The 67882-nt window shown below is 52.7% G+C and overlaps 6 protein-coding genes across 6 annotated transcripts in view; 5 read left to right on the top strand and 1 right to left on the bottom strand.

Annotated features, from left to right (window-relative positions):
• The window catches only part of PLEKHA2 (pleckstrin homology domain containing A2), a gene marked incomplete at its 3' end in the record, with an annotated part of 11263 nt that extends 3420 nt beyond the window's left edge, over positions 1 to 7843 (top strand). Inside the window, exons 3-12 of the mRNA XM_082298269.1 lie at positions 154 to 210; positions 1687 to 1735; positions 1864 to 1961; positions 3868 to 4008; positions 5875 to 6012; positions 6141 to 6209; positions 6341 to 6411; positions 6970 to 7033; positions 7326 to 7403; positions 7517 to 7843. Coding sequence (XP_082154395.1) covers positions 154 to 210; positions 1687 to 1735; positions 1864 to 1961; positions 3868 to 4008; positions 5875 to 6012; positions 6141 to 6209; positions 6341 to 6411; positions 6970 to 7033; positions 7326 to 7403; positions 7517 to 7843 — 1092 coding nt within the window. The remainder of the gene's footprint in view (positions 1 to 153; positions 211 to 1686; positions 1736 to 1863; positions 1962 to 3867; positions 4009 to 5874; positions 6013 to 6140; positions 6210 to 6340; positions 6412 to 6969; positions 7034 to 7325; positions 7404 to 7516) is intronic.
• Positions 7844 to 11029: 3186 nt separating this feature from the next.
• On the bottom strand, positions 11030 to 12202 carry TM2D2 (TM2 domain containing 2). The gene is made up of 4 exons (XM_082298213.1): positions 12005 to 12202; positions 11845 to 11932; positions 11649 to 11764; positions 11030 to 11522 (listed from the first exon to the last, which is right to left on the bottom strand). The coding sequence occupies exons 1-4, from the start codon at positions 12190 to 12192 to the stop codon at positions 11309 to 11311; spliced, it is 606 nt and encodes a 201-aa protein (XP_082154339.1). The 5' UTR covers positions 12193 to 12202; the 3' UTR covers positions 11030 to 11308.
• Positions 12203 to 14601: 2399 nt separating this feature from the next.
• LOC309582917 (disintegrin and metalloproteinase domain-containing protein 9-like) lies at positions 14602 to 38264 on the top strand. Its single transcript, XM_082298342.1, has 22 exons — positions 14602 to 14757; positions 21207 to 21304; positions 21623 to 21687; positions 22738 to 22816; positions 24335 to 24411; positions 25141 to 25330; positions 26087 to 26152; positions 26595 to 26666; positions 27200 to 27369; positions 28523 to 28604; positions 29362 to 29495; positions 29707 to 29878; positions 29996 to 30088; positions 30302 to 30497; positions 31006 to 31111; positions 31543 to 31726; positions 32362 to 32442; positions 32920 to 33025; positions 34039 to 34177; positions 34652 to 34754; positions 35340 to 35467; positions 36186 to 38264. The coding sequence occupies exons 1-22, from the start codon at positions 14652 to 14654 to the stop codon at positions 36298 to 36300; spliced, it is 2562 nt and encodes an 853-aa protein (XP_082154468.1). The 5' UTR covers positions 14602 to 14651; the 3' UTR covers positions 36301 to 38264.
• A 136-nt stretch (positions 38265 to 38400) lies between these two features.
• Positions 38401 to 45817, top strand: LOC309582869 (disintegrin and metalloproteinase domain-containing protein 18-like; the record flags this gene model as incomplete). The annotated part of the gene is made up of 17 exons (XM_082298281.1): positions 38401 to 38532; positions 38829 to 38890; positions 39037 to 39115; positions 39253 to 39329; positions 39494 to 39686; positions 39882 to 39947; positions 40214 to 40285; positions 41751 to 41887; positions 42506 to 42683; positions 42999 to 43088; positions 43396 to 43594; positions 44025 to 44133; positions 44420 to 44603; positions 44918 to 44998; positions 45083 to 45200; positions 45280 to 45439; positions 45646 to 45817. 17 exons carry the CDS (start codon positions 38401 to 38403, stop codon positions 45815 to 45817), a joined length of 2109 nt encoding a protein of 702 aa, XP_082154407.1.
• Positions 45818 to 46758: 941 nt separating this feature from the next.
• On the top strand, positions 46759 to 52930 carry LOC309582939 (indoleamine 2,3-dioxygenase 2-like; the record flags this gene model as incomplete). The annotated part of the gene is given in 12 exon segments (XM_082298377.1): positions 46759 to 46859; positions 46861 to 46878; positions 46964 to 47075; positions 47571 to 47666; positions 48243 to 48362; positions 48569 to 48687; positions 49011 to 49025; positions 49444 to 49543; positions 49733 to 49850; positions 49942 to 49993; positions 51759 to 51907; positions 52560 to 52930. Coding segments are annotated over 12 exon segments (1371 nt in total).
• Positions 52931 to 66415: 13485 nt separating this feature from the next.
• The window catches only part of TCIM (transcriptional and immune response regulator), a 1615-nt gene continuing 148 nt past the window's right edge, over positions 66416 to 67882 (top strand). Inside the window, exon 1 of the mRNA XM_082298393.1 lies at positions 66416 to 67882. This exon is cut by the window's right edge and continues 148 nt beyond it. Within this exon, the coding sequence (XP_082154519.1) occupies positions 66687 to 67007 (321 nt within the window). The 5' untranslated portion in view covers positions 66416 to 66686 and the 3' untranslated portion in view covers positions 67008 to 67882.

The raw sequence follows: 67882 nt of genomic DNA, 5'->3' as shown, positions 1-67882 counted from the left end.
GATCCCACTGCTGAGCTGAACCAGGTGCAGGAAAGGGAAGTGGCTGAGGATGGCAGCTGCTGCCTGACCCCAAGGGCACAAAAGACAGGCTGGATTGCCCCTGCCACCTTCTCCCTGTCATTTACCTCCCATTGCTCATTCTGTGTGTTGCAGAACCTGGCCATTGGAGCAGGTGCTGTCGGATCTCTGCAGCTGACCTATATCTCCAAGGTAGTGTTGGGGTGGGGCGGAGGGAAGGTGAATGCTCCCTGTTTTCCCTTTATCCTTGCGGCATTCCCAGGAGAGGCGATGGCTTTCCCTGGAAGCACCCGAGGCCAGGTCCTGGTTCTGCCTGAGCTTGTGACCATCTCCCTGGGATGAAGCCTGAGTGGGCTGTGGGGAGCAGGGAGGGACCCTACAGCACAGGGATCCTGCTGCTGAGACCGTGTTCACCTTCGCCCTGGACTGGCACGGGATGGGGTGCAAGGTGGGGTTGCAGGAGGAAGAGGAGCTGCTCTGCTGTGAGGAAGGACATGGGGTGGCCAGGACTGAGTGGGAACAGGAGCGTGGTATCAGCGTGAGCTGGGCACAGAGCTGGCAATCAGCTGAGCAGTGCTTCAGGAGCTCTCCCCTGTGCCCAGAGGGCAGTGCCCTGAAGGATGAGACCTTCTGGAAACTCGCTTTTGTGTGTCTTAAGGGTGTTATCCAGTCTCCATGGGAAGGCAGGAATAGTGCAATAAGCAACAACTGTTGCAGGGCCGGTGACTGAGACAGTGGAGCTGTGGCTGCGTGTGGAGAGTGGAGCTGCCACCATCCTGCTCCTGCAAGTGGCCCCTCAGCTGCTGTGGGGGAGTGGGGGGCTTGTGGCTGCCACGCCACGCTCAGCTCAGCTCAGCTTTATCCTGGAGCTGGATATAGAATTGGACAGATCTTTCTGTTCCTGCTGAATCATGATTTATAAATTAAGCGCAGATGAAGCAATGCTGGGAGGCTGAGCCTTCCCCATTTTGGAAAGAGCCTCACAAATTATATAGGTTTTAGTTTAAATGAAAATTGCTGCAGGACAGCATTTGGTCACAAACTGCGGGGTTGGGTTCTGTCAGTGGCTGGAACTACCAACAGTAAACATACCAGAAAAATGGAGGTTTGCTTGAGAAAACATATTTAAAGCATTATGGACTGGCTTTGAAGGAGGAGGACTGTCAGAATAAATACTCCATGAATGCTGTTTGTGGAGCCCCAAGGAATATTATTCTTATATAAATGATTCCTACTTTTCAGGGAAAAGCCACCACTATTTTCCCTCAAATTTTTTAATTGCTGGTGAGAGTGACTGTGTTAATCCAGAAGAACTGATGTTTTCAGGTCCTTTGAAAGCTTTCTGTCCTCTGCTGCGCAGCTCAGCCAGTGCCTGAGGGGATGCAGGGGATGAAAGTCCTGGCTCCATGCTGACCTTCCCCAGGGAGCCGGCACCCTCTGCTGCATGTGGTCAGCGTTGCTCTGACACGGGCCAGTTCCCGTCAGCTGGCCCAGCTGTGCTGTAGCTCAAGTTGTCTTCACAGGCGTGGGGTCCTGCTCAGGGGTCCTGCCCGGGGTGGCAGAGCCCAGGCAGGGAGCAGGGTGGGTGGGTGGAAACTTCCAGCTCTTGTGCCCACCATTAGCATGTGCTGTTATGTCTAATTTTTCCCCTGACTTGCTCTGTCACAGGTTAGCATTGCCACCCCAAAACAGAAGCCTAAAACTCCGTTCTGCTTTGGTGAGTGAGTGGGATCTTGGTGGGCTCTGTGGGGGGACACCCTGCCACAGGAGGCTGCAGTGTGGGCACCTGTCCCATTAATCCTTCCGGCTGCTGCCAGCTCTCCTTGTCCTTCCCTTCTCTGGCAGTTATCAACGCTCTGTCCCAGCGCTATTTCTTGCAAGCCAGTGACCAAAAGGACCTGCAGGACTGGGTGGAGGCGCTGAACAGGGCCAGTAAGATTACGGTAGGTTACTTAATGCTCTTCTCAATTGTTCCCTCCACCATCCCCAGGGACCCTTGTGGTTGGGGTTTACTTGTCTATCTTCCTTCGCCCTCCCAGCCCAGCTGTGAGGGAACAGCAGCTGTGCCTCAGGGAGGTCCTGGTGGTGCTGTCCACATGCCCTCCTGCTCCAGGCCCTCCACCTCCTGTTGCTTCTGCTGGCTAGGATCTGGCCCAGCCAGCTCCTCACTGTGGCTGTCAAAGGGTGGCTTTCTTGTGCTTCAATAACTTATTTATTCAATTTTTATTCTTCCCGGAATGCTGGATCTTGTGATGAGGCACAGCGAATGCCCTGCACTGTGGGGCATGGGGAGGCAGGCTGTGCCTGCATCCAGAGGGGTTCATCTGCCATCTCCTCTCATTTACTGGTGTGTTCACAGAGCCGTGAGCTAATGGTCACTGACCCAGTACCTCGCAGAGTCTGTGCTCCGCAGCTGCCCGGAGCTCCGGGCAATGGGGATGTGCCGCGCTCCCTCCCTGTGCAGCACGACCAGGAGTGCTGTCCTCGGGCTGGGGGTGATGCTGAGCTGGCAGTGCCTGCACTGGGGGCTCAGGATGGCTTCTGCCTGGATGGGGGGGGGTCGTCCCTGTGAAAGGGTTGGGGGCTTCTGCTGAACTGCAGTGAGCAGTTTAATGTGAGCAGAATTTTACTAGATCATGCGCTGATGCGTGTTGTTCATGGTATGTAAACTAAATGTAAGGAAAAATCATGTAAACAGTTTAGGATTGAGGACTATCAATGAGATTTTTCTTTAAAATCCCTGGAGTGCCATGTTGTAGTCTCTGTGGGAAACTCATCTGCAAGACCAGACCTAGCTTGTATTTTCTTTTTTTCTCTGTAAATACATTAAGTGTGACAACGTTTGTGCCTGCAGCCACCAGACTGCTCTGGCTCGTGCCTTCTCTTTCTGGGTCCAGCTAATATTGGCCACAAACTCCACCTCCAGAGCTGGGCAGAGCTGTAGCTGCAGCCTGCCTGGGCTCTGTGTCTGGGTGAACTGTCAGCAGTTTCCTCCAGGGCAGCCTGCGGGGCAGGGGGAGTCTGGTGAGCTGGTGGAGGTGGGAGCTGGGGTGACAGGAGAATGAGATGAATCTTCTGCTTCTGCAAGAAACCGTGGTGATTTCCGTACCCTGATTTTGGCCAGCCCTTCCCCACTCTGGCTGCGTCCCAGCTGGCCGACCGGCTCATCCAGCCCTTCAGGGAGGAGCTGTCACAGGCTGGCTGGGAAACCCGGGGCTAACTGGGGTGTGGGTGATGCTGCCACTCTGCCCTGCTCTGTGGGGAAGGCAGGAGCGGGGGTTGGCATTAGGGGAGTTGAAGTGCAGGCTTGGGAAGGGACACTTGGAAACTCACCTCTCTGTCCAGAGCCAGGTGCCAGAGGGAGGGAGCTGGGAAGGGAAAGGGGAGGATGACAGTGCTGGGGGCCGTGTTGCTGCAGCACAGCCTCTGCCCAGGGGTGCGGGGCCGCTCGCATCGGGGCCGCAGCCAGCGCTGGGCTCACAGCAGTGCCCGGCTGTCACTGCAGCCACGCCGCTCGGCCTTGTTAGCCAGACCCAGCTCCTCATTAAGGCTGGCTGTAAGTGGAGCGGGGACAATTAAAGGAGCAAGTGTCCCACAAACTCACTGAGCTGCAGAGGCAAATCACAGGCGCCTGTGAAGGGACGCTTAATCACTGAGCACCTCTCATCTCTCCTCTGGGTGTCTCCTGCCCCCCAGGGGGTTCCACACCCTCCCTAACTGGGGTGCTTGTTAAGGAGTTGTTTTTTAAAGGGATGTTGCTGCATTAGACAGAGATGGGGTGCCCAGTGCAGGTGTGGGGCTGCCCAGCATGGTCACCCTGTGCCCCTCATCCTTTCCTTTCTCCCACAGGTGCCCAAGGGCGGCAGCGTCCCACCGGCCACGGAAATCACAAAGCCTCCGGTGGTGGCCCAGGACAGGAAGCCCCAGGTGGCCTACAAAACCGAGATTGTTGGGGGGGTCGTGGTCCACACACCCATCTCCATCAACCAGGTGAGCTGGTTTGCACTTTCATTTCTGGAAACAGCGTGCCTGCAAACCCTTCCCCTGCAGGTATAAATGGCTGCTCTGAGCACCCTGAACACCTCTGCTTTGTCTTGCTCTGAAGTGTGATGAGATGAGGGGGTGTGAGGAGGAGGAGGTCACGAATCTGCTCAGCTTCCTGGCCATCGCCATCCACCCACATGTCCTGGGTCCAAATCTCCTCTTGAGGTACCCAGGGCAGAGGAACCCTGTGTCTGGTGCCCCCACCACAGCAGCCGCAGGGACTGTCCTGGGGGTGGTGGCTGGCACCACTTTCCGTGGTTCTGCATCCCCTGCTGTGGCACGCAGCTGGGTGTGCATGTGGCCATCAGCGTCTTCCACCTTTGGGCACTTGTCCAGCTCTGGGTCTCACTTCAGCTCTTATCAGTGGCAGCACTAAAAATAGAGCAGAGAATTAGATCATTGCAGCAGTTTCTGCTGGCAGATGCTTTTAATGCTTCCCTGGCTGCAGGATGCAGCGGTGTACGGAGGTTTGTGGGGTGCAGAGGGGTTTTTTGGAGGTGGTGCATCAGCTGCCAGAATATTTCCGTGCTCTTGCTGCTTCCCCCGTGTGAAATGGCCATTCTCCTGCTGCAGCTTCCTGGGCGTGTCTGTGGTTTCCTGGCTGTGCCCCAGCCGGTGCTCCGGGACTGAGTGGGGAGTCCCATGCTCTGGCCGCACCCCCAGACGGGCCAGCAGCATCACCCCAGCTCCTGGGCATGTGACACTCCCTGCTGCAGGAGTGTCCTCACCTCTGGCTTTGGACACCACATCTGTAATGCCTGGCACAGCTGGCGCAGCCCTGGGCAGGGGGCGTGGGTGGCATCCCCATCCTGGCCATGCTGCAGCTGTGCTTCACTGCTCTCCGGAGGGGCTGGGCAGCACTTAGAGGCCAGACAAAAAGCTGTTTGTCCGTCCTGGGGACACTGAAGCAGCTCTGGAAGGTGCAGGGCGGGCAGGTTTGGCAGTGGCACTGCACGGGGCCATATAAGGCTGGCAGTGGCCAGGGCCACCCTGCTGCCATGGCAATGCTCAAACCTCAGCTGAGTGGGAGGAAGGGGTTGGAGGGATGGGGAAGAAGCTGAGTGCAGAAGATGTTTCGTCTCAACCATCCTCTGCACTGCTGGGGGGAAGGGAGGGCCCTGCTGGGATGATGCTGGAGGCAGGGCAGGGTCTGGCCCTTGGGGTGCACTGGGATGTGCTCGGGGGAGCCAGGGGTGGGTGCTGGGCACACAGTCATGACCACAGCCCCTCTGCTCACAGCACTGAGCACTGCACTTGGGGAGGGAGAACTTGAGGCCGGAGGAGGCACAGCTTTTCTTCCTGAGCTCCAAACACCCAAGTATCTTTGGGAGAACTTTGCTCTGAAGATGTGAACCAGAGACTTTATTGCCTTCTCCCACTGGAAAGCATTCCTTTCTAACTTGTGTTTGTCTGGTGGTCCTTGTTCTCCTCATACCTTCAGTGGTGCAGTCGAGTCACCTCTTGGTGCATGACGAGCCAGGCAGATGAGCTCTATTAACTCCCTGCTGCAGGGGATCATCTTCAGCCCTCAAATTGCTTTTCTGCAGCCTTTCTGATTTCTTGTTTTTAACACATGGTTGCCAAAAGGGTGAATAGTACCAAGGCAGCAGCCTGGAAAGCTACACATGATGAGAGAACATCAGCTCTGGATGCTGGCTCGTTCCCCTGCCCATGTTCAGCACTGCAGTTAGCCCTTGGCTCACACTTCACGCGGGGCTTGTGTCAGGTGGCTTTTCCCTGCAACTGGGTGTCCTGCCTTCCATCAGGGAATTGCTCTCCTGCTCACGGTGACTCTGTTCTCTCTGGTGGCAGGACGGCGGCGAGGGCAGTGAGGTGGCCGCCCACCCTCTGCTGCGGCGCTCGCAGAGCTACATCCCCCCCTCGGCCGCCAAGCCGCCCGCCGGGCCGCCCCCGCTCAAGAGCGGCTTCTGCGTCAAACAGGGGAACGTGGTGAGTGCCGGGGAGGGGCCCGGGGCTGATGCTCCCCGTGGGCTGGGGGTGCTCCAAGGATGCTCTGGGTGCAGGACCTCGACAGAGAGCGGCAGAGCTGAGCACCGAGCAATTTCCTTCTCTTCCAGAGGAAGAGCTGGAAGCGGCGGTACTTCGTTCTGGATGAGTTTTCCATCAGTTACTACAAGTGTGAGCAGGTGAGCAGCTCCCCGGGGACCCCGGGCAGGGCTCTGGCACCGCTGCTGCGCTGGTGCAGGGACCTCTGGGGGAGGCACATCCCAGCCCCGGGGCCAGCCAAGCCCATCGCCGTCTCCTCTCGCCTCTGCAGGACAAGGAGCCTTTGCGTTCGATTCTCTTGAAAGATGTTTGCAAGACCCACGAGTGCCTGGTCAAGTCTGGGTAATGCTCCCACCCGTGTTTCCCTGCCATGGCCCCAGGCTGTGTCAGGCCAGAGCAGCCAGTGGGAGCTTGGGCTGCTCCAGCTGCTCATGGGAAGCGGCTCTCGAGGTGTTTGCTTTAAACTAGCCCAGGCGGCTGCAGTGTCTCGGGAACAAGATATTGCAGCAAACACTGATAAAATCAAAGTAACCTAAAGACTTGCAATGAAAAATAACCTGAGAAAACAAACCTCTTCAGCTGAACTAAAGATATAATGCATTAATGTATCTCTCAACTGTTTATTCCTAATAAGTAATAGCAAGCTGATATTTAAAACGAGCTGGGAGTGCAGTGGATTATGGCAGGGGAGGGCGGGGGTTTGCCAGCTGATGGTAGAGCTGGGGGGTTTCTGGCTGAAGCTCTCTGGGGATCTCGACTCTTCTCAAAGTCCCAATGAGATCCAAGGTTTGCCTTCAATATGTTCCTCCCTAGCACACTCCAGAGACGAAGATAAATACAGGGCTTTTTCTGTCCACAATGGCAGCTGGGGTGTGACTGTCTCTTTCTCACTGTTTCTAGTGACCTCCTGATGCGGGACAACCTCTTTGAAATCATAACAAGCTCCAGGACCTTCTACATCCAGGTGAGCAGCTGAGGCCAGGATCATTTTTGGGGCAGAAAGTTCATCTCTCAAGAAATGGGCTGTTCCCTACAGTCCTTCACCAGCGAACATGAGCTGATGGGGTTGTAACACATGGGTGTGAGGGAGAACTTCAGGGGGATTCACTTCTCCCTTGGGATTATTTATAGTAGGGGCTGTTTGAGAAAGCAGGAAAAGGCAGAGCAGAGCCTTGGGAATGCCAGGACAGCCGGTGCCTCTGTGTGTCCGTCACAGGGCAGGAGGCAGAGCCTCACTGGGGCTGGTGTGTTTGCAGGCAGACAGCCCCGAGGACATGCACAGCTGGATCCGGGCAATCACAGGGGCAGTCCAGGCCCTGAAAACCCGCCCCAGGGTAGGTCATATACTTTCTGTTTCGTATTTAGTGTCAAATGGAGATTGTGCCAATGTACAAGCTATTTATTTAGTGGATTGTCTAACCGGCCTGACTCTGCTCTGTCCTTGCAGGAGATGTCCTTTGTGAGATGCACCTCCATGGCCAGGCCTGGGGGCTCCTCGGCCCCCTTCCAGCCACGGCCGGCAGCGGAGGAGCGGAGAGCTTCGTGCAAGGCCCCCTCCACCTCCTCCTGGCAGCCCTGGACGCCGGTGCCGCAGGCGGAGGGGCAGCGGCCGGCGCTGCTCAGAGACTCGGTGTCGGTGCCGGCGCTGGCGGAGCGCGATGGCAGAGCCGTGCCCGGCACGCGGCTGCGGCACCGCTCAGAGCCGCAGCATCCCAAGGAGAAGCCGTTCGCCTTTGACCTGGATGATGAAAGTATCCGGACCTCGGACGTCTGACCAGGCACCGAGCCAGCCCCGGCTCCACGTGCCGCCTCCCTGGCTGCCGGGGATCCCTGTGGGGTGGTTTGGGGTATGCGAGGTGGTCCCTTCCCTCCACCACAGCCCTTCCCTGCGATGCAGGATCTGTCTGGACCCACGTTCTGGTGCCCTGCTCTGCAGGGAGCGGGATCCCTGGCTGCCCCTGCCCAGCTTGGCCCCAGTGGTTCCATGTCTTGGAAGGTGCTTCCAGGCACTGCCAGCGTTCACTGTGCAGGGCAGATGCTGGGGACCTGTATGAGGGGACATCTTCTGCAACTGCATAATTTCCCCCCCAAACCAGGTCTGGAGGAAGTGGCAGGAGGTCTTAGGAGGCGTGAGGGGGAGCGTGGCCTTTCTTGTGTTTGAAAAACGTTTCTCTCCCCTTAGATGCTGCTCAGACTCCCCAGGGCAGAGTGGGAGACACCAGCCTGCAGCTGCCCACACAGGGGACTCACTGCAGCTCCCCCTTACAGTGACTTATTCCCTCAGAGACTGGCTCTTCCCGCTGCCCACACAAGGGTTTTCAGCAATCTGCTGGCTTTTAATTATGTCTTTTTATACCTGTGGCTCCTGTTGAACCCCAGCCTGGGCAGGTGCTCAGCCCCTCCAAAGGCTTTTTGGTGCTTCCTGAGCCATGGCAGGCAGCCAGAGTGACGGTGGCTCCCAGGTGGGAGCATCCTCAGGTATGATGTCAGTTTTGCACTGCACACACCTGGGCACAGGGAGCCGTGCCAGAAGGTGAAGGGCTTTTAGCAAAAAGCACCCAACACCGAGCACCTGATGGAACTGGGCAGACTTGTCTGGCCAACTCACCCGCTGCCTGCCCGAGATGGAAACCAGCAGGAGTTTCTAGAGCAATGTGAATCGTCATTTCCATAACCAAATGAGCTCCTGTAGGTGTGATAAATAGTGTGTAGAAAATCCAGGTGTTCCCTTGGCAGAGAGATCGTGTGATACCTTCGCCCCACAAGTGTGTGCAATCCCCGGGTGCTGAGTGAGAACTCGGCTTCCCTTTCACTTCCCTGGCCATGACACGTCCCCTGCTCTGCAAACTCAGCCCAGTGTGTTCCCCAGGAGCAGAACATCTGGTTTGTCACAGCCCTTTTGGGGCCTCCAGCTGTTTGACAGCTGTGCCTCAGCCTCAGCCTGAGGTCCAGCTCTGAGCCTTGATTAGCCTGACTGACCTTAACGCGATTCAAGTTGTACCTTCCTGCCTCAGTCCCCTGTGGGACCAGTGGGGCTGCTTCGGGGTGGGCACAGTAGAGGTGCCTTCGTGCAGCTGGGGGAGGCAGGAATGGGGTCCCCCCAAGTTCAGGGGCAAAAGGGCCTCAAAGGGGACTGTGTGGAGGTGCTGGAGAACACAGAGACCATGAAAATGAGTGGGAATCGATGCAAACAGTACAGGGCGAGTGTTAATATTATTTAATTTTAGCAACCTAGATCCTGCTGTTTGTTTTTCTGCTTTTGCTTTATTTGCACTAGAGTTTGAAACGTTTCATTTTTTTAGGCTGAATTGCTGTTTGGCTCCTAACACTGTTTCAAGAATGTTTTAGTAGTTTGGTAAGCCCATCCGTCAGAGAGTCACAGCATTCGGTAACAGCTCTGACCTCAGTTCTGGAGAGCAGGGAACGCAGAGGGATGATGGTTCCTTTGTGCAAAGCCTTGGAACCACAGAGTCCTGAGTATTCCTGGTGCTTTATAATTGCACAGTTTCCTCAGGCCTGGGATGGTAAAGCAGAGGCTTGTTGCACAATTAAGGTTAATTATCCAGGAGCAGAAACTACCAGTGGCTCCAGCACTCTTGCAACATTCCTCTTGCTCATTCCCACCCTCCCGCATCCCCAGGACAGCATAAAGGCTGAAGGTGAGGTTCAAACAAGTGTGGAGCTCAGCTGGACTCCAGAGCTATCCATAATGCCGGTGGTGTTGGGAGGGATTTCCCTCCCATTCCAAAGGACGGGGTGGATGCAGCCAGACCTTGACGGAGCTTTGTCTTATTTTAAAGCAGACTGGTTTCCCCTCAGCACTGCGTTCGTTCCTGGCTCGGGTGTGGGATGGACACATCCCCCCGGAGCTGCTCCCTCCTGAAGCGTGTGCTGTGAGGCTTTGCTGGGGGTGCCGCAGATCTGGGGTGCCTTGCGGGGGCAGAGTGGTGGGAGAGAGGGGTTTGCTCTGTTCTCATGGACATTCCCATCTGGTTCCAGATGTTTCTCAAAGTGCTGGCTGGGGATTTCAAGTGCTCTTAGGGCTGGGCCCCCGCATGGGCAATGCTCCGTGACTCCTGGGGTGGGGGCTACCTGCTTCCCACCCCTCGCTTGTAAATGCTGGAATGCCCTTTCTCCCCTGTGTTTTTAAATAAAGGAGGAAATCCCAATTACTTTCCCAGGCTGTCCATTTGCACTGTGTATTTTGGGTAGGGATTGCCGGGGGGGTTGAATGCTGTCCCCACCAGGGAGTGTGTGTTTGCTGTTTTATCTCAAGTGTGACTGGACATTTGCATACACAGATTTTGTGTCTGGCTCTGGCTGGGACTTGCTGCAGCTTCCTTTTCCCGTTTTATTCAGCTTGGTAAGTTTTTAACCTGCAGCTGGTAGGGCTTCCTCTTTTGGGTGTGAAGTTCTTGCACCCTTTGGGTGCTGCAGGTGCCCTGTGCTGGGGCTGGAGCCAGAGGAGTGCCTGGCACACAGGAGCTGCCCCTTGGCAACTCTGGCCCCTTCCCAGCTCTCTGACAGCTCCCAGATGTTCTCAGCAGCTCTGGGTAGAAATGAACCCTGTCATGAATGAGTCACAAGTGCTGCTTTAGAGAGGTCTGAGTTCCCCACCTGCAAGAGTGGGGAGAGTAATGTTCTCCAGAAGGTGCAGGTTTTATCAAATCTAACCCATATTCCCCTGAAGGAGTGAACAGGGGGTAAATAATGCAGAATTAGAGCTCATGGCTTTGCCACCCAGTCCCTGTAAAAGGGGTTACTCAGCCTGAAAGGCTCTGGCCTTGGGCCCTGAGTTTGCTGGCCAGGTGGCCCATGACCCCAGGGTAACCAGGGCTCAGGACTCTGGATTAATGGGCTGGCTGGGGGGGTGCTCAGGGCTAGACCATGACTCCATGGCCTTCATCTCCATATGGCTGTGACTCTACTAATCCCCAAAGTACATGGAGTCAGCTTCTTCCAGATTTTATTAATGTTTGTTTGACCCCCTGTGTTTGCAAGCTCTGATTTCTTAAGCTGTCACTATTTGCAGCAGGAAGCCAGATTATTTTAAACAAGCAAAATATATCCTGAACAACTTTGTGTCCAAGGCTGATACAGAGTCATTATCAAGAGTGACTGTTCTGCACGCTGAGTTACAGTTCTGTAAGTCCACGTTGTGCCAGGCAGAGCCAGGGCTGTTGCTTGGAGCGAGCAGAGGCATCCACAGGCTGCAGCTGGGGCCAGCCCTGCCCCTCCCTCAGTACACGGTGCACCAGTTGCTGCCATCGCTGGGCATCAGCCCACCGGTGATCAGCAGAATCAGATCCACAAACCACCAGATGCCCAGGCCCCCCAGGGTCAGCAGCTTCCCCACGGCGGTGCCGGTGTGGCCCAGGCAGAACCGATCCACTCCGAAGCAGCCCAGGAAGAAGGAGTAGAGCAGAGTGGTGATGAAGTAGTGTCCCGTGTACCTGCGAGGGAAGAGGCGGCGGTGTCAGGGAGTGTCAGCCTTCTCCGCCGGACCAGCCCTCCTCCTGCTGGGGGGGGGGGGGGGGGCTCCGTCCAGTGGGTGCGCGGGGGGACAGGGACTCTCCTACTTGACACAGGGCCGGCTGCCCCGCAGGAAGCTCCGCGGCTCGGCGCACTCGATGCCGTCCAGCGCTCGGCACTGCACCCGCGTGTGATCCACCTCGCCGTGGGCCTGTCCGCCGAACTGCGGCGGGGGCAGCGCTCAGCGCTCGGCGGGGCCCGGGGGGCGCCAGCAGTGGGGCCGCCCCCCCGCCCCGCCCTCACCTTCACGCAGCCGTGGCCCAGCTCCTGCTGTGCCGTGGCGTTCCCGCCGTGGTCCACCGGCTCCTCGCACTCCACGAACTCATCGGGGCTGCGGGGAAGGAGCGGGTGGTGAGGGCGGCCGGGTGGCCGCGCTCCCCCCCCGCCCCGGCCCGGCGCTCACAGGTAGGTGCATAGGACGAGCGGCGCCCGCGGATCGCTGTAGGCCCAGGCGGCGGCGGGCGGCCCCGGCGGCAGGTCCCGGGGCTCGGTGTCGTTGCCCGGGAGGCCGCGGCCGTGCAGCAGCAGCAGGTTCCCGAGCAGGAGCACGGCCTGGCCGCACAGCAGCGCGTACCCCACGGGCGGCGCCATGGCGGCAACGCCGCCGCGCCCGGCCTCGGGCCGCGCCGCCCGCAGCCAATGGGCGCCCGCCGCTGCGCCGCCGGGGGCGGGGGGAGCCGCTCGCAGCCAATGGGCGTCCGCCGCTGCGCCGCCGGGGGCGGGGGGAGCCGCTCGCAGCCAATGGGCATCCGCCGCCGCGCCGCCGGGGGCGGGGGGAGCCGCTCGCAGCCAATGGGCGTCCGCCGCTGCGCCGCCGGGGGCGGGGGGAGCCGCTCGCAACCAATGGGCGTCCGCCGCTGCGCCGCCGGGGGCGGAGGGAGCCGCTCGCAACCAATGGGCATCCGCCGCTGCACCGCCGGGGGCGGGGGAGCCGCTCGCAGCCAATCAGCGCGAAGGCGGAAGAAGCCGCGGAAGCGGCAGCGAAGGGGCGCGGTGGCGGGAGGGCGCGGCAGACGAGGAGACGATTGGCTGTCGGGGAGGGCTGGCGGCCAATGGGCGAAGGCGAGGGGCGGGGCGGGGCGCAGCGCGCGAGCTGTTGGGCGTGCGCCGCCCTCCGGCCCCGCCGCGCGCGGTGCTCCCGCGGCGCTCCCGCGGCTGCCCTGCCCCAAACGGGGCCCCTCTGCCCCAAACGGGGCCCAGCCGGGGCTCGGGCACCCCTCCCTCGGGTGGGCACCCTCCGCGCCCCCGGGAAGCGGACACCCTGCGCACCGGAGAACGGCTCTCAGGGGTCTGTGTTGCCCGTAACGGGCAGCGGGGCGGCTCAGCGGCCACATCAGTGACTGATTCCATCCGGGCTGGCCGTTGTGCTGCGTGGCTCCTCCCAGTGTCACCTCGCCCTGTGGGAATGGGAGGCAGCCCACGTTCCGGTGTATCTGTGCTCTTTTCCGTAGTAAATTGACTCCACTGAGCCAGTCTCCGTGTTTGCCCTTTGTGTCGGCTTAAGGGAGAATCGCTCCTATCTGAGCCACAGGAGGGACAAAATGTCTGTACTTGGATGTCAGAAAATCTCACTGCAATGGGTTTTCTCACTGTGCTTTATTCCAGTCACAAAGTCCGCGCTGGAGCCAGCGAACAGCCCTAATCCAGTGCTCGGCTCCGAGGTCTCATTTGCGGCTTCAGACACTGCAGACCTCCAGGATTTATTGGTTGGTTTTACCTGGTTCCTCTCCCAGAGCACCTTCCACTGTGCCTGCTGATGTGGGTGTCCCAAGTGTGCTCCCCCTGGCTGAGCAGATGAGCAGGGATTTGATTTGACCCGAACGGTGTGCTCAGAAGCTGACCCAGCTGTCCCAGTGGTGGCGTGTCTGGAGCCTAGAAGTGTGTTTACAGTTCCTTGTATCGCAGGGCTGCAGTAGTGGTGCTGAGTGACAGGAGAAGCCAAAGGATATGGATGTGGCTCTTGTTTGAACCCGGGAATCTCATGCCCCTCAGGCAGGAACCACAGGATGATTCATGTTTTCATCATTTGTACAGTGCACAGAGGTATCTGTATGTGATCCATGCTATTATCATAATCCATAAGGAGCCTTCTGTTTCTTGAGTAATGCCCAAGCACTGACTGGGCATTCCCAAGCTCTTTATTCCCTGACTCAAGAGCTGTGTGCATCTTCTGGAGGGGATGGAGATGGATTCCTTCAATATTGTGTTTGGGCTCTTTTAGGCTGCATATTGTGCTACCTTGCCATTACTTGCTCGTAATGTGATGGGTCTGTTATGTGTTTGTTCCTGATTTTTCTGGAGGATGAGACAGAGCTCCAAAGATGCCCTGACAGGTTGTCCATGGGCCACTAGTGGAGCAGGGCAATATGCCTGGTGCTTGTAGCGGGGGGCAAAGCCTGTGATGCCTTCTCATTCTGGGGAGTTTCCCGTGCTCACCTGTACCTGTGGTATTGCCCAGCCAGGGGCTGACATGATGAGTTCTCCTGTGCTTCCAACATATTATGAAAAGGTTCTTCCCCCAGAGGGTGGTGGGGCACTGAACAGGCTCCCGAGGGAAAGATCACAGCCCCAAGGCTACCAGAGCTCCAGGAGGGTTTGGACAACGCTCCCAGGGATGCAGAGGGTGGGATTGTTGGGGTGTCTGTGCAGGGCCGGGAGCTGGCCTCGATGACCCCTGTGGGCCCTTTCCAGCTCAGGATGTTCTATGATTCTTTGCTTCCAATGTGGAGTGCAGTTTTTTGGCAAGAAAGGCCAGCAGAGCCGTGGTGGCCGCAGTCTGCGCTGACACCAGCTCTCCTTGTGGGCGTTTCCTTCGGGACCCCATCGCTTTTGGTACCTGGTAGCTTTTAGTCCAAAAAAGCACTGGAAAGGTTGAGGATCTTCCCGCCCCGTCCGGGTGTCCCTGGGGCGGTGCCGCTGCCCGCGGTCCGTGCCGGGCCCGGGGCGGGCGGGCGGACGGCTCCGCCCCGGGGCGGTGCAGCGCAGGCCCCGGCCCGGCTCCATAAGGCCGCGGGGCCGCCGGCCGGACCCAGCGCCCCACGGGAGGGGTGATGTGGGCAGGGATTGTCATGGCCCGGGCCTGGAGCTGCCTCTGCCGCTTCCTCATCTTCCTCATCTTCCTCCTGCCGCCGCCGGCCGCGCCCGGGCCGCCCGCGGGTGAGTGCGCGGGGCCGGGCCGGGCCTGCCGCCCGCACCCCCCTCGGCCCCTAATTCCCTTTCCCGGACAGCGCCGTTCCCCCTTCCCCGTCCCCTCCGGAGGGTCGGGCCCTCCCTTGTCACCCCTCCCCAGGACCATCTGGGGAGGGTCTGGCAGCCGCTGCCCCTCCCCTGCCCTCGAAGCGTGGCAGGTGGTGCAGAGACCGCCCTGTACCTTGGCCAGAGCGGGAGGTCCTGCCCGCTGTCCCCGTAAGCCCCGCGGTGGCTCCGAGGGCAGGGGGCGGTGGTCCCCGGGGGTCGCCGGTGGCAGCAGGAGGGTCTGTGGGTGGCAGCCCCACCTGTGCCCTGTCCAGCATCGTCTGTGCCGACGTGCTCCTGGTCAGGGGTGCTGCGGAGGGCCCGGCGGGACAGCGGGGTCCTTTCTCTGGACCCTGGAACTCCAGACGAGGAGGCGATCCCGGTAGTGACCTCGGGCCCCCGCACACCTGCCCGAGTTCCCAGGTGTCCCGCGAGCACTGTCTCTGCTCCTCAGTCCTCCCGTGCCAGGTACGGCCGTGCGCTCGCCGGGAGCTCTGCCAGGCTCTCACGGAGCAGGAGGCAAAGCACCCCTGGCAAAGCCCGCAGAGATGCAGGGCTGCCCTGTCAGTGCAGGTGGCCTCGGCCATCGAGGAACTCGGGTATCTGAGCCGGGCGTGGGGCAGGACCGCGCAGCCTGCTGTCCCCAGGGAGGTAGGGCAGGACTCAGTGCCATCGTTCTGCGTGGCTTTTAAGGAGTTGGTCCTGTGCTATCCTTAGGGACTGTTTATGAATTGAGATGGTTCTGTTTATGGACTCTTACGGCTCTGATTCAAGGCTATGCATACATGGCAGAAATGTCTCCTCTGTCATTGTTTCCCCCTCCTGACACGTGCACTGTGTAAAACTTTTGTGTTTGTCACTACTGCATGTTTTTATAGTCAGGTCTTCCCAGCTGAGGAATATGTACCTTGATACTGGTGCTTCATGCTGAGGACAGTGCTTATGTGGTGTGTGTCTCTCCCTGAGGGATTCTGTGCTGGAATCTCTTCCTCTCACTTGCTTTGTTGTTGCTGGAGGGTGTGTGAGCTGTGTGAGGTGAAAGCCGACTTTGAGAGGTGGCTGGTGGTGGAAGTAGCACAGCAAGTTGGGAGCTCTGACTGGAGGCTGAGGAGTGAAGTCTGAAATTATGCATCTCTGAGATATCAGGTGCTTGTGCTTCCAGTGGAGTGGTTGGTGTTTTGAGGAATAAAATTTTAGTTCCTGCCTGTAGGAAAGAAACACTGGTGCTAGTTCCTGATGGTGGATGGTGGTGTTCCTCTCTGCCTTTGGAAGTCTCTGTTCCAGCTCTTAATGCCAAACCTGCCTTGAAATAGAATGCACCTTCTTGGCCTGAGGTATGAGCATGAAGGAGAGGGTAGAAACCTCCAACTTTTGGGTTATAATGTAAGCGCTTTTGACACACATAGGGACGTAAGGCAGAAGTGGAGTGTTACCAGAAGCCATAAATTGAAAATTCCTGAATGACCATAATCACATGGTGATGTGTAGCCTTGAGGGGTTTTTGTGTGTGGCTTTTCCTCTTCTGCTTGTGTCCATAGGAGCCTTCAAGGTTTGACTGTATGAATTCAGAAAAATTCACAGGCAGAGACTGTTTTGTGCTACTTCATCTCTTTCTTGATACTTGGTGTCATACACATACCAGGATGTTCCAGCCAGGCTTGGCCACAATTCTTGAAGTGTCTAAATGCTTGGGTTTAAATTTCTGGGGAGATAGGGTGTTTGGTTGAAATAATTCTTTTGTTCAGATCACAGAAAACACAGCACTACCTCACCCATATTGCAACAAATCTGGGACAGTCATTCAGCAAAGAGGGGGTTTGTGGTTATTTCCTCCATGTGGAAAGGAAAGAGAGGAAAGGCATTTCAGTGTAGCAAACGTTGCCTCTTGTAGTGCCTTGCTTTTGGAAAAAGGAAGTTTGAACCATGACTTTGGAATTTCTACATGTCTTGATCGTTATTATTTCTCAAGCTAAAATTAAAAAAAAGATAAGAATGTGCATTTCACAGTTCCCTTTGGTGGCCAAATGTAAAGCCAGCGATGTCTCCAAAGAGAAGGTTCCCACGGACTCAGCTGGGTAAGCAGAGCTGACCTTCACAGCTGGTAAGATGGGGAGGAAATGAGTGGGCTCGGCGTGCTCAGCTCCTGTCTGTGGGCACACTGTCATGTATGGAAGGGAGGGCCTCCAGGGCCAGTGACCCACAGGAAGGGTGTCCTGGTGAGATTGCTCATCTTGCTCCAGAGGAGAGCACAGCTTTACCCTGCTTCTCCTTGTGAGAAGGTGCCGAGGTGCAGAGGATGTTGTGACAGTGCCAGTGGACACGCATGACAGTCCTTTTTGTGGAACAAGGGGAGCTGTTGTCTTGCAGACAAATTAGGCTTTAGGAAGGGCAGAAGGAATGGGGAGAGTCTAGACAGGAAACACTTACAGCACAGGTCTGGATTTCAGCAAGGGGGAGTAAGAATTTTCTAGGAAATATTTCTGTGGGAGAGCTCTGTAACCTGATCAATGTCCAACATCCCTGGTGAAATACTGAAAGAAACTTCATGAACTGTTCTGGCCAGGTTTAATGTTAAGCAAATATTCCAGGTGAGCAATACATTGAGTAGATGAATTTGCTTCCCTTGCCATGATGGTTGGTCATCTCTTCCTGCCTTCTAAAGGGCACCAGCACAGCAGGAGACCCAGCAGGTCTGAAGACTGAGAGCAGGGGAGGGAGAGATGGAAAGAAAAGTCCCAAGGAGTGGTGCCCTGTAGAACAGCTGGCCAGATGTTCCCAGGTGTTTTGAAGATGAAGCACCACTGAGGCACTCTTTAGCCTTTGGGCTATGGGAGGAGCTGGAACTGCTGGCTCCACAGAAAACATTCCTACATTTAGCAGAAGACTTGTTATCTTTGTGTTGTGTATAAACCTCTAAACATTTTTAAGTGGACTTGGATAATATTTGCATAGTGAAAGTGAAGGAGGTTTTTGCTTGCAGTAGTCCAAAGAGTAAATCCTACTAACAACTGTAACCTTAGTGCAAAAGTTAAGCACACCAAAAAAATGCTTTTCCTGGTGTGTCATTGCTTGGAGAAATCCACCAGCAGTGGTGGTTTTGTTGTTTTGAAGGGCATAGGTAAGCAAGCCGGGTCATGGAAGTTTCTCCTCAGACACTGCTTGGCAAACTCCTGTATGATTCTGAAAATAGGATATGGAGAATGCAGATTGAGCTGGCAGTTGGTACCTCCCAGTCAGACGGGATTCCGGCTCCTTAAAGACAGGGATAACAATCCCAGTGTTTTGAGCACTAGAGAAGTATCTGTCAGAAAGAAGGCTTTGAAAGGATGGTGCAAAGTGTTCTGCTGAGGTAGAAATAATTGTCTGTACTAGTATGAAAGGGTGAAAAATGGGGAGCAGGAGCATGTTGGCAGGAAAGGAAAGAAGTGTAAGTTAAATGACAAGTGAATCAGACATGTGCTGTCTGTTCTGAAGGTGAGATTAACCTGTGGAGATCCATAAACACACAAAGCACGTGTGCCTTGGGATGCATGAGGCCTCACTGGGCTGTTGTGTCCTGTTCCAGGTGCTTCTGTGGGATAGGTCTGTCTCTGGCTGGAGAGGGCAGCCACAACAGCCTGATATGAACAGGCAGAGGTGTAAGGAAATACTGAATATTGATGTTTCTTAGTTGCAGGAAAGAAGAGGGATGTGTGACAGCACACTGGAAATCTAAAGATTTGGAGGCAGAGAGAAGGGAGTGAATGGTTCACCTCCTTTGGGGGTCAGAGGTACAGCTTGAAGCACATGAGCCGATCTGTTGAAGATCGGGGATGCTCGGTGGAGATGCTCCATGTGGCACTGGTCCTTCCCAGGTCCCTGATGGGCTGGATGGCTGTGTAATGCTTTTGGCATTTCTGGTGAGCAATCCCCTGCCAAAGTGTGGAATGACTGGTGCAGCTGACCTCAGCTATTAATTGTAATCAATTGATGATAACCACAGTTAATGAGTTTTGGTATTAGCTGCTGACCTGCTCACATGCTGATGAATTCATTTTTATGAAAATAGCTTGTTTTGTGGTGTAATAGGCCACAGTCTGAACTTCCTCTTTTTAGTTTTTTTTTTCCTTCTGTTGAAGAGTGTATCTTTTGACCTTCCTTTGCTAGGCTTGGGAAGGAGTCACAGCTCAGGAAGGATGATAATTGAGGGGAAGTGTGAGTGTAGGTGGATGTAGCTGTGTGCTGTGATTCTGTAACTGAGCCAATGACCCATGGGCATGCCAAGGTCTAGCAAGACAGGGGATGCAGTTTGACCTTTGCTGAATACAGATCTTACCTGTCAGGCACCCCCAGAACACTCTCCTGAGCACCCCCAGATCTTCCCCCAGTGTCTGGAGAGCCGTTATGGCTGTGATGTGTTCCAGTGGTTTTCAAGCTCCCACATGCCACGGAACATGCATGGAATTCCTATGGTGGATTTGAGGTGGGGAGGGGAAGGTGATTCACATCTTCCTAGTTGTCTCCAATGCTTGGTAATTAATGGCAGCCTTTAATGAGATGAGATAAATATGGTCACGGATGCAATTGCATTTTTCTGTTCAGAAACAAAATCTCGGTCCGGAAATGGGTCATCAGCATGTGTCATGTTCTCAGCAGTGACGTGGTACAGCTCCAACAGCTGCCTTGGCCAGTGGCAAAAAGCACCTGAGGACTAAAAGTCCTGTAACTTGCTGAAAAATTGATTGCAAACTGTACCTGGCCTTTTTAGGAGGAAAATGTGGGAGCAGGGTTGGCTTTCTGCTTGGCTGCACTTGTCTCTTTGGTTGTTTTTTTTGTTGAAATACTCTGTGCCCTCTTTGAGGGTTGCTGGTGGTATGTGAAATGCTGCACAGGGCACACGGCATGGAACAGGTAAAGAGTGGGAAGGAGAGCAGAAAGTGGGGAGAGAAATGTTGGAGCATTCAGAAAGTTGAAAATCGGCCTTTTAGTGCCGTTGCTCTAAGAGGATCCTCTTGGAGTTGTACTCTTCCCAGAAATCCCTCCCAGTTCTGCTTCGTGTGATGATTCACTTATTTGTCTTCTGCTTCCAAGCTGCTCTTGAGCAAATGTGTCGTATTCCAAGCACTGCAAAGGTTGGCTGTGTCCTGCTGTTTGTGTAACCTGTGCCTCGAGAGCCTCCAGAACCTGGCCCAAGTGTCCCATCCCCACTACTACGGGCATGTGGGAATGGCAGTGGGGAAGGAGCAAGTGCTGAGCAGTGACCTGCAGGAGCTCGGAGCTGGGTATGAGTGTGTGGTTGGAAATGACAAATGTAGAGAAGTGCTTCCTGCAGTATGTGCTTTTGGTGCGCTCTGAGGGGCTGGTTTTAACTGGATGCAGCATCTCAGTCCCATTTGAGAGATTTTGGAGGATCTTGGACACCAAACACTTGCTCACCTGCCCCAGATGTGGTGATGATTTCTGGAGACAGACAGTGAGGATAACTGCTCCCTTCCCTCTGCCTTTGTTGGGAAGCTCAGACTCCTCTGGTGAGCTCATTGTTTCCCTTGCCGTGAGCCAGGAAAACCATTTCTCTGGATGCTGCCTGTGATCCAGGTTGACCAACCTCCTGCTTCCTGGGTGAGCGGCTCCGAGCCAGGCACCAGCAGATGCCACCGCTGATGGGAGAAGTAATTTGCATGCACAATTTATTGTTGTTTACACAGTTAATATAAAACAGTTGCTTGCAAAAACTGATGAAGGGAGCTTAGACCGTGGACTTGTTAGGTTCAAGGGATCTGTCTGATGTTGCATAGGCAAATAATAAATAAAGGGATCTGTGACAGCTGCTTTGTTGCAGGGATTTGTCTCACCTCAGTTGTTTTGCTGAGGCCCTTGAGGGCTCTCTAAGAGCGTAATGAGCAGTAGCACCAGCCTCAGGTCAGGAGTTTGGCTGTGCTGCACAGGGCAAGGGTGAGAGGCTGAGCTGTGCCATGGGGAAGAGCAGGAGCTGCTGGAGCTCCTTGAGAGAGGCTGCACGGGGCAGTTCTGCAGCTTTGCAGCACTGGACACCTGGTTTCACACTGGGTGTCCTTGAGCGAGTTCTTGCTGTGCTGACCTGCTTTAAATGCTGATTCCTGCTGATGAAGAGCAGTGGTGTATGAGATGGGTATTGGTAAGACAGTGATTGGAAAGTGAAGATTTCAGTTGGAAGCTTTCTGGACAAATTGGTGTCTTCTCTGCTGTTTGTGTTGTTTTCTCTGGTCCCTTGCAAGGCAATCAAAGTGTGCTTTGCTCTGAGGTTTGCTCTGTGCTCTTCTGTGTGTGGACTCTTCCTGAAGTGTTTTCTTCCTTGTGCCTTATCCTCTTGATTGCTTTGTTCCTTTACCCAGTGTTTCTGTTTTGCTTTCCAGGTTTCCAGGAGATTTCCCTGCTCACTTCCTACGAAGTTGTAACTCCACAGAGATTGGGAAGAGAACGGCGAGAGGCTTCCAACAGCTCCTCAATACAGGTACTGGGCACTTGCCTGCCCCAAGGCTGGGGAGGTGCTGGCTCACTGTAAATGTTCAGTAAAAAACCTGTGCTGTCCTTTACTGGCTCTGACTCATAACTTTTCTGTGGAAGTTTTAGAAGGAAGGAATAAGAAAACCACAGTTCTATTTTGAAACAATTTCTTTCATGTGACTTTTCCCCAGTCACACAGGTAGGGATGCTAGGTTCTGGCAACAGGGACAATTATAAAATAAATTTCAGGCTCATCCACCTTTCTTGGTTTCAAAGAATGTTTTATTCATTAACATGAGTAAAATGTACTTTTCTTTATATTCAGGACAAGGTGTCATATGCTGTTGAGATTGAGGGAAAAGAATACACGATTCATTTAGAAAAGAACAAGTAAGTAACGAATTTCTTTAAATTATTAGATTATTCAAACTGTTGTGTCCAGATGACAAGCTGGCAGATAGCACATGAGTTTTGAATCCTGGGCTTGTGTGTGGGAAGTTCAGGTACATCCCAGCTCTGCAAAATGGGAAGAGATTGAGTCTTAGTGTCCTGGCCATCAGCCAGAGATGTTTTTCGATTCCTGCAGCCCTGGGGAACCCCCTTCAGAGCAGGAAGCTGCAGATTACTCTGAAGAGACCCAGGGAATCTACGACTCTTTCCATTCACAGCTAAAAATAAACAAGCTGAGCTGTATTTCAAGTAAATATTTTCACTTTTGTCTGGATTTTATTTATTGTTTTAGTTTTGTGGTTTTTCCTGTCTCAGTAGCACAAGGATGCTAATAAATGAGGAAACTCACTTTCTATCCAAGGTCTGAATACTGAGAACTCACAGCTGATATAGATGCTGTCTGTCTGGAGTTGAAGGGCCACTTGCAGCACCAGCACGTGGTCATTTACTAGGCTGCTGCTGCTCCAAACTGCTGTTGTGATAGAGACAACTCTACAAGCCCTTGGGAAGCTCCAGCTGCTGCTTTCCAAGGCCCTGACCCTCAGAAACATGGGAATTTAGCTGCACCACATCAATGGAATTACCAGGATGGTGCAGCAGTCTTAGTTGTGGGAGACTTTCCCAATGCACTTCCTCCCTAAACTGGGGAGGAGAAGGCATGTGCAACAGATTGAGGGCTAGATTTTTCTTTTTCCTGTTTGGAAACAGGCTTTTCGCACAATTTAGTGGGTTTTGCTGCTTTTCCTGTCTCTGAGGTGAGGTGTTTGGTTTGAACATTAGCAGTTCTACCATTCTGGTCTCTTGAATTTTGCTGTGAAAATATACAATTTCTTTGTTAGTTTTGAAGGGTTTTCCTTTTTAATGTTTCCTTATTTAATTGCAATTTACCTATTTGTCACACTTCTGATTAGGACCATCTTACTGTTCTGCTCCAATGTTGCAGTCATTTTGTGAAATTCCTCTTGTATTCCTTCTCCCCTTTCATTGCAGAGAACTGCTGCCCAAAGATTTCACAGTTTATACCTATAACAAGGAGGGAAAGTTGCAACTGGAATATCCAGATGTCCAGGTAGGATTTCTTTCTATTCATACTCTCACTGAAGGTGACTGGAACGCTGAGCATCTGTGGGATGAGGGAGTTGGGATTACAAAAGGATAGTTGTATTTTCTACTGGGCCACCTTCAGAACCAACTGCCCTCTTCCTGGAGAGAATCCTTAATTTTGGATGAGGATCTAACCTGTAAGAGACCTGTATTTTCTGAGGTGGGGCTGGTTGCTGTCTCATTAAAAGCTGCTCTTCTCTAAAAGGCAGTGCTGCCGTCCGCTGTTGGTATCTCATTGTTGGAGTGGTCCTGTCCTTGTCTCACGGCCCAGTGCGGGGCTGATGTCGCTTCTGGCCTCTGCTGCCTTCCTCCAAGGGCTGGAGCCCGCAGGGCAGCGCTGGCTGCTCCGGGGACTGAACAGGCAGCTTTGTTTTTGCTTTTACACACAATGAGCTTCCAGATTGGTCCTTGAGCCACAGTGAACTGTCAGCCGCTGGCCCGTCCGTTCAGCAGGGCTGGCTGTTAGGAACTAACAACTTCTGAGGGTGGGCAGGCGGTCTGTTAGTGCTGGCATTGGGGACCTGCTGGACAGGATGGATGACATCAAGTCTGAAGGACCTTTGAGAGGGATGTGATCTGTGTAGTGTTGGGGTTATTCCACGGAAAGCAAGTTTGCAGCCCTCTTTCTGTACAAGCAGGCTGCCTGACATGTTGCCTTTGAAAATGTAGAATTAAAAGCAAGTTGTGTGATACAAAATGCATGAGTGCTTTTCTAATGGCTTCACTCTTAAGGATCAGTGTTGTTCCTTTGAAAGGGGAAGTATTAGTCATACATGATTCATAGGATCTTGTTCTTGAAAATAGAGCACCTGAGTCAAATGACTATTTTGCTTCCCAGTTAAAAGGGATTGGTTAGAGGAAAAATGCTTTTTCTGCATGAGGTCACAGAAGTCACACTGGCCCTGAAGGATTAGCACATCCCCCTCCTTTCTTTCTGCATTCCTTGCTGAGCAACAGATGATAGAATCTGTATTATAGACCCCTATATCAATGTCCAAAAAACCTATGCCAGAGAAAATAGAGTGTATTTGCCCCATGCTACCCCTTGTCTATTTTCCAAAATATGTATATACAGAGTATACAGTGGAAGTACTCCATCTGTCAGGGCTGATGAGGGCTGCATTGTGCAGCCAGAAAGCTCTGGCAGCGCAGCACTGGCTGGCGTGGACAGCAGGTGTTGTCCCTCCTCCTGCTACAGAGAGGTGACAGACAAGCCAGAACTTTTTGCCAGAAGACTGAAGAGTAATTTGACCCAACTTTGTAGGGAGGGGCTGGCCTTGAAATATTTGAGGCAGGGTGGAGGACAGAACAGGAGAGGGATAGCCTAGGTCAAGTTAAGAAATCCAGCTGTGGTAAACTTAACTTAATACATTCTGTATTCTTGAGTTGTAATCACTGCTGGTCAGTGGCAGATCAGAGATTGCCCTGGGTGTGCAGGAATGCCTGAAACATGTATGTAATGCACCCTTGTTTTCCCATCCAGGATCACTGCCATTATCAGGGATACGTGGAGGGGACCCTGGATTCCCTGGTGGCTGTCAGCACTTGCTCAGGGCTCAGGTAGCACAACTCCTCCTTTGTGTCCCGGCTGTCCCACTGGGGCTGCTGAACCCGAAACCCAATTCTGCTGGTTTTAACTGTGCCTCAGCCAGTCAGGGAGTCACTGGCTGCACTGAGCTGCCTTGGTGCTGTTGTCCTGTGCCATCTTTTATTCAAGGAGTTCATGGATATTTGAAGTACCATCAAATAAGTTATTAATGCAGTTAGTTATCAGAGTGCAGTAAGTTGGTTTCGGCACACATTTGGCTTATTTTCTAACTTGCAGAGATGGTCATGGCAGCTGTACCTGGTGCAGAAATGGAAAGTTGAACACTAGTCTCCAAATTTCACAAAATCGACCCTAAACCTTGTGCACCTCAAGTCTGATGGAATTTTTTCTGCTTTGGGCTAATTGCCTTATATTCTGTTCCACTGATTTTTTTGCAGGGTTGTGCCAGGCACCAGGGTGGCAATAGTGTATTTGAACTAAAGCATTTCTGCTTAAGACCTGTGATGTAATTCCTGGGGCATTGCAGAGCCTTACAGAAGTATTTAATTTACTGCATTTGTAAGGCCCTAGTCAGTGAAAGGCTACTGCCAGGCCTGAAGTGGTGTGCTGCTTCACAAGAGCTGAGGTATAGGCAGGCTTTGGTTATCCAAGAATAACTGTTCCTTTGTTTAGCTGTAAAAATTGTGGGTAACTGTCCTCTGTGCTTAGTGCTGGATTTCTCACACACTGCCATATTTTAGGGGTTTGGTGACAATAGGGAATGTCACCTATGGGATTGAGCCCATGGATTCCTCCTCTGGCTCTAAACACATTTTATATCGACTGGAGAACGTGAAGAAAGAGCCCACAACGTGTGGAGTAACTGCTGAAGGCCAGGAAGGGGAACATGCAGAGGGAAATCTCCATCCCAGTATGACCCAGCTGCTGCGGGTAAGTCCTCCCCAGTCCCACATAATGGAGTTTGTGAGTTCATTTAAGAGTATGGAAGCAGCTTATCAGATTTCCTGGGACTTAGCACATACCTAAAGGTTTATGATTTGGGGGTTTCTGCACTACTGGAAAACTCAGTTCCTTCTGCAAAAGCAGCCAGAGTTTTCTCCTGCTTCTGCACATGGCAGTGAGGATGGGGCAGCTGTCTGGAATATTCCTAGGCTTTTTTTGGCGACTTTTAAGGGCAGGAACGTGACCCTCATGGAGATGCTTGTTAACAAAGTGCTGCATCAGGAGCCAGGAGAATATTGTTGTGTTTATTCCATCCTCCTCACCATCACAGTAGCAGTTTGGTTTGAAGGTCCCCCTTGTCCTTCAAGGACTGCCTGTACAGGAACAAGACTGAAATGAAAGAAGGAGAATGAAGTGTTGTGTTTCACTTAAAGATCGCTGGTATTTGCTTGTAGAATCTTTCTGCTCCTTTATAAAAGTGTGTACTGACTTTCCAAAGCAACCTGGGCACAGGTCCCTTGCTTTTGAAACAAGGGAAATCTTTGTGCAGCTGAATTTTAGTGTAAAACACAGAGGCTGTCATTGCATTGGATTACACTGCTTGGGTTTGGCACTGTGTGCTTTGGGTGTGACTCAAACCACTGGTGGCATCAAGTGAAATCTGACAATGTCATGAGGGGTTTTTGTTAACACTTGAATTAATTAATCTGAAGTTGTCTAAAACCTTTTTTTTTTTTTCCCCAGAGGAAGAGGGCGGTCCTGCACCAGACAAGATACGTGGAGCTGTTCATAGTTGTGGATAAAGAAAAGGTGGGAGTTGTGTGTGGCTTTCCCCTTTTTTTTTTTTTTTTTTTTTTTTTTTCCCCTCAGGAGAGGGCCTGGAAAGCCCTCAGGCTTCATTACTCCCAAAAGGATTCTTGAAAAACACTTGACACTTTACCCAAGTTGTGCAAATATGCTACCCTAGAAGTGGATAAAACGTGTGCTATGCAGTCCTCCTCAGAAAAGGAGTAAGCCATCAGACAGGGAGCGGTTCTGTCAGCAAGGAATCTCCTAGTGTAAGGAAAGCACGTAGTAAAAACTGCCTTTGCTGTTGTCTTTGGAATATTGAGCTGCTGAGCAATAGCAGTGAAGATGTTTCTTGGTTAGCATCTTCTGGGAGATTTGGAGCCAGGCAAAAATGTTCTGTTCTTTTTGGTAAGTGTTGTCTTTATCTCTTCTCTTTGTGATACTAAGTTTCTTTGTCTTGTAGTTTGAAGATTTTGGGAAGAGTGAAACAGAAGTAAGAGAACACATGGTGCAGCTGGCAAACTTCCTTGACAGTGTGAGTAGGAAGGATGCTGTGTGCTGCAGCCCTGCTGCCTTTTGTATATGTCCACCTTGGGGTCTGTTCTGGTACCACTTTGGGGAATGCATCACCATTCCACCTCTAAATTCATCTGCACTTATCCACCTTGAGAATTAGTTTGGGGAACTTTTCCAACCAGTGCTACATCCAGTGAGTGACAGGACAGATGGTTGCAATTACTGCAATTCTTTTTTCTGTGTAAAGATTAGAGAAAAAGTATAACTCTACTATTTCACATGATACTTGTCAGAATTGAGATTTCTTTTTATCTCTGTTTTGTATGGTCTTACAGTGTAGCCAGTGTGGCATTTAAGCATTGATCCTCTAGCTGATGAAGGTCTAAATCACAGAGAAAATCCATTCTGATGGTTCTGGTTGTGTACTAGCTGTGAAAAAAGAGTCAAACCTGCACAGAAAAGATGGATACTTGCAGTAAGATCTATAACACCAGGACACTTATTTTTGTCTGAAGATATTAATAAATATTTCTCCTCTTTCGTTCTCCCCAGATGTATGTTATGTTGAACATCCGCATTGTGCTGGTTGGTTTGGAGATCTGGAAGCATGAGAACATCATCAGCACAGATGGTGGGGCTGGGGATGTGCTGGCAAATTTTGTGCAGTGGCGAGAGAAAAACCTCGTTTTGCGGCGGAGACATGACAGCGCCCAGTTTGTCCTGTGAGTAGCAGCTCCTTCCCTTCAACCCCAAGAAGCTTATTCTGTTCCTGCCCAGCTGTAGTGCCAGAAGCAGCTGCTGTATTTCAGAGAGTCCTAGGCACTCTGCTGTGGTTTGTGTCTTGTGAAAACATTCTGGGTCAAGTTAAGCATTTTTAAGAAGGTTTCCGTGCTCTTTAATTTCAGTGTCCTCTGACAGATGTATTGCTAAATAACACTTTTTTTCCCTCATCCCACAATGTTCTATGTTGTATGGTGTAAAGCTTTGGCTCAGATAGTCCTTTGTCGCATTGTAACAGGTTGGGCTTGTGATCCAAGGGGATCCAAGGGCCTTTTCCACTTGAAAATGAGCACAAACCTGTTGCAGAATGTTGCATTTTAGTGGAGACAAAGTTGTTTCTGCAGTTGGCTTCCAGAAGCTGGTGACCTGGTTGGAGTTTGCCATGGGGTGTTAATCTGTCTGGCCCTGCTCCCTCAAGCAAGTCCAGAGGTTCCTGAGCTGTTCCCTGCCCCATTCCAGGACACATGCCCCAGTGCACTTCCTGCTCCTGCAGATAGTGCAGGCCCAAAGCAGGGAAAGGGCAGAGGTGCGAGCACAGCAAAGTCTGCCCTCCCCTTCCTCTGGGAGCTGGGAGCCTCCTCTCCCAGCACAGCAGCATGCAGGTGATGGAGGCAAATGTCTGAGGAAATACTAATTTTAGAAGTTCTTTTTTGTGCAGTAAAATGTGGTGTATTTTGCTGTGGCACTTAACCTCTAAGAACAAAATAGAGAGCAATGAGAAGGAAGTTGAAAAAGGAAGAATCCATGGAGTTGTTCATACCAGAAAGGCAGATGACAGCCAATTAAACCAAATGATTTTAAGGGTGGACCATTGAGCTCTTTATATGCAGAGGGATGATATGGAAGAGGCTGACTTTGTCTGTAAATGCTTGTCTTAAATTAACAGAATAAAGGCATCTTGAGCAGAAAGCAAAAGCTTAACTGGTGCATTTGTGCCTGCAATCAGTAGCAGTGCTCCTGGTAGTGCTCCTGTGTCAGCCTTGGAAAGCTGGAGCAGCAGGATTTGTGCCCCACAGGCAGGAGTGGTGTGCTGATATGGGCTGTGTGTGTCTGTACAGACAGATGATGGCCTCTCGTTTCTCTCCATGACTGTAGGAAGAAGGGTTTTGGTGGCACAGCTGGAATGGCCTATGTGGGAACAGTGTGCTCCAAGAGCCATGCAGGAGGCATTAACGTGGTGAGATTTCTTCAGTGATCTCTGAATGTCATTGAGATCAGAGTTTGCACTCTGGAAGTCTTCCTGGAAGCACAGAGTCTTTCTTAACAAAGCTGAAGTATCTTAGTGGGGCTCTTATGTTGTCCCCAACAGTTTCTGACACTTCCAGGATATCTGGATCACAACTTCTCTGTAGTCTTCTGCTCAGCTTCCCCTCTGCTCAGTGTGCAGCACTCATGCAAAAGGATTTCTCAGAATTTCTTTGTGTCGTTTTAAGCATCTCTGCCTCAAAAGTTTGTGGGAGCTATGGGTGTTCTCAAATCTGTTCTGTACTGGCTGACCTGCAGCTCTGACCTCCCTGAGCAGTGCTGCTTCACTGCATGTTTTATATGGAATTGCAGAGCCTTAATGAACCAAGCTGCTGGTCTCAGATAACCGGCAATCCCAGAAATCTGGTTTCTTTGGACCAGTGACAGAAGTGCTGGAATTTGTACATTTCAGGAGAACTGGGCTGGTGTGGAGAGTTCTAGTTTTTGTGTTAATGTTGCAGCTGCTCTGGAAAGTGGAGGTCGTTGGGTAGTGTCCCAGAGAGGTTTCTCTGAGGGCTCTTATTGCTAAGCAAATTCCACACACTTGGTTGGAAATCTGGCACTGTTGATCTGAGAATCCTGATAATGTAGAGACAGAATGGCAAAAGTGTCTCCTTGGCACATAAGTAAACACTGACTTTGTCAATATAAGCTCTCTTCTGACTGCCTTCTGTGTCACTTCTGTGCAGTTCGGAAGGATCAGTATCCAGATGTTTGCATCCATCATGGCTCACGAGCTCGGCCATAACCTGGGGATGAACCATGATGATGAACGAGTCTGTCACTGTGGGGCAAGCAGCTGCATTATGAGCTCTGGAGCATCGTAAGTAGCTGACCAAGGGGGTGAAAAGAAGGCTCAAAATGCCCCATCCACGTGCTTTGTTTTTATGGATTACTTTCACCTTCAAATTCCCCTTGCAAAGAGTCATGTTATGCTTGTAATGGGGAAAGCAAACGTTTCCTTTGTTCTGCAAACACAGGGAATGCTGGTGGGTTGGCTTAGTGTAAAGCTCAGCCCATTTTCTCCACTGCAGGGGATCGAGGAACTTCAGCAGTTGCAGTGCAGAAGACTTTGAGAAGCTGACACTCAACAAAGGTGGGAGCTGCCTGCTCAATGTTCCAAAGCCTGATGAGACCTACAGCATCCCGTACTGCGGGAACAAGCTGGTGGATGCTGGGGAGGAGTGTGACTGTGGCTCACCAAAGGTTCGTAGCTGTGTGTTTTCCCAGTGCTGCCAGGGCAGCCTCGTGCCTCTCACTCAGAGGGGAGTGTATGTGACAGAGGGGGAGATCTTGTGACATTCACAGCACTTCTGTCCTCAGGAGTGTGAAAGCGATCCGTGCTGCGAGACAGGAACTTGCAGGCTCCGAGCCAGTGCTGAATGTGCTTATGGTGACTGCTGCAAAAACTGCCAGGTAGGAGACTTCGGTGTCGTTCGGAAGTTCAGAAAAGGAGAGCATTGGCTTAGTCAGTTCATCTGTGAGAGTGAGTTGTCCTGCATGCCCGCAGCCCCACGAGGGCTTCACATCAGTCCCTTGTTTGGAGCATATCACGGGTCAGGTGCAGTGTCTGTCTCTGCTGGGAGGTTCCTGCTTTCTGATGCAGTTTTCCCTCCCCTCTCTCTTCAGCTCCTTCCTGGAGGCACTGAGTGTCGGGCAAGTACCAACGAGTGTGACCTCCCGGAGTACTGCAATGGCACATCACAGTTCTGCCAGCCGGACTTCACCGTGCAGAACGGGCACCCCTGCCACAACCAGGAGGCCTATTGCTACAACGGCGTGTGCCAGTACCACGACGCACAGTGCCAGGATATCTTTGGCTCCAGTAAGGAAGGGCACAGTGTTACAATCTTTCTAAGAGATGTAGCTAAAGAATACACTAAGTTCATTTAATATATTTATTTGCTTTTCTGTAACAAAGACCAGCTGGCTTTGGCAGAGGACTTGAAGCAGTGGTGGTAATGGCTTAGCATAATGGTCATGCATTCTTCCTGTGTTACACTTAGTGCTGTGCTGGGGATTTAAGTAATAATTTTGTTGCACTTATCATTTTTGGTACAGTGGGGTTTTTGCTGTATAGGGCTGTAAAGAAATATCAAATGCTAGAACTGACTCAGGTTAAGTAACTGTTTTTCTCCATTTTTAAACTTGGAACCTTGTAATTCTGACGCTGTAACCTCTTTAGTGTTTTGATCAAGTTCCTAAGCTTGCTGCTGCATGGCAAATACTTGGTGTAGCAGGGTAGTTGCTCTGGGTACAGGAGATACTGTGTGAGATGTTTCTGTGCCTGGGTAACGTGGCTCCTCTCTCTGGGGATGGGCTGTTGTTTGCAGAAGCCAAAGCAGCCCCCAGCAGTTGCTTTACTGAAGTGAATTCCAAAGGGGACAGATTTGGCAACTGTGGTTTCCATGGCCATGACTACAAGAAATGTTCCAGCTGGTGAGTTGAGCCCAGTGCATTGGGAAGTTCTGAAATGTATCATTGGGGATCTGTATTTGAGTGCTGTAGTGTCAGTTTGGGATGATGTAGCAGGGGCACAGGGGAGGGATGCAGGGCTGTGGTGAGGAGAGCGTGTTCCACGTCTCCCATCAAGGATTGTGCTTTTCCTAAGTGTTCACATATGGGAAGATGACAAGCAAATCATCATGTTTTCCTTAATGTAGAGATTCCAACAGCTTATAGAAAGAAGGGATAAACTTCTCTTGCAGCACTGGAATGAAGCCCAGTTCAGTTTTATTTGTCAAGTTGCCTCAATTTTGTTTTCAAGTAGTATCTTCCAGTAGAAAGGAAAGATCGTATCAAACACATGGTAGTCTCCTCCTCAGAATAAATTCAAGTGTCACTACAGTGTTCCTATGTTGCTGTTGTAGGAATGCCATGTGTGGGAAGCTGCAGTGTGAAAATGTGAAAGCCATGCCTGTGTTTGGAATCAAGCCTGCTATTATCCAAACTCCCATCAAAGGCTCTCTATGCTGGGGGGTGGATTTCCAGCTGGGCTCTGATGTCCCGGACCCAGGGATGGTGAATGAAGGCACCAAGTGTGGTAATGGAAAGGTAATTAAAAAATGATATCCTAATGTAATAATTCAGGGTATTCATGGGAATAAAATTTTCAGCTGCATTGTTTCATGAATAGTTATGACCATTACTTTTTGATGCCTGTAGTTAATGTAAAAGTAAAGGAATCCATTGGTTCCCCCCACAACCCAGTACTGCACTGCATGTGCATCAAACATTTAATGGGCCTTTCATTTGTAGGTGAAGCGAAAGAAATTGAGTTTGTTGAGAGCCAGAATCTTTGCTTTGTGAATGAGCAGGAAGAGCCAGGCCCACACAAATGCCTTGAAGACAACTTTCAATTAAAATCCAACTAAACTAAAGAGTGCAGAAGCTTAGCCCTAGTGGAGGAATGTGCATTCCACATGTCCTTACTGGGCACAATTTAATTGCTGTTCCTTTACATTCAGACTGGAGACAAAAGGCTCCAGTGCCAGCTCAGCCCCATGCTGAGAGGCCTTTTGTGGAACAGAGTTTCTGCAGAGTTTGGAATTATCAGTGAGAGTGTGTGAGGCTTTGTGGCAGGAAGCACAGCATGGCTGTGGAGCCCCGAGCTAGGAGCAGGGATCTGGGGAGGCAAGGGGGCACTGAAATGCCATCATCCCTCATCTGTGTGCATCTCTGTTCCCCAGATCTGCAGGCACTTCCAGTGTGTGAGTGCCTCTGTCCTGAACTATGACTGTGACATGGAGAAGCAGTGCCATGGGCATGGGGTAAGCAGGGAAGAGAGGCAGCAAGTTTTGAAGTGGTGATTAGTAACTTTATTTTTCTGTTTTGTTGAACTGTAAAGCACTCTACAAAATGCCTCTAGACAAGAGGACCTGTAGTAGTGTCAAAAAAATCTTTAGCAAAACTCTCTGCCAGGCAAGAATTCCCAGTTCCAGTATTACTAATGAAATTTGACTCTGCATCTCACAAAGAAAAAAAAAACAACAAAACAAGCAAAGCCATGGTGTGTAAGCTGTTGGGATAGCTAATCCTTGGAAGCTCTTCCTGAACAGTGCTGTGTGTGCTCAGTCATGTGAAATCTTGGGATGCCTGGCCAAGGACTGTTTGGAATTGATTTGGGAGTTACTGGGTAGAGTTCTCCAGGCTGAGCAATACGAGGGACAGAACAGGTCGTGGCTGCTGCACGCAGATTTAAGTGCATAGAGATGGAAGTTACTGACTATTTGTGTTTTGGAATACAGGTGTGCAACAACAACAGGAACTGCCACTGTGAAGCAGGATGGGCCCCCCCTTACTGTGACTCCAAAGGCTACGGGGGCAGTGTGGACAGTGGCCCTCCCTACAACGGCAAGTGGCTGTGAGGGCTGGGGCTGGGTGTGCCAGAGCAGCCGATGTGTTGGTGAACTTTGGGGGATGGCTCTGCACAAGGTTTCACTGGCAAAGAATTCTTGCAGAGGTTTTCTGCTCAAGGTGTTGCCCTTCTCAGAATGCTGGGGTAGGGATCTGTAAGGATCTGGACTGGTTTAGTTCAGGTGATTTCTGCTACCTTGGAACAAAGATCCTCTTGGACTTCTCTGTGTCCCAGCTGGGAAGGGGAGCCCCAGTGAAGGGAAGCATGATTCCTGCATGACAGAAAGCAAACTGACAGAGCTGGGGTGCTTGCTTTGCTTGCTGAGGGTTTGAAGGTGAAATAGGAAGCCAGAGCCAAGCTCTAATTTGGAGAAAACTTAACACTGTGTCCATGTGGAGTATATAAAGATGGGATTGGTGTAACTTCTGTAGGCTGCAAGAATGATCTTTTCATAAGCTGGTGTGGGTTTGGGAAAGCTAGGCACTGTGATGCAGTAACAGGCTGGAGGAACACATTGGAGCTTGGGCAGATCCCTCAAATCATCAGACAAAAAATGGAAAGGCTGTTTTCGTACAGCGGGCAGGGGAGAAATTGCTGCATATAAAAATGTCAATATTAAGAACCCAAGTTTTTTGTCTACAGCAAACAGTGATTGGAGAAGAGGTGGATTTAATATCAGACCAAAAGGCAGAAGCTCTGTTGTCCTCTCTTGTAAGAGCTTTAGTAATGAAGCATTACAGTAATGAACAATGAGGATTGATCTCCTAATTTAATGTGCTGTTGCAGCCCAGGGTATCATGATAGGTACGGCTCTAAAAGATAAACAAAACAGAAAGGATCTATTTGGGCATATATCTTGCAGTCTTACTGGATTCTTTTGGGGTTTTTTTCTATGAAAAATGGAAAACAGTTATAGAACCATTCCTACCAAATATTCGCTGCTATTATGAGTCAGATGGTGGTAACACCATGTAAAACTTATTTCTTCTCCATGGTTTTGTCCCCTCAGACAAAGACACCTCGCTGCGCAACGGGCTGCTGGTGTTCTTTTTTCTGGTCCTCCCACTCCTCGTAGCTGCTGCTCTGGCCTTTGCAAAGAGAGACAGGCTGAAGCGATGCTTCAGGAGGCTGATGTCCCGCTGCCATTCGTGAGTGCCTTCTCCTTTCTGCCTTCTCCTCTGCCCTTTGAATAGTCCGTGGATGTTTGTTTACACGAGCCAGTGCCAAAGTGTGGAGACATATCTCAGTCCCAGGATGTCAGGTAAAGGCCCCTGCATCCAGTGGCACATGTAGCTTGCCTCTGGCAATGACAGAAAACAGAAATTCATCCCAAATCAAGAGAGCAGAGAATTTTCTCTTTACTGTTACGTTTGTTCTTGTGCATTGGTGATAGGGGTTTATATTTTTGGGTCTCATCTATTTATAAAAGGGCAAAGGGAAGCTGCCAGAGTCCTGAACAGCAAAGGGTTGTTATTTATTAGATTTGTGGTAAATATTATCTTTCTCACACTTGATATGTGCTAAGATAGTATAAATCCAGCTGTCAAGTTCACAGTGCCTGGGTTCATGGCCTGCACAGTCTGGGTTATGTGCTCACACAGTCCATATCCATTGGATTTCAGGTCACTTCAGTCACCTCCTCCCCGGCCAGACACCGAACCCAGGGACTACCAGCAGAGAGGCTTCTCCCGTGGCATGCCTTATGCTCCAAGAGCTGTACCCATGGTAGGAACCACGTACTTTCCTTTAGCCTGTTTGTTACTCTCAAGTAAAGAGATGAAGGCAGTTCATATAATTTTTGCTCTATTAAAAGCTTCAAAGTTACTTCTTCATTTCTCAAAATTGTGTTTCTCCTTGATGAAAAGCAGGGAGAATATTTGTTTCCTAAGGGTTGTGTGGGGGGCTCCTCAGTTTCCCAGTTTAAGCTTTGGCCCAGGCTGTGCTTGCCTTGAGAAGCAGTTTACCTGCTTTTTCCTCATGACAGAACACCCACCCCACATGAGAAGGGTGTCTGCCAGCTCCCCAGCCCCTCTCCTTGTCAGAGCAGTTGTCCTCTGAAAGCCACAGCCACCCAGAGCACACTCCCAGAGCAAACCAAGTGCTGTTGTGATTAACCCTTAGGTGTTTTTCAAAATCCAGCGCTTCCCAGACTGCTGTTGCTTCTTCCTACTGAGTTTCTCAGAGGAAAGAACAACTCTGACATTGCCGGGCTGGTTTGCAAGTGGTCTTGAATGCCACTTGTTTAGTGACGCAAATACTTGGATTCCTTCTGTGCAATTTGTGAACATTCTCTTTGTATTTTCTTTCTAGGATATGCATCCAAATACCTTTCCTGTCCCGGCTTACCCAGTTAACCAGCACCCTCAGCAGGCTTTCCACCAGCCCTACTACTCCCCGCCGCAGTACCCGGTGCAGCAGCCACACAGGGCGCCCAGCAGGTCAGTGGAGTTACTGTAAATGCCCATTGGCAGTGGCACTGATGGGTTTTCTTGTCCTGTCCCTCACTCCCGGGAGCCCTGGGGTGTTCCATCACGTGTTGTGTGCAAGCAGGGCTGACTTTTCACTGGCAGAAGTTTCTCCTTCACTTCACCCTGAAAGGCAGCGCATTCATCCTGCGCTGTCACGGCTGTGTGGTGATGAACGAGGCTCACAGCGCTGCTGTGGGGGAAGATTAGCCCAGCAGGTGGATGAAAGGCCTGTTAAAATAGTCAGTTTAAAAGCAAATTACTCAAAAATCTGTCATTTTGCTGATTTGTGAATGTTATGGCCAAGTGCAAAACCATTTCTCTTAACTTTGAACAGAAAGTTTTCCTTTATTTTTCATCTTTTTAATCGTGCTTGTAAAATGCAATCGTGTGCCATGGCACACACAGACCCAGGAAGTGCCAGGTACTGAGTGGGAGCACCCCAATGTAGCTCATGTTGGTGGGGCACTTGGGCAGGGGGGTCTTTAAAGGATTTTGGGAGAAAAGGTGAGTTTTAACAAGTGGAGGTTCCCTGAGAATTTCAGGCAGTTTAAGGCCCAGTGTGCATGTTCGAAACGCGTCTTGGTGTGGGAGCAGTGGTGTGGTGGCTGGGGATGCTGGCAGTGGGTGTGGGAGGGCTGTGGGTGGTGGGTGCTGCAGGACTGACTGCGCCTCCTCTGTCCCCTTGCAGGCCCCCACCCCCGCAGCAGAAGGTTGTACCTCAGGGACTGCCGCCAGCACAGCAGAAATGTTTACCTCAGGGACAGTATTTCCCTTCCCGACCGGCACCTTTGCCTCCCAAATAGCTTTTGGCTTCCTCGGGGCCTTCACATGAGCTGACCTGTTCACTGCGACGGCTGAAATTGCAGTTCCCCTTCTGGCATCCCGCGGCAGTGCCGGCAGCCTCCCTGCTGCAGCCTGGGACAGGGCAAACGAGAGATCCAAACCAGGAATGTAGAACTTTACACTAAATAAATACCTCGACCAAAGCTCCAGGGACTGAAACACCCAGCCCCTTCCTCGCTCTGTCCAAGCTTTGCTGCTGCAGCCAGGCTGGCAGCAGGAGTGCAGCAGCCTGCAGGGAAATAATCCTGAAATCCAGCATGTGGATTTGGGCTTCCCCATTTCTGCCATGAGCCCTGGTAAGGAAATTGTCCAATTTGTTGTTGTCTCTGTGACTGTGCGGTGAGCAATTGGAGTAACCTGTTTGCAAATCAAGGAGATCCGGTCAGTTAATTTACAGTTACTCTGCATGGACTGGAAAGTGTTTCCTGTGTACACCTCGATGGCATAAATGGAGTGAGGTCTCAGAGGACTTTTTCAGAGGAAGAGAGAGATTTTAAACATGTTTATGCATGTATATTATGTTTATAGATGCATAATAATGCACTTAAATTCTTAACTCCATGCTGACTGACACTAAGCTGTGCTATAGGAGCACTGAGTTTAATGCTTTTTAATTAGAGTGGCTAAATGAGACTCCTGTACTAATTCCCACTAATACATGGATGGGCAGTGGCCATAAAGGTACGAGAAGACATGGCCATATTCTGGTTTTAAAAAATGGGGTGCTGTTGGGTTTTGATTCAAGTCTAAAGACAGAGCAGCAGTCCCTGCAGAACACTGGGATGCGGGAAGTGTCTCTGCCTGGACCACCAGAGCTTCTCTGAGCACTTTAAATGGGAACCTGGTGACTGATGCACCCCTTCTTTTAATACCCAAACCTTTGTAGTGTCAGTCAGGATGCCTCTGGGCTACTGTGTGTCAGACTAGACTGCCCTCTGCTCCCACACCATGGGCTAGACTGGATTTTGGAGCTCCTCCTGAGCAGAGGTGCTCAGCATCCACTGTGCTAGGAGAGGGAGCTGTGGATCCTGATCCCGTGATGCCGTGGGTAGAAGCTGGATGTCATGGTCACAAGTAGGAATCTATTGCACAACTTGCTAAAAGTGAGGTTCTATTGCACAAACTTGCTAAAAGTGAGGGAAGTGCTGAAGACAGTGCTGGGCTGTTTCACTCTGTGCTTGCCACAAGCACAGCTCGATCTGTAAAATCCCCCTAATATTGCCAAAAAATAATCTTTTCCTCTGTATATACATACATAAATATATATATAGTGTGTGCAGTAATAAAATACTTGAACTCCTGTGGTTTCCCATAAACTTAGACTAAGATTTATAACACAATTAAAATCTGTAAAATGTCACCTAGAATTTTACCAACTGTACTGGTGGGGGGTCTCCTTTTTGTTCCAAGATAATCAATTACTTCCTAATGTTGCTGTGTCCTGCTCTGCCTGCCTGTCTGTCTGTTACAATGAGCTCTGCAGCTGGATGCAGCCCATCTCCAGCCCTGGTCAGAGGGTGGGGAGAGAGGAGGGGATCCAGGGAATGAAGTCATCCAGAGAGATGTACTTAGCTGTGTGTGACACGCTGTGTGTGTGAACTAAACTATGCTGAAAATGGTGCCTTTACAAGACAAAGAGTTTTTGTACTCCCAGCGTGCACATTGGAATAGCCACAGTTGCGGAGGGCAGGGACGTGTGGTTTTAGAAGCTATCCCAGGGACAGGAAATAGCTCCAATTTTTGGTGTCAAATACTGAAGATGACTACTGACTTTCTTTTGTAAAGGATACCTGTCCCTGGGCAGGTCTGGAGCTGGCGCGGCCGTGGTCGACACCCATGTTCACCTCCGCAGCCGGCCCCACGCTGGTCTCTGGCCAAAGGGCTGTTCCCGACCCCTTTGTACAGACCCAACAAGCAATAAAGATGCCAGTTTTGTACAAGTCTCTGCCTCAGCCTCTGCTTTAGGGGAGGGAGGGGCTGGTGCTGGTGGGGCTGTTACCTGTGGGGCTGTTACTGGTGGGCTGTGGGGCCGTTACTGGTGGGGCTGTTACCGGCCGGCCATGGGGCCACTTTGTGCAATGCCACCGCTGCTGCTCCTGCTGCTCCTGGAGCTGCTGCATGAGGCTGGACAGGGTCCCCCTGAGCCCCCCACCCGCCAGGACTGGGCTCAGCCATGGGGGTCTCTGTCCCCTGTGAGTGGGCAGGTTTGGTCCCAGGTCACAATCCCGCAGCAGCTGGGGATGAATGCAACAGGAGCAGCGGGGCTGAAGCAGGCACGGTGCTGGGGGGGCTCTGGGGTGGTTGGGAGAAGGGAGGTCTTCAGTTGCAGAGGAGGGCTGGGAGAGTACAGATGTGGTGGCAGCTGTAACAGTGTCACCACAGCACCCACTCTCTGCTCCCCCTTGGTGTTCGGAGCAGGCCTTGAATCGTGCTGTTTCCGGTCCCCTTTTCCTAATTCTCCCCTTCTCTGCTTTTCTGTATGCACAAGGATGCAGTGTCCTACATCCTGAGGATTGAGGGGAGGCCGTACACCATCCACCTGCAGCAGCAGTGAGTTGGCCCTGACATTGCCCTCACTGACAGTAGCTGTCTTGTTCCCCTTGTTCCCTGGTGGCTGCAGGACCTGCAAGAAGCTTGAGAAGTTCTGGGTAATGGATGCTGTTGTAAGTGCTTCACTTTGGACCTTTTTCTTCTAGTGCCTTTTTATCTGATGACTTCCAGACTTACACATCCAGCAAGCAGGGATCTTTGCACTCTGATTCTGCCCACACTGAGGTAACCTGGCCTTGCTTTGGGCTGTTTGTGCTCTGAGTGTCTCTGTCCAAGGCAGCCAGTCCAGCGGTCTGGGTGGTGGGTAAAGGGATCACCTTCCCAGCCACGGAAGGGACTCCCTGTCCCCCCTTGTGTCATAGGGCGGCTGCCACTACTGGGGGTACATTGATGGCTTCCCCAGCTCGGCAGTGACCCTCAACACCTGCTCAGGGCTCAGGTACTGTACCAGCACTGTCCCTGTGCTGCCCTCCCCATGGGCACTTGCCAGGACTTTGCCATGGGAGGCCAGGGATACCCTGGCAGCCTGGCCTGGAGGCAGCTGGTGCTGGGGCAGCTGTCCCAGTGCCCAGGGGTAAAGGGCTGGTGCTGGTGCCTTGGCAGGGGTTTGCTGCAGTTTGAGAATGTGAGCTACGGGATCGAGCCCCTGGGCTACTCCCCTGCGTTCCAGCACATGTTGTACCGAGTGAGTGAGGAGCACGTGGCAGAGGCCCTCCCGGCCCACAGCCCCCCTGAGGCAGGGCTCGGCGGGCTGGCAGCCAGGGAGATGTTGGACAAGGCCCATGGGGATGATGAGGTGAGCGGTGCCTGTTCTCACAGTGCTGCTGGTGTCCCTGTCCTGTGAGGAGGGGTCTGACCCTGCTGGAAGCTTTGGCCAGACACTTGGACACAAGCCTTGAAGGGACACTTCAAAGAGAAGCACAGCCAACAGCAGCAGTGAGGTGACCAGAGAATGTAGAATCTGTACTTTGGAGCCCATTTTCTCTTTCAGCCCCTCTCGGCTGCTGCACAATCTCCCAAATACCTCACAGTGTACGTGGTTTTGGACAAGGCTTTGGTAAGTCCATGCCAGCCACTTTTTCCTTGTGTTTGCCTGACTTCTGTGAGCATGGAAATGGTAACATTTCCCAGCTTTTGCACAGATTTGTTTTCCCTTTTGAAAAATTACGTGTACTGTGGATTTTGTAGAAAAGAAGGAACACGAATTTGTAGCTCATGTCTCCATGGCTCGGTGTTGGGAATCATTTCAGTGTTCCAACATTGTCATGCTTCGCCCTGGTAAGCACCTTGCCTGCTTTTGTGTCCTCTTGGGTTGTTTTTCAGTACAACTATATGGGATCAGACCCGAATGCTGCGACGCAGAAGATAATCCAGGCCTTCAATTTAATCAACAACGTGAGTTCTTAAGTCTGGGTTATACTGCAGTGAGATGGGGGATGACAGGGGTGTTGATGTTAGCAGTGGCCACCTCTTTCCTAGCTGCTTTTAGGTTTAGGAGGATATTATGCAAAATTTCCATGTTTCATGAGAAGGTTTTTCATCTGGATGTGTCAGTCTGCCACGAAAGAACATCTTTCCCTATGTGACGGCCATGTCTCCTGCAGAGGAACAGGCAGTTTGCCTTAGGGCAGCCAAACCCCAGCATTTTGAGGACTCCTGGGTTGCTTCCCTCTCTGTGCAGCAGATCCCTGATCTCACTGATCCAATTAACCTGCTTACTCTCAGGTGCTTGTAACCAACTTCCAATCCTGTTCTTTACTCCACTGGTGGTCTTATGGTTCACTTGTGTAATGAGAAGTTACTCCCCAAACCCCTAACACTTGTGAAGTTACTGGACTTTGGCTCAGGCCTCTTGCTGTATCTCTTTATTCTTCAGGTGTGTTCATTATTTTTGGCTACAGGTGTCATTGAGGCACTGACAACAGCAATTTGTTTTTCCCACGTGTTTACTGTGTGCAGAGCAGTGACTCTGCATGAAGGGAAGGTGTGAGAGCAGATGTTTCCTCTCTTATACTTTCAGATGTTTAATCCCCTTAACATCACCATTGTGCTGTCCTCCCTGGAGCTGTGGGCAGAGAGGAATAAAGTATCAACAGCAGGGGACACAGATGACCTTCTACAGCGATTTTTGCAGTGGAAACAGTTGTCTCTGGAGCCACAGGTGCACAACATTGCTTCCCTCTTAGGGTAAGATAAAGGTTCATTAGTGTTAAAGGTTACATGGGAGCAATCAATCAAACCAATGTAAGTTGAAATATAAAGGATTCCTTTGACAAACGCTTTTTTAAAAATCCGTATTTCCTAAATCCTTAATATTCTTGAAGTATTTCTTCCAGGACTTTCCTCCTAGCGATGCAGCAGCTGCAATGGTGCCATCCATCCCTTCCCACCCACCCAGGCTGAGGAGATGGGGACGGTGGCAGCCCCCAGACCCTGCCCAGCACCAGGCACCAGCCTCCCACCACACAGATCCCACCCCAGCTCCCCATGGGGACAGCAGAACAGTCGGGGGCACCAAGGGGACTTGGGCTGTACAGACTCGAGATCCCTCACTTACCCACAGCGAGAGGTGTCCCTGGGACCACCGGTGACCATGCCTCTGTTCCAGGTACAGGGACCAAGGAGCGTTCACGGGCGCAGCGGCTCCAGGAGCGGCATGTCAGAGAGATGCTGCTGCCGCAGTGGCCCTGGTATGGTCCCACCTTTCCTCTGCCTGTCTCTCACCAGCCCACATGGCTGTGAACTCAGCCATGGGCACCAGGAACAGGGGTGATGGAAGCATGTGGAGTATCTGCGTCTGGAGCAGGGATCTCTGCAAGGAACACTCTGCTGTGGCAACTCATCTCTCTCCTTCCTCTAGTACCACGGGAACGTGACGCTGGAGTCCTTCTCGGTGCTCCTGGCACAGGTGCTGGGCCACAGCCTGGGCATGAGCTCCGACGGCTCCCGAGGCTGCGGCTGCCCCGGGCGCGTCTGCGTCATGAGCCCTGAGGCGCTGTGAGTTTGCTGCTCCTGCCCGTGGGGCTGCAGGAGCTGGGGCAAATGAGGTGGGGGACAGGGATGGTTGCATGGCATCCCCTTGTCAGAGGCGTCTTCTGCAAGTGTCATTCCATTGCAAAAAGCACAACAAATTAGAATCACAGACTCATGGAATCACTTAGGTTGGAAAAGGCCTCCAAGACCATCGAGTCCAACCTCTGACCAATCACCACCTTGTCAACTAGACCAGAGCACTGAGTGCCATGTCAGTCATTTCTTGAACACCTCCAGGGATCGGGACTCCACCACCTCCCTGGGCAGCAATTCCAATGCCTGACCACTATTTCAGTGAAGAAATACCTGCTTTTATTCCTTTAAGAAGAAAAAAAAGAATTTATTAAGTAGCAATTTAGTGCTTAATTTGGCAAAAGAGATCTTTGCTCTCTAAATTAAGGTACTTCAGAATGTTTTTCAGTCTCTGTTAATGATGAGCCATAGGTCAGGTGAATTAATAGACCCCTGGGGCCATCGTACCCTGTGCCAGTGTCTGGGCGAGCCCTTGACTTGCGCAGAGCTTTGGAGAGAGTGAGGGGCAGTGAATGCGTAACATATGCGCTGATAATTGCTTTATTTTAGCCGTTTCAGTGGAGCAAAAGCCTTTAGTAACTGCAGCATCAGGGACTTTGAGACCTTCCTGAAGCAGGGCAGAGGCGCGTGCCTTTTCGACAGACCCCGCCTGTCCCGCCGGAGCGGGGCCGTGTGCGGCAACGGCGTGGTGGAGCCGGGCGAGCAGTGCGACTGTGGCACAGCCCAGGTGGGGCCGTGGGAGTCATGGCTGAACCCCTGCATCTGTGCTGTGAGCACGTGTGGAGTAACAAACCCTTGAGACCGGGAGCCCCACTGCAGTGGGGAGCAGCCCAGGAAGGGTTATGTTGGGTTTGAGATTGTTTCTGTGTGGCTGCTTTGCCCATTTGGTTTGCTGGATATTGCCCAAGTAATATGGGGAGAAGGAGGAGGAGGAGGAGGAGGAGGAGGAGGAGGAGGAGGAGGAGGAGGAGGAGGAGGAGGAGGAGGAGAACCTCGGGGGTACAAAAAAGTAAAATAACATGTGTTTGCCATGTGTCCCCAGCAATGCCTGAAGGACAAGTGCTGCACTAGAACATGTACATTTAAGCCGAAAGCAAAATGTTCCTCTGGATTGTGTTGTAAAAGTTGTCAGGTAAGGCACATTTTTATAATTATCACAAAATCATTCTTTCTTTTTGGAGAAATAATATATTCCCATGCTGAGGGATAGAGCCAAAACTTCCTGCTGCGCAATGGGAAAGGTTCCTGGAGTTGGGCTTCCCAGCTCAGCTCTTGGAAACTCCTGTGGGGGAATATTACTGGGAGACTGTCCTGGGCAGTGTCACACAGGTGTGGTCACCTGAGTGCCTCAAAGGGGACCCCGAAGGCATCATCAGGAGGGGTTGTGTGGGCTCAGGCTGGCAGGCGTGGGAGGCTGCAGAGCTCTTCCTCCGCTCCAGTTCAAGAGGAGGAACTCGCTGTGCCGCCCGGCCGCCGATTTCCAGTGTGACCTGCCCGAGTTCTGCAGCGGCTCCTCTGCCTCCTGCCCCCCCGACCTGTACGTGCAGGATGGGCACGACTGCGGGCGTGGCACTGGCTACTGCTACCAGGGACGCTGCCAGTCCTTAGACCTGCAGTGCAAGCGGCTCTACGGGAGAGGTAACAGGCTGTGCTGGTGGCACTGGCACTGCCCAGGGACAGGGGTGGCCGCAGCATCATGATGCTCAGTTTGTACCTGTACTCTTCAATGCACCAATCTCGGGTGAGAGTGGGGCATCTGGAGGGAAGGCACAGCTTTAGGAAAGCATTTCAAGCTCTGTTTTGGCTCTGGTTAACAGAGTCCCCCAGTGTTTCACAGATAACAATGGAAAGAACAGAAAGCAAATTATTTTCTGTGGGCAAACTCAATCAGAGAACTTCCCCATTTGCTACTCCCCTGGTGATTTCTGAGGTCCAGGACTGTTGGGGGTTTGGGCGGGGATAGGTATGCTTTCTCTAATTAAATCACAGAAAATGAAGTTATTAGATACCGTAATATGTTCCTTTGTGTTCCTTTTAACTGTAACAAATATTATTGCTAAACTTGTAGATTCAAAGAATGCTCCTGTGGTCTGTTATGAGGAGATTAACAGCCAGCGGGACAGGTTTGGGCACTGCGGGTTCAAGAACAGACAAGGGTACCGGCCCTGTGCTTGGAGGTACGCTGGGCAGGGGGCACTGGCTCTGCTAAAATGCATGTTTAATTGCTATTGGACAGTCAAGAGAAGTGTCAAGACTCCAGTTTATGGTGAGATTTGTGAAGCAATAAATAGCTCTGTGTGTGTTCTCCTCATTATGGTGTCTCTCCTTATGTCACAGACCCTTCCTTGGACTTCCCAGTCCTGCTGATGTTTTCTCTCCAGACTGTGCTGTTTAATGTTACAGTGCTCATCAGGCAGTATCTGTGTGTGTTTGATACACATCCTGTGCAAATTGGCTTTCCAGGGACCTCAGGTGTGGGAAGTTAATCTGCACGTACCCATCCCAGCAGCCCTTCCCATCGGCTGCTGCCGCTGTGATTTACGCCCGAGTGCGGCATCATTTGTGTGTGTCTCTGAACTACCTGAATGTATCAGCACCGCTGGATCAGCTTCTGGTTCCTCCAGGGACAAAGTGCGGCTCTGGAAGGGTAAGGAAATATTTTGTAATCATCTGAAATGACAAATATAAACTGTAGATATTGACACGATTGTAGAAACACTTGTTCCTTGCAGCAGTGTGCTTGATATTTAAAAACAATGTAAAAACATGCAAACGTTGCATTAAAGGTTTGGTGGGGTGTGAGCACCAAACATGACCTGACCCCAGGGCAGAACTGTGGCTTCTTTGTCTTTTTGGTTTTTTTTTTTTTTTAAATAGTGTGTTTTCCTTCCCCTTTGGGCCATAGCCTGAGGTGCTGAGCACTGTATAGGTGAGGCAGTGCTGGGCATGGTTTTTTCCCAGGTGTGTATAAACAACACATGTCACCCACACTCGGTGCTGGGGTATAGCTGTGACAGCGAAGCAAAGTGCCACGGCCATGGCGTGAGTCCCACGGGGTGCTGGGGCTGGGGGGGCAGACTGTATGTGTTCCCTGCACACCCGTACCCCATCCCCTGGGCCTTCCAGGTGTGCAACAATAAGGGCAATTGCCACTGCCACCCGGGCTGGCAGCCTCCTGACTGCCGGAGGAAGGGGTCCCGCCTGGGGGGGAGCACGGACAGCGGCCTCCAGCTGACTGAGGGAGGTGAGTGTGGGCAGCTGGGACGGGACGGTGTGGGCAGGGCTGGCAGTGCCCTGTGCCCAGCTGGGCTGTCTCCTGCCAGGCCTGCCCCTGCAGCGAGCCCTGGAGTATGGGGAGATGGCCTGGCTGGTGCTGGGCTCCAGCCTCGTTCTGCTCATCCTCACCGCGGCCCTCGGCCTCGGCCTGTGGCGGCAGCAGGTGCTGGGCCAGTGCCGCGGGCAGCAGCCACCGGGCACGGAGGGGTGAGTGGGGCCCCGCCTGCTGCGGGATCCTTGGGGGGATGGAGGCTGTGGGAGGGCACCGCAGTACCCCCCAAGAGGGCTGAGGGGATCCCTGGAGAGGGGAGGGAAGGGGATGAGGTGATTCCCTTGGGGTGTATAGGGTGATTCCCAGGGGGACATGAGGACATTCCCCAGGGCTGAGGTGACCATTGTAGGTCCCCCCACAGCACCAGCCGGGACAGGGAGCTGGAGCCAAACCTGGAGCTAAATCTGGAGCCAGACCCAGAGCTGGCCTCAGAGCTGCAGACAGACCTAAAGCTAGAGCCAGACCTGGAGCTGAAGACAGACACGGACCCAACACCGGAGCCAGCGCTGGGCAGCACCATGGGCACTAATTAAAGGTGTTGGGCAAAGCTGGTGTCATGGCCGGTGCCCCGTGGTTTTATGCTTACACCGTTTGTGTTTTTTGCAGAGTTAACCTTGGTCTCGGGGCTGAGGGGCCACAGCTGCTGAGATCATCCCCTTTTCTCTGTGAGCACATGGTGATGGTTGGGATTTGCCCATCTGTGAGGGCTGTGAAGCTGCCTGATGCTGGGGACTGTCCAGCAGGGACAGATTAGGTGCTGTGGCTGCCTCTGAAGTGGACCTCTCCTGCATGACTTTGGATGTGTGGGGCTCATGGCCCCCCTCCTCAGCAGAGCTGGGGACCATGGTAGGCCACTGGCTGATGTGGTGGACACAGTGCTGACTGTGAGGGTGTCACCTCTGTTTTGTGTGTGAACAGTCTGTTTCCTTCAGTGCCCTTAGACCTGCATCCCCCAGAGATGTCAATCCTGCTGTTTGTACCCCTGGCCTTTCCCTTCCCTTGCACTCACAAGTACCTCCAGCCCCAGCCCCTGTCTGCACAGGCAGCACTCACAGGGCAGATTTCCCCCCAGAAAGCTGCTGTTCGGGAAGGCCCTGCTCAGAGCATCCTGCTGAACCCCCCTCAGGTGGTGGGACCCCACCGGCAGCCCCAGTGACCCCCAGCACCATGGGGAAAACAGCAGCATCCGCTGTGTTTCATGCATCTCTGGCCAGGTGGCAGCATGAGCTTCCCAGCATCAACCAGCCCAGCCTGGGGGTTGGCTCCTGCCTGTCACCATTAGGTCAGCAGCCCACTGCACACAGGTTTGGCATTGCTGGGATCGTGGGGATCCCCAGCTGCAGAAGCAGTGTCCCCGAGCTGCTGCCTCAGGCCACCTCCCATCCCATGGGAGCCTCAGGGTGGTCCTGGGGGCAGCCAGCTCACAGCCCCTGCTTCCCCTTAGACAGGTCCCCCAAGGCTTTCCCATGGCCAGATGCCCATGGGGACAGAGTTTAATGTTTGCTCCACGACAAGGCCTTATCAGCAACCTTTACCCGTGTTTGCTCAGGCCCTCTGGCCATTGGGCAGCCAGGTCCGAGCCCCCCAGGACAAGGTGCGCTCCTGCGCCGCGCTCGCAGTGCTGGCTCAGCGCATACTGGCAGCGGGTGGCCAGGCCAGAGCACATCCTGACACCACAGCCAGTGTCCAGCAATGGAGGCCAGCGATGACACGGAGGAGCCCCCACTGCTTCTGGCACTGACCAGGTTTCAGGTCTCTGAGGAGTTTGGTTTCCTGCTTCCCGATCCTCTGGTAGGAGCTGGCTGTGCCTTCCCATCTGCATGCCACAGGAGGCAGACAGGAAAATAGAGGGGCTGGTGAGCAGTTTTCTGGGGGAGCTTTGCTGTAGCATTTTGCTATAACACTTTGCAATGAGCAGTGAGGAAGACAGGTGCTATTTTGGCACCCAAGACAGTTTCATAGGACAAACTCCTGCCCTTTAAAAGGATGCAAGCAGCACAGAGGAGAGGTGAAGGAGCTCTGCCATTTACACGCTGGCCTTGGCTCTACAGGATTTTGGGGAGCACCAGAAGAGGAGGTCTGGGCTATTTATTACTGGCCTGGCTCCACAGTGGGAGTGTGTGGGGGCAGATAGATCGTGTTCACCATCCATTAATTTGTGACCACCCAGGCTCATCTTAATGGAGAGGGAACCAGACACGAGCCGTCAGCAGTGGTGTGTGAGGCTGGGTGGGTGCTGGGAGCCTGGGCACATTCACAGCCCTCCCTCTGCCTCTCTCCACCAAGACAGAGCTGCCGGCACCCTACGGCCCCTGGATGGACATCGCTCGTGAACTGCCCCAGCTGATCATGAGCCATCAGCTCCGCTCACACGTTCACCAGGTATGGTGTTCTCCTTCCTGCCTCTGGAGCTCTCTCAAACCTTGGTCTGACACAGCAGTGTCTGTAAAACATGTGGAAAAGCAGCCTGGCAGCACAGATGCGTGCTGAGCCGTGGCTGACACCAGGCGACAGCAAAGTCTTAACATCGGCACAGAAATAACTCTTGCATCAGATCCAAGCGCTCAGCAGCCAGCAAGGGCTGGAGCAGGGTCCCTCTAGGTGTCACAAGAACCACGTCTCATCCCAGCCATGCTCCCTGCCAAAGGAGCACAGATGCTCTATGAGCTTATGGCCAGGCTCGACCCTCCGGGCACACAGGGATCAGCTGCTCCCATGGGCATCCCAGCACCAGGGAGAGGGATTCCTTTTTGAGGAAAATCCCACAGATTACTGTCCCTGCTCACAAACCAGTAACAGTTCAGCAGGAGCAAATCCTGCAGAGTGGGTGGGAAGGGAGGCTTAAAGGCAGGGGAGAAGCACTAGGAGGGTTCTCCCTGGCTGGCAGGGCAGCCCCTCCACCACAGGGGCTTTGGCATTGCTGGCTCTGCTCCTTGCTCCCAAGGGTTTCCCTGGCAGATGCCGCAGCTGAGCACCCAGCACCTCCGAGGACGTGAGGAGCTGCACTTGGCACACCTGGTGCTCAGCTGCATCACCATGGGCTACGTCTGGCAGGAGGGCGAGGAGGGCACCGTGCAGGTAAAGGCAAGGTAGAGGAGGTTCACCTGCTCCTTGGGGTCTGGGAGCTGATGCTGCTCCCTTAGAACTTATCCCATGGGAGCAAAGCCCCTTCCCTGCGGCTGTGGCAGGAGCGTGCCTCCTCCTGCCTGGCTGCTGCCTGCAGACAGGCGCCTTTCAGCAGCCCGACAACATCCCCATCTTCCCCTGTGCTTTGTGCCACTCAGGTCCTGCCCCGAAATCTCGCCGTCCCCTACTGGGAGGTCTCACAGGCCCTGGGCCTCCCGCCCATCCTCAGCCACGCAGACTTTGTGTTGGCCAACTGGAGGAGGAAGGACCCCAACGGGTAAACAGGCAAATGGCAGTGGGTGAAGCGCGGTTCTTCCTGCGATTGGGCAGCAGTGATGAGCAGGGGTTGGGGACAGACTGTTCCCAAACTGCTCCTGTTCTGCCAAACCCCTTTGAATCCCACCTTTGCTGGGGTCGGCCTCATGGGTGTGGACACAGGAACTCTGTGGGAATATGGGTATCTCTGGGAGCAGGCCCTGGGGACAGCTCCTCTGCTCCCTGCAGAGCACAGCCCGTCACTAGAACCATTTATAATCTCTCTCTCCCTCTCTCTCCCCCCTTTTCTTGTGCATTTGTTGGCCATGACTGAAATGCCTTCAGGCCTCTGGAAATCGAGTAAGTAGTTAATCCTCGTTTATTTTCTAATGGTGTTGGTTTTGTTTGTATTGACTCAGCTCTCCAGCACTGCTTGGGCTGAACCTGTTTTGATGTGTGCACACAAGAACAGTGTTTGTCACCAAAGTGCCACTGCCACGACAGCAAAGGGACCGTGGCAGAGCCACTGGCTGCTCTGGCTGCACAGATCCAGTGGCCACGGGCCATGGGGAGGGCATAGTGAGGATGGTAGGTCCCCCTAAACCAGAGCAGTCCTGCTGCCCTTTCACTGTCTGTCAGCCCTCTCTACATAGGGTGCAGATAATGAGGCTCTGGAGTCTGGGACAGTTTTGTTCCCAGGGCTCAGTGGGTCCCACAGTGTGTAGGGAAATCCTGAGCCACCACCCCCCTAATCCCTCTCGTCGGCCCGTTTGTGCAGGAACCTGGACACCATCATCACACTGCCTGGGGGAGAGAGCCTGCGGGGCTTCATCCTTGTCACCCTGCTTGTTGAGAAGGCAGCTGTGCCTGGCATTAAGGTGGGTACTGCTCTGTCCCAGGGCTCTTTGCTTACCTGTAAAGTGCCTGAGGTGCACCCACAAGGTGTTCCTGCCCCCGAACCTGGGCTGGGGAAGGGGCAGAGCTGGCATGGCTGGCAGAAAATGTCCAGAGCCACTGGACTTCCTACCCCTTTGTCACTTGGTGCTCTCCCTCCCCTCTTCTCACAGGCAATCATCGGCGCCCTTCGTGCCATCCTGCAGTGTGATGAGGAGACCCTGCACAGAGCCCTGCAGGAGCTGGCAGGGGCCATCGAGGCCATGAGTGAGGCGCTGAGGCGGATGCACGGTGAGAACAGCTGGTGCCTGCGCGTGCTGCGGCTCATCACACATGCTGGTGTAACCGCCCACCACCTCTGATCTGATTGACTTCCTCCTAGACTATGTGGATCCAGAAGTATTCTACACTGTGATCCGGATCTTCCTCTCTGGGTAAGTGCTGCCTGTTTCCCTCCAGAGCCACTGTGCTGACAGCTCCCAGGGCTGGGGGGAGTTGAGAATGTGCAAGGAGGGGCAGATGGGATATGGGGTCCCCCCAGGGCAGGGAAGGGACCAGCACTGTGTCTGGCAGTGATGCTCCCAAGAGCATCATGATCCTGTCCCTCAGGAACTCCTAGGCACTGAATCAGTTGGGATGGACTGTGGCCAAGGGCTGGGGTCTGCCTCCCTCCAGCTTCTCTCCATCCCACGCTTCAGCTCAGCCCTGACGGCCCCAACAGCCAGAATTGTGCACAAATGAATCATTCTTGCTCTTGGCCGAACAGTTTTGACAAGAGAAGAGGAATTTCTCTTTACTTCCACACAGCGTACACAAAGCTGCAAAGCTGAGCAGGAGCTCTTCCCACTGCGTGTTAAGGAAACATCCATAATAAGCCTCTTGCTGCTGCTCTGTTACTATCCTGTCAGTTGAAAAAAACAAAATCGTCCCCCCCCCCCCCCCCCCCAAAATACTGAAAATGCCATTTGGACAAGGCAGAACCACGGCCCCAAGAGCCCAGCATGGTGTGTTTGCCATCCCTCAGCATCCCTGTGGGGCTGCAGTGTCTGCAGACGCTCAGTCCCAGGCCTCTCAGGGGGATTCTATTTTTATTTCTCTCCATCATATCTCAGCATTCCCGAGTAAAAGGCTCCATGCATCATGATTAGGTTTCTCTCCTTTTTTATCCAAGCTGACCTTGTCTGGATGGTCATCAGCCTGGGAAAACATGCCTTTTAAATTCCCTTCTGCTTATAAGAACTTCCCACTAGTAGTGGTTACTATAAATACAATCCTGGGAGAACTAAAAATATTCTGGTATTTGATAATGAATCTATTTTCTCTGCAGTTTGTGTAAAATCTGTTCCTGTAGCCCAACAGACACTGCTGCCAGCACCGAAAGCCTCACAGAATGGTGCATTCTGCTAAAGGTCAACAGATATTTTTGTGCCAGGCACTTTATCTCCCTGAAGTCGTAACTTCTGTCTCCATTTGGGTGCGAGTGCTTCTCCGTTTCCACACAAGGGGGGCTGACAGGGTCTGAGTTCAGGGTGTGTGTGGGAGGCACCAGCAGTGCTGACTCCTGACCTGCCCAGGACCAGCAGCTTCAGAGGGAGGAAACCCCATCCCTGCCTTGTTATCTGCAGAGATAAATAGAGGCAGGCGGGCCTGGCCTCTATTTATCTTTTAAATGCCTTCAAAGACATCACCTTGAGTAACAAGAAAAAAGGAAAATCCAAACCTCAGGGGCTCAGAGGAGTGTTTGGGTGACTACCTGCTTCTTCAAATGGCCGCTGGTGTTCAAGGAATTGATGTAAAGCGCCACTATTGCCCAGACAAGTGCCCCCTCCCCTCTCGCACACCTCTGCTTGCAGAAACCTTACTGAACTGGAGCAGGAGGCACAGCCAGGCAGGGCAATGTGTCCCAGCACCATGCCACAGGGTGCTCACCAGGGCATGGAGATCCCAGAGAACACTCTTCTGGCAAAGGAAAATTAAGGATTTCTCCTTACTCCCATGGCCTCATCCTGTGCCTTGGCACAGTCTTTGATTTCCAAGTCTATCTCCTGTTTGAGGAGGGCTGACATCGCTGAGTTGGAGGAGGAGACCATGGGCTGGACCAGGAAAGTTTTGCTCAGTCTTGCCAGCCCAGGGTCCCTTCTGACAGGCCCTTGTCCCCAGCCCCATGGCCGCTGCCTGACTGCCGTGTCTCCCGCTCAGCTGGAAGGACAACCCTGCCATGCCGCACGGGCTCATCTATGAGGGGGTGTCCCAGGAGCCCATGGCGTACTCGGGAGGCAGCGCGGCGCAGAGCACGGTCCTGCACGCCTTCGATGAGCTCCTGGGCATCTGCCACCGTGAGGACAGTGGTGAGCCACGAGCTTTTCCTTTTCCAAAGCAAATAAGGGGCAGGAGCAGAGATGAGCCAGAGCAATTCACACGACTGTGCCAGCTCTGTCAGGCAGGAGGACATGAGCCCATCTCATCCTTGCGGAGTCTGGCTGGGACCAGGCTCTGCCCAGTTCCAGGGAGAAAGGTTATAAATGTGCCTCTGGCAGGTGCTTCCTCAACATGGTAAATTCACAAAAGAACCCACTTGGCTTCTTGCATGTCAGCTTTTTGCTGAGGTTCTCTATGGGCCCAGAGATGAGGGAGCAGAGCGTGCAGGCATCCTGCCAGTGATTTACCTCATCCATTCATAGAGCTCCACATTAGTCCAGCCCACAACACAAATATTTACCAGAAATTAGCAAAACCACTTTACCAGCAAAAAAACCCCAAACCAAAGGGCTAGGAGGAGGGCTAAACCCTGCCCTTTAGGACTAGCACCAGCCCTAATGGAGCACTGACCTAATATGGGTTTTCTTTCTCACTCAGTTGGAGGCAGAGCAGAGGAGGCTGTGCAGGCTGTCAGTGGTCCCTGCAAACTGTGCCAGCTCCAGGCTAGCTTCTCTCTTAGAGGGTCAGGGCCTTTAATCCATTTACCCACAACTTATTCCTTCCTCTGCTGGTGTCTTGCAGCTGCCTTCCTGCACAGGATGAGGGACTACATGCCCCCACCCCACAGAGCCTTTGTGGAGGAGATCCAGCGGGCCGTGTCCCTGAAGCAGCACGTGCTCTCCTCGAGGGACGCGCGGCTCCGCGCCGCGTTCAATCGCTGCGTGTCTGCACTGACAGACTTCAGGTCCTACCACATCACCATCGTCACCAAGTACATCACCATCGCGGCGGCCAAAGCCAAGGCCGGCCGGGCAGAGCCGAATTCCAGGGCTGGCCCCTCTGGGGGAAAGCCCCCTTCTGCCCTGGAGGCCAAAGGAACCGGTGGGTCCCACATCTTCAGCTTCCTGAAGAGCATCAGGAACACCACCAGGGAGGGGATGATAAGTGCCTGACCTACCCTGAGGGTTGCCCAAAGTGGGTGCAGGAGGCCAAGGGGCTTCGGTGTCTGTCTGCCATTCACAAGCCAAGATCCAAAACCTCCCCTCAGCAGCAGCCTTCCCACCTGTGAGCGTCTGGGACGGGAGGAGCACGTTCGGTGCTGTCGAGAGAGAACAGTGCTGCTGCTGCTGCCTCCCCCCAGAAGGCACAGAGCGAGCTCAGCGTCCTCCCCGGCACAGGGACGGGCACACGGTCCTCCCCTGGCACAGGGATGGCCACACGGTCCTCCCCTGGCACAGGGACGGGCATACGGTCCTCCCCTGGCACCGACGTCAGCACATCACCCCCGGCCCCAGGGACGAGCCGTGTCCCTCCAAGCCCCCCTTCTTCCCGGCTCCGCCCCGGGCGTGGGGGCTGCAGCTCGGATAGACACGGGTGGGTTACACGGGCGAATAAAGCAGCGATTCCCGATCCAGCCGCGAGGCCGGGCCCTGTGTCCATCGCGGCGCTGCTCCAGCAGCAGGTGGCGGCAGAAAGCCGCGCTGGGCTGCGGCCGAGCCGCTCCCGGAGCGGGGGAGCAGAGGGGCAGCAGGAATGGGTGGGGAGGTGGACACCAGCGGCGACTGGGGGGTGAAGGGGTGCAAGGGACAACGAAGGGCAAGAAAGAACTTCCCGCTGTGACCCCCAGCCTCTGACACCCGGACACGGCTCCTCTCCCTCCACACCTGCAAAGGGCCCATGATTGCTCCACAGGGAAAGTCCAACAACCGCCAACTCTCCCGTCATGGGAGTGACGCTGAAGCCACTCAAACCCAGCCGCGAGAGGAGTGTGGATGAGAGAAGAGAGCCAGGCTGTGGGATAAATGCGGGGTGTCCAGGAAGCTGGTGTTCACGGGAAGAGGCTGTACCGAGGCACAGGGGTTCCTCTCCGTGGCCAACTCCATTGCCCCTCCTGGTTCATTAAGGGCTCGGGATGTCACAGGGGCGAAGCTGCAGCTCTGGGGGTCACACGGGCTTCACTTTAAGTCTCAGTGATAATCCTGTGCTGTAGTAGGGGACGTGGGGACCCATGGCTTCCTCAAGGGGCCGGCATGGGAAAAATACTTCCGACAAGCCCATGATCCTCACTCGGTACCGGCAGCAGAAGAACACGCAGCCTGGTGCCAGGGTCAGCCCAGTCTAGAGGCTCCTCTGATACAGACCCGCTGCAGGTGAAGCGAGACCTGCGAGCAGTCCCTGTGCTGGCCGTGGCTGCTCCCGGGGGTCGCTGCGTGGCCCAAGGCTGCAGAACAGGCTCACCTCGCACTACTGAGCTGGGCTCAGTGGGCAGAGCCTTGCTCCAAGAGCGGTGCTAAAGCTTTTCTATAATGGCAGGTGCTCACACTGCCCTTTTCTAGCAAGTCAGCACGCCCAGATTCCTTGGAATTTGCATCTTTAGGGAAATCAGGCCATATGGCTCTGTTTTGCCTCCCCAGGTTTTGCTGGCACAGCCACCAGAGGTAGGATTCACACCCAATCAGTGTCTTGGTGCAAAAATAGCCCTGGCAGTGCCCCTTCTGCACTACTAGAAGAGAGACAAGGTCCTTTGAAATGAGATGTCGTTCCCATAAGGGCAGAAAGAAGCTCAGCACACTGTAGCTTGAATTATTAAACTCTTGCTAAACTGTATTTTATGCTCTTTTTTTGAATGCAGGCCTAAAACTGAGGCTTCAGAGATGACTTCAGTAAACAACCCACGGGAACGTGTCAGCACCTTTAAATCTTTGCCTGGCAGCGCTCCTTCCACTTGATCTTCATTTCTGAATAGCTGCTGCATATTTCATGGAGGAGATATTTCATCCTGATGATTGTCTTGGTCTATTACATTTCAGACCATTTCAGGAAAACAGCAAACTTGGACCAGGGGAAAATTCACTCCATCTAAATGAGAAACGCAGCCAGGACCGGAGGGAGCTGGGGCAGGCTGGCCCTACCGGGGACGGGGGCTCCACACATGCTGCAAATGCCCAAACCCCGCTGGGCAGCAGCAGTGCCAGGAAGGGCGACAGGACCCCCAGCAGGTGGGTTTTCTTACTTCTGCAAACTCCCTTCCCTGCACATACTGCCCCTGCCCCACGCCACTGGGGTCAGGAGCAGGTCCTTAGGAGCAAGGAGGATGGATTTGTGTCACCTCAGAAAAGAAAAGGGGAGATGGAAAATCAGGGAGGTGTTGGAGGGCTCTGGAGAGCCAAGGGGTTTCCCTGCGCTGGAGGGCACACTCACCTTCTTCTGGTGAACAAGGAAGGTGCCTAAGAAACTACAGAGCAGGAGTCAGCCCTGGCGGTCCCAGGCCAGCAAACTACAGAACACAGGCTCCTCATGCCTGAGTTCACGCTACCAAGTGCTCTGTCACAGCCAGCTCACAATCAATCAGCTGCAGCTCCTTTGGAACTGAATTCCATAAGCATCCTGCCACTCTGGAAGTACCCAGGTAGTGAGCCACAGTAAGGCACAGGCCTTTCCTGTGTGCTTTCCTAGCAGGCTGGGACAGCTGCTCCAAGAGAGCTTTGATTTCTCTCAGTTTTCAAACCACTGCTGTCTAACACTGATCACAAGACACAGATATCTAAGGTCTCAGGTGCATTCTGACTGGAAGCACGTGGCATTTAAATAATTTATGCCTGTGCCTAAAGATGGCCATGTGCTTAGCATCCATGCTGCATCCCACCAGTGGGAACCGTGCTGCCACAGGCTGCCAACCTGAGGCCCCGCTCTGTCCTGAAGGGTTTCTTTTGGCAGGCACTGGGGGAGCCCAGAATGTGTGGAATGAGCCCAGCCACAGCTACCCATCACCTCTCCTGAGCAGCAATGTCCAGGCTCTGCTGTTCTCTCAGTCAGACCCCAACTGGGACAACCTGAGCACAGGGGACACCCAAGATCCCCTGCACTGCAACAGGCAGGGTTAAGACCTTTTCCGGAGCTCTGTAATAGAATTAATGTTATTTCAGCAAGGGAAAAGCAGCAAAAGAGCAGAGGTTCTGCCCCTCAGACCTCAGCTCAGGTACATCTTGCAGTGAGGTTGGGATGCACAGGCTGCCCAGGATCCACATGACTGAGAATCGGATTTTGCACCGTCTCCCTGAGCCCAGCAATATCTGCTGGGTCAGCTGGGACTGACGCCTGCCAGGGAGTGGATGGAAAAACAGAAGAGATGTCACAGCCCTCATCCACATCCAGAGCAGCAGCACCAGCCCCAAATCAGTGCCACCCACACAGAAATCTCCCTTATCTCTGGAGCCAGGCCCTGTCCCTGCAGCTCTGAGGCACATATTTCCGTTGTGGAGCTACAGCTCAGAGCTGCCCAGCAGCTCTTCCAGCCACATTTTGGAGTGTCCACCTGACTCCTGACTCCTTGCTTTTGTTAAGCAGAGATTTCCCCTCAGTATCTGATGGTCAGACCTGTGCGATGGAGAAGGAAGCCTGGTGCACACCCAAGGTGGCAGGAGGAGACCTTGCCTGGGCACACCTCCGATGTACCAAACCTCAGAGAGCCTCACCAGCCCTGGGACCAGCCCTCAGGAGGTGGCCAGCCCTGTCTGCCAGGCTCCCTCCGCTCCCGGGCCATGCCCAGCCCGTCATCCCACCCACACTGTTTGCTCATACTTTCCATCGTTCTCAATTGCTTTGGCCTCTCGTTCCCTCCTTGCCATGCCTGGGTCTCACCCAGGTCACCTTCCACTGAGACAAAGCTGTGCAAAGGTTCCTGAGCTGCCCATGGGCCTGGCAGCCCTTTCCTGGCACTGGGCTGCCGGCCCCCTCCACAGGAATTCCCGCAGCCCCCAGGCAGATTCAGCCAAGTGCTTTGCTGCTTTTGTCCCTGTGAATATTTGAAATCGAACAGGAATCCAAACATTTGGATTCTAGACACTTCCCAATTCTGGCCTTATTTATCATACTTGGCTCTGCTCCTGGAGCTGGGGCCAGAAGAGCCTCTGAATGATTTAAGTGATTTAACATGCTGTGCATAGATCAATCTCACTCTCCCCTCCAGCCACAGGTTTCCCTTTGTGGTTTGCTGCACACTTATTAGATCCATCAATATCTAAGTAATTAAAATCCCCCATTATCTGCGTCCTGGCTGCCTTACAAACTCCTCATAAGCTATAAACTCTTTCATGATCAACCTCCCTAAAGAGTTTGCAGCCCCATCTCTGGGTCCCCAGGCTGTTGTTACATCGTGAAGGTCCCACTGGAGCCATGACCAGTTCTAGCCCGAGCCATGGTTGCTACTCCTCTCCCTGCGTCCCTGGTCTGTGACAGGATTGCTCATTTCTATCACCATCTTTCTCCATTCACTGGTGAGTTTATCTCAGAGCAGCTCCCCCAACTCCTGCTTCACTTGTGCTACTGGAGCAGAGCTTCGGACCTGCTGCCTTCCCGGGAGCACCCAGGGGCTGCCAGGCTCCGAATGCCACGTCCTAAATTTTGCCCTGCTTCAGAACCATTTGCTGTACCTTGGAAAGGCAGCAAGCCCCCAACGCTGTCACACCTGTGGCCCAAATGTCCCTGCGCCGTGATCAGGGACCATCCCAGGGCTCTTCTGTGGGGACACTTCCTTGCCACCTGGTTGGGCTCCTTTCCTGCACACCTCAGCCACAGGTCTCTAAGCAATTTATTAATAACAACCAACTTTGCCTTGTAATTCCCCCTTGGGAGAGATGTGAGAGCACAGAAGATAATTGCCTTCACCTCTGTCTGGTGCTGCCACTTGCCCCAGTCCTGCTGGTTCATCAGTGCGTGCCTGGAGCACCGTGTGCCTTGGAACACTCAGCTTGGCACAAGCAGAGGCTTATCTGTACCTGGGGAAGGGCTCACCCCTGCAGAGTGACTGCAGGCCAGATGTGATTACAGGCCAAAAAGTGCTAATTACAGCATGGAGGAGGAGAGAGGAGCTGCTAAATTACACCAAATATGGAGGGGGATTGGGGAACAGATTGAGAAGCCACCATTGCTAAGAGGATGACACAGGGCTCTTCCAGCCCAGAGACACCAGCACAGCTGTGCTGGGACACTGACACAGCTCCCTGAGACAGCAGGGACCTCTTGCCAACATTGGGGTTTTTTGCCATTTGTAGCATCCCGTATTACTTGCTCAGGTACTTGCTCCTGAAGGCTCTTTGCTCGCGTGTCGCTGGGGCAGTCCGTGGAGCAGTCTGTGGGCAAGCCTCAGAGGGACCCTCGGACAGGAAGGAGTGGGTTTATTCATGCTCTCTGTGTGACCTCCAGGAAATCTCTGTTTTGTTGTGTTTTATCTTCCCTACCTTACCAGACAGGTGAGTGTCTCTACCCCGTCTGCCTCCCCTGCTTCACTCCATCCAGTGCTTTCCTCTCTTTCCAAAGGATGGCATGGCCAGAGTCAGTGTTTTCCCATGGGTTGCTGGTGCTGGGAAATGGTAAAGTCCTCATTATCAGATCAAGGATGCCCAGAGGGACCTTTGGGAGGTGGTTTTATTTCCCTAAAATCCTTGGTGTCTTGGCCAGTGTATGTAAACCATTGCACTATTACAGCTCTTGGTAAATAAAGAAGCCAGAGACCCAAACATTGGCACTAGAGTAAAAATACCTTAGTGTTGGGCAAACAAAGGGTGGGAACAAGACACAGGCAGGTCCTGACAAAGGTGTCATCATTTCTCTGGTGCCCGGGGTGCCCGGTCACGCTGGGAGCAGGGTTTAACCAGTGCCTGCAGGGTGGCACGTCACTGGTGCCACACGGAGGATGCATGCGCCGTGGCCTCCCAAACGCCTGTTTGCCGAGTTAGTCACCACAGCCCACAGCTGCTAGACCTGGTAAACAAGGGCAGACACAGATACTGGAGTCGCAGGAGGCACGGTGAACCCCATGAGGCAACCACTACCCGGCATCCTAGGAGCTCTAGTCAATCCCATTTCTTAGAAAAGAGAAAAAAAAGGAAAAGAAACAAGGCACTGCTATTATTGCAGTAAGAGGCTGTGTCATGCTGGGCTCTGCAGCTAAATATATTCGGTGTTTACTGTAAGCAAGGACAGTGGGAAGCCTTCCGAAACAGCACGGGGGCTGCTCCCATTTTTTTCAGCTATCAATCACGCCTGCCTTGAGCCATTTTTATCCTGACACAAATGGAAAATATTTCCCCGGTTTAATTTCTACTGATCAAAGACACTTCCTCAACAGAGAGGAGCCCCACAGCCCGGGGGAGAGAGAAGTCCCTGAGGAAACGATTTGCCTGAGGGGATATGGGACACAGCTCACGTGCAGTGGGACTCCCCACGAGCAAATGAGGCACATCAGGACACCATCTCTGAGGGTTAGGACACAGTCCCACAAGTCAGGACACCATCCCACCAGCCCAGGGGCAGTTGGCCAGGCTAAATCCTTTTTCTTCCCCAAATAATTTGCCAAACAAGAAACTTGGTGTTTACCACATGCCTGCCAAACAGTGCTGGGAGCACCTTGACACTGCCCCAAGGTGTGCAGATCCCCTCTGCTGCACCAGCAGTCTCTACCCCAGCTGCTGCTGTGATGAGAGAAGCCTGCAGAAGGGCAGGGTTTTGGGGTCAGATATCTGTTTACTTTCTCCATAAGATTTCCCTAAACAGCATTGGAAAATGCTCCTTCCACAAAGCTCATCGTGGCCGGAACTGACTCAGCTTTCTGCACAGAGGGTCCTGGAGATGAGCTCACTGGCCTCAATAACTTGACGTCACACTCGGCACTGTTTACTGACGGAAAACATATTTTATTTCTATTTGTGCCCATCAGAGTGGTGAGATCAGGGCTCCCGATGTGTCCCCTGACCCACAACCCCCTGGCTCCCTCAGTCTCACGCAGACCCTTGTGATGGGCAGATTCTTTCCACAAGGCAGACACAAAGTCAAATCTGATTTACTTCTCCCAGGCAGATGCCAACAACTCCAGAGCAAAAACTGCTGGGCTTCTGGTTCGACCCCGAGCCACTGAGGACTCAGAGCCACTCTGGGAGCTGTCACAGCCCAGGCTCTCTTTGCTGCTCAGCCAGACCCTGCCAGAGGGACTGCAAAGCACTGCTTGCCATACACACAGCATCACCCCCCTCGCCTTCCCTCCCCTCCCCTCCCACACAGAACTAAAATCTACTGGCAGCTCTAAACTGGTTCTTTTTTATCTGAACTGCTGCATAAATAACCCAACAGAGAGCCTGAAGCCCCCGCACACTGACACCTGACAGCAAGTCAAGGGCAGATCTCGAGAACAAAGACAAGGCTCCCATGTAAACAAGGCATCAGCCACTGAGTCTGTAACTGATTGTGGGGAAACATCTAGAAGGCATTGCTGTGAGAGTTAAACACATCTGGGAGCAGGAGCTGTCAGTAGGCTGCTACTCCATATCGAGGTCACAGCACCTGGGCTGGCAGGTCTGACTGGGGCCACTCTGTCTGTACAGAGCAGGTCTGTAGCCCACAAATGATTCACGGTTCGTGGGAGCTTCCCTGCTCCGGTTCTGCCCAGCTCAGACCTGTGGCAGGCAACACTGGTTTGGTGCCTGAAACTGCCAACCTTGCCTGTCCCAGAGATAGGCTTTACAGCCCTGCTGCTGCTCTTTGAGCAGGGCTGACGTGTGCAGCTCATGGCAGTTTTCTGGGGAAAACAAACACTGGCAGAAGTTCAGTCACCTGCCGTAACCTGCGAGCAGTCGCGGTGGTCCTGGGGACGGCCAGAGCCCAGGCACAAACCTGTATGACACCCATGGAGCAGCTCCCTTTCCCCTACAGCAGCAGGAGCACAGCCAGCCCCAGCTGAACCTGGGGACGATCTGCAGCAGGGCCTCAGCACACAAAAAATACCCCCCAAAATCCTGGATGCAGCCAGCAGCCCCTGTGGCTCAGGCACTGCCACAGGGATGGGAAGGGGATCACAGAAATTGCTTTTCTAGCAGCTACAAAGGGAAGTTGCTGGGCCACCAGAGACGGTGGTAGGAGCCAAACACCATCTGTTCTCTCCCAGGAACTCTTTTGTTAGTGGAGAAATGAGCTACGAGGCTGATAACTCCACAATGCCAAGCTCATCTCCCAGATGATTGACGCAGCAGTTGACTCTGATAAATCTCCACAGCCACAGCTTTGGTGCTTTCCTCCTGGTTTTCTTCTCCCAGTGTTACTCAACTACATATCCCCAAACCTCAGCCTGTCCCCCTGCCCAGCCCAGCATCTCCTCTGCACCGCCACAGCTGATCCCAGGTACCCCAGATCACCCTTAACGCTCCCCTAGACCTCCGCGCTGCCTCACTGCTGGCATTGCCACCATCCCAGCTCTGGAGCACAGCCACGGAGGCTTTGGGAGCAGTGGGGGCACTGCAGACCCCAGAAGCCAGAGCAGCACAAAGGCACAAAGGCACATCCTGTCTGCCACCTCTCCTGCAGCAGAGGAAGCGGCTCCAGAGAGATTAGAGCCCTGAGGAGTGGGGCACTGGGGGCCTGTACGTGTGTTGGCTACTGTCGCCCATGAGCCGGGCTGTGACAATGACCCGAGCCAGCCCCTTGGCCCAGCCCCACAGCAGGATTTCCCGTGAGCCCGTCCCCTCGGCAGCAGACAATGAACTGTCTGACAGCTGGAGACAGCTCTGCCTTCGCCCCTCTCCAGCGACAGGTCCTCGGGACCTTCAGGAAGATCAAACAGGAAATTGGGCAGAGAAAGAAAAAAGCTGTTCGTGCTCGAAAGTCCAAACTTCCATTGCTGACCTGGGAGGAAGATGCTGAAGTCAGGGTATTCAAATACTTTCGCTGGCTCTCATGGGAATAGCAGGGCATGGTGAGCAGGGCTGCACGAGTGATGGGTTGGTGCCATCTCAGCGTGCTGGTCGTGCTCCCACCTGATGGAGTCATCCCACTTGAACTCCTACCCTGCCCCACGCCCCGACGGCACCGCTCGCCTGCATCCCCACAGACATGGCTGCTCTTCTTGTGACAATGCTCTGGCTGGAAACCTGACACTGTATTTCAGGAATGATCTCCCACGACACGTGGGGAGCACAGCAGCAGAGCTTCTCTTTGCAAGATGGATTTTGGAAGTCTCAAGCACCAAGAGAATCCGCCCATGGCTTCCTTACACAGTGAGCCCTCACCTCCCCAGACCCTCCTGTCTCCTGTGGCAGCAAGCATCCACACCAGATGTGCTCAGCTCTGCTTTGCTGCGTGCAGGGCTTCTTCCAAGGGGTTCTCCCTGGTAAAAGTGCCAGAAGTTTCTGTTTCTTTTCTGTTTCTTACCAGACATGATTTACTTACTGTAACTGGCTATCCGTTATGTCCTGCACTGCATTATTAACTTGGTGATCGTACATTTAGCAGAGAATTTATGAGAAATGAGGAGACATTCATTATCAGTAACACCACAGACTTTACTCTTATATGGTCTCCCTGCATGGAGCAATGCTGGCTCAGCCAGCACTCACCCAGCTCCAGCCATTCCTTGGGCCAGAGCAGGACAGGGCTGCTCTGCACAGTTCTGGGGCTGTATTCCCCTCACTTAGGCCGGTCCTTATTTTTTTCCCCTATTAAAATATTCTCTGATGGAATTTACTAGCTTATTTGTACAATCATGCCTTCTGTTGTTTGAAAAGCAGTATGTTTTTCCTGGTTTTGGGCAGGGAGCTGTGTGAGGATTTTCTGAGACATACCTGTGCTTTCCAGCAACTGAACTGCAACAGAAGTGCCCCTAAAATACCCTCCTTATCCTGAACCTCTGACCTGGGGACAAATATCCCTCCCTTCCTGTACCTCTGAAGAGGGACCAAGTACCTCCCCTGTCCTGCATCTCCGAACCGGAGACCACAGGAGGAGTCACAAGGAACACAGATGGCCAAGTTAAGCTCTTGGTTTTGTGAGCAAAGGGTACAATGTCCTGCCGTGAGATTTGCACAAGTGTTCCCAGATGTTCTATTAAAGAAACAACAACCACAGAAAAACCCAAGCAACAGCCAAACAAACAGACATCTCAGGTGGAGTCCCAGAGGCAGACAAGTCCCAGTGGAAAGAGGCTGTAGGCAGGTTGGAGCCAGGGCAGGCACTGCCATTTGCACGACCTGCATGTCTGACAACCTCCCAGGAATTCGGATTCCAAGAGCAACACAATGAACTGGTTCCTCCTTGACCTTAGGGCCATGCCACAGCTGTCTCTGCAGAGCCTTGGAAACCTTTCCATCTCGGAAACCTTTCCTAGCGGAGAGGGGCATTTCTGGCTCCTGAGAAGGGCTGAGGTTCCACAGCTGCAGGCTGGTGGCAGCTGTGAAGGCTGTGAGGAGTCAGAGTTCCAGACCATGTAAACCAGGGAAAGGATGGGAAGAGCAGAGATTGGCTGGAGGCTCCTGAACATTTCCCATTCTTAGGTTTTCACTGAATGATCTGAAGACAAAGCAAATATATCCATATCCATATCTCTTATATCTCACAGGTATGACAGGATATTCTGAGCCTGAAGGGACCCACAAGGATCATCAAGTTATACTCTTAAGTCACTGCCCACCCCCCCCCCCCCCCCCCACTATATTTTAAGCCAATAATTTAACTTTCCTCTGCTGTTCCAAAGCCTCCCTGACCTCTTCCAAAGCCTCAGTTTCTGAATGTCCCATGTCTGGCTGGGAAGGTCTGGGCAGCACCGATGCTCCATGGGGGCTGCTGCATCCTCTGATCCCAAATGGTTGTTACAGACCGTGCAGGCTTTGGCAGCCGATAGTGAAGGGAAAGCTATGCAAAACATGCCCCAGGGAACTGCCACGCATCCCGGATTACCTTCTTTGGAGTGGTTTTGGAGGTTAGATTAAGGCAAAGCAAGTTCTCTGCAAGAGTTTGTGAGACAGGCACTGGCTGCCCCAGCTGCCCCTGCCCCCAGGGCAGCCGCAGCCTCCCTCCCCCTTTTGCCCTGCCAGGCTGGGGGCTTTCCTGGCAGCAGAGCCCCTCGTGCCCGGAGTGCCCCGAGCCCGTCACATCGGGACAAGCAGAGCACGATTAGAGATGTGTCTGCGCCCCTCTGCAGACGGTGGGGATGGGAATTAATCCTCCCATTAACGGGTGAAATGGAGCGTTTGTGTCTCACAAAGCAATTACACAATAATAGCAGGAGGACGATGATAGAAATCACATCTTCTCTGAAGTTGCACTCCAATCCAACACATGAATAATTCCTCCTAAGCATTACTGGGAAAGCAGTATTAAAAGACTGATATAAACAAAAATTACTGGAGAAAAACCAGACGAGGCATGCTTCATCGCTCTGTCAGAGCCAAGCACAACTAAATTTATACAAAGTGGGCAGAGAAGCTTGAAGGGGCAAAGACATTTGTTACTGCTCTGTGCGAGATGAGCTCACAAGGAACGTGTGCTTGATCTTGGCAGCTTTCTGATGTCTTACTCCTAAAGCATCAGCTTTAGTCTCGGTTTCCATGGCAGATACTTTTCTGAGCTTGTATCTTCCACAGATATTGCTAATTTATGCTGTCAGCCACATCTCTGCAAATACCTGCAGAGCGATTCCATGTGCGGTGGGAGTGGTGAAAACAAGGTGCACGTGAATCTGCCTCAGCTCTTGTTTTTGACCAGGAGACACAAAAGGGTTTGTTTTCTTCAACCACAAGATCTTGGCTGATCTTCTGGCACTGAATTTTGCCCTAAGTACCCTGACACTGTGTTATCTGTCCTGTGAAGCAAAGCACTTCCAGCATTTCCACTTCCATCTGGACATGTATTTTGGGTAGGTTTTCCCCCAGTGCTCGGGGCAGCTCTGAGCAGGAAGGGTTGGGCAGCACATGTGGCCCTGCTTCCTTCTGCTCCCCCATCGCATTTCATGTTACTGGAGTCTATAAACCATGAGATCTTTCCCAGGCAGAGAACCAGCCACACCAAAACTGTCCTGTTTTCAGGGTGGATTTATCAGCCCTGCAAATGTTGAACAAGCAGCTGATGAATTGGTCTCATCAATTTGGCAAGGCCATGACAAGGTGAGAGGCTGCATGTCTGGCTGGTGAAAGAAGAATCCCAGGGATTTGCAAAGCTGATGTTTATACACTGAAGCACAGAACATCCAGTATATACAAAAGAAATTGGGAAAAACTTATAAAAAGTAACTCACACAATGACAAAACCACAGGAAGCCATGGCACGTGCAGAGAGAGCTCGTGCTGGAGCGAAGTCCTGGCAGCAGTGGGGAAACCCATGTCCTGGCAGGATATGGTGACTGCAGGGTGCAGGGCTGTTTCAGGATGTGCCCAGCAGCACCAAGGGATGAGTCTCAAGTCCCAGGTAGGAAAGTGGCCAGACGGAAATGAGACCACTCCCTCTCCTAAGGATAAAAGCCTGGCAAGCCCTGGCCAGCTAGAAGTCGATCTGAGCCCAGACGGAACTGGACATATCCCCTCCCTCTATCCAAACTAACTGAACTTTTAAAGGAAATGTGGAATAAAAAGAATCTGGGTGATGTTTCTTTGGATCTGTTCTTCAATATGGTCAGAGGTAATTTCCGCAGCTCTCTGGTAAATAAGGGAAACCCCTGGTCCAAGTGGGATGGGGACAGAGGCTGTTCCTGGAGTCTTTCAGCAAGGGTGAGTAACAAGGTCAGCGACAACAGTAAACAAGCTTCTAGTTTTCCAAACAGAGCCTCTGCAGCATCCGGCTGCTTTAAAACATTAACCAAAATACACTTATCTCTGGCTCCTGGCCTTAAGTGACTTTTGAACCCACAGCTATTCTGGGACAGATTTGGTTGTGCTCAGTAACACCAGGTGTCTAAGCACAGCAGGAGCGCCGGTGGTCAGAGCCAGCCCCTTGCTGGCAGCCATGCCCTGTCCACAGTGTATCTTGAGTGAGAAAGGACCCATAAGGGTCATGAGTTCAACTCCCTGCTCCTCACAGGAGCCAAAACCAACCCGTATGACTAAGAGAGAGTCCTCCCAGCCCAAGGGCTTGTCATTGGCCAAGGGTGGTGTGGAGAGAACTGACTCTTTTGGAGCAGAGGTGAGTTTTCTTTCCAGCACCAATGAGCATGACATTTAAGCAAAAGGACACTGGAAGCAGGAGCAGGGCAGCAAAATGAGTTTTCTTGCTCCCCCGAGACCATTGCCATGTGCAGCTGGGCAGCCCAGGGTGTGGCACCCAGGGAAGTCACTTCAAAGGATGTTATGGATCACCTGCCTTTGGGACAGCACTTGTCAGTTAGAAACTGCAGCTCTGTGTGCACTAAAGATGAGTTGCGTCTGCTGGGAATGGAAAGGAACAGAAAGGAACAGCAGAAAGGAACCCGTGTCCAGACAGGAGCAGGTTTGAGTGTTGCTGATGGAGACAGAGCCAAGTTCTTGGCTGTTTGCACAGGCTCCAGCCTCTTGCTAGCATTGCAACAGTTCTCACCTGGAGTTTTACCTGTTTATGGTGTGATACATTCTGCATGCAGTGCTTTTCACATGCAACAAGGGCAGGAGTGGAGTTTGGGCAGTGCTGGCTCAGTCCCACAGCGATGGTTGAAGCCCGTTTGTTCTGTGATGGGTCAAAAAAAGCCATTTCCATTGCAGAAGCAGAGAGAACTTTTCATCTTGTCCGCAGGACAGGAAAGTTGGCAACTTAACTGTTAAACTCGCCTGTGACTGTTGGGTGTTGACATCATCGTGATCTCACCACTGTAACCGGAGCCCTCCGGCTTTTCCTCCAGCCTGCCTTTAAATTCCAGTCCTGGAGCCAGCACAGCACCCATTCCTCCGACTGGAGCCCAGGGCAGACCCGGCAGCACCCACATAGATGAAAGCAAAGACAAGCTCCAGCGCTCCAGCCATGTCCACGTCACTGCGAGTGAGCCCCTCGGTCCACGGCTACCGCTTCGACACGGCCCTGCGCAAGAAAGCCGCGGCCAACATCTTCGAAAGCATCAACGAGGAGTCCCTACAGAAACTCTTCAGAAACTCCGGAGACAAGAAGGCAGAGGAAAGAGCCAAGATAATCCTCGCCACCGACCAGGACATGGAGGAAAAAACGAGAGCACTAATGGCATTAAAGCAGAGGAGAAAAGACAAACTGCTCCAGTTCCTGACATTTCGGAAATACTCCATTAAAGTTCACTGAACTGGCGGAGGGAGCAGAAATGGAGAACATTTTGTGACGGGACTGTTTGTGACCTCCTACCACACTCAGCATGCTCCGCTGCCCCGTGGCATCGGGGACTGGACAGACCACCCACAGGGCTTCAGCCCCACCGCAAACTACGAGCTGACCGCGGCATCGCTGCGGACAGCAGCATCAGTGCCCGCAGCAGCATCGGTGCCCACGGCAGCATCGGTGCCCGCAGCAGCATCGGTGCCCACGGCAGCATCGCTGTGAACAGCAGCATCGGTGCCCACGGCACATCGGTGCCCACGGCAGCATCCGTGCCCACGGCAGCACTGGTGTGGACACCAGGATCAGTGTCTGCGGCAACATCACTGCCCATGACAGCATCGGTGCCCAAGGCACATTGGTGCCCACGGCAGCATCAGTGTGGACAGCAGTTTGGTGGCCAGAGGCTCACAGAGAGGGAGCAGCTCCACCGGGAGGCAGAAAAGCTCCTCCGGGCAGCCATGGGACTGAACTGGGAGGAAAACCACACGCCCGGGTGTGATACGGGACCTTCTGATGGACTTGGTGTTACTGACTTGACCCGTGTGCTTTGCCTTTTCAGACTTGTTTCCTTAAAGCCTGAGCCCGTGCAGAGCCCTGGTGCTGTGGCTGGCAGGAGGCTCTGGAGACCGACCAGCTGCTGATCACGGTCACTTCACATTTGTTAAATGCACCCAAATGCAGCCGTCCAGGAACACATTTGCTCCAGAGACACTCTGCACCACTGTACCCTTCCTTCCCAAGCTGTGTGTGTGCAGTAAAAGTCGTTTGCACAAAAGCAATAATAATGACAGATTTCCCTGAATTTACTGTGAAGTTCCCTAATATTGCGCTCACTTACCATT

The sequence above is a fragment of the Coloeus monedula genome, assembly GCF_965178545.1.
Source record: "Coloeus monedula genome assembly, chromosome: 28".
Taxonomy (NCBI): Eukaryota; Metazoa; Chordata; class Aves; order Passeriformes; family Corvidae; genus Coloeus; species Coloeus monedula.
Note: the sequence above shows the minus strand (reverse complement) of the source record. Positions and strands in the feature narration are given on the sequence as shown.

Coding starts and splice junctions, on each gene's coding strand:
- TM2D2 (XM_082298213.1), bottom strand. CDS start 12,192: ATGGCGCCGCCCGTGGGGTACGCGCTGCTGTGCGGCCAGGCCGTGCTC. Junction 11,933..12,004: donor CTCGTCCTATGCACCTACCT/GTGAGCGCCGGG, acceptor CCTTCCCCGCAG/CCCCGATGAGTTCGTGGAGT. Junction 11,523..11,648: donor GGCAGCCGGCCCTGTGTCAA/GTAGGAGAGTCC, acceptor CTTCCCTCGCAG/GTACACGGGACACTACTTCA.
- LOC309582917 (XM_082298342.1), top strand. CDS start 14,652: ATGTGGGCAGGGATTGTCATGGCCCGGGCCTGGAGCTGCCTCTGCCGC. Junction 14,758..21,206: donor CGCGCCCGGGCCGCCCGCGG/GTGAGTGCGCGG, acceptor TTTGCTTTCCAG/GTTTCCAGGAGATTTCCCTG. Junction 21,305..21,622: donor CCAACAGCTCCTCAATACAG/GTACTGGGCACT, acceptor CTTTATATTCAG/GACAAGGTGTCATATGCTGT.